The sequence below is a fragment of the Lepeophtheirus salmonis genome, chromosome 5, assembly GCF_016086655.4.
Source record: "Lepeophtheirus salmonis chromosome 5, UVic_Lsal_1.4, whole genome shotgun sequence".
Lineage (NCBI taxonomy): Eukaryota > Metazoa > Arthropoda > Copepoda > Siphonostomatoida > Caligidae > Lepeophtheirus > Lepeophtheirus salmonis.
Window position 1 is genome coordinate 24503109 of NC_052135.2, and position 72089 is coordinate 24575197.

The 72089-nt window shown below is 30.4% G+C and overlaps 2 protein-coding genes and 1 long non-coding RNA gene across 6 annotated transcripts; 2 read left to right on the forward strand and 1 right to left on the reverse strand.

Moving 5' to 3' along the window:
* Positions 1-6061: 6061 nt before the first annotated feature.
* On the reverse strand, positions 6062-20274 carry LOC121117276 (uncharacterized). 2 transcript variants are annotated; one of them, XR_011780077.1, is made up of 5 exons: positions 19057-19275; positions 18845-18995; positions 18579-18789; positions 7394-8175; positions 6062-6686 (listed from the first exon to the last, which is right to left on the reverse strand). It is a non-coding gene; the product is annotated as an uncharacterized lncRNA (long non-coding RNA). The 2 variants fall into 2 exon arrangements; XR_005864142.2 differs by having other exon boundaries at positions 18845-20274.
* LOC121117275 (E3 ubiquitin-protein ligase COP1) lies at positions 9582-18503 on the forward strand. 3 transcript variants are annotated; one of them, XM_040711652.2, is made up of 7 exons: positions 12769-13085; positions 13166-13260; positions 15433-15871; positions 15931-16320; positions 16377-16653; positions 17944-18020; positions 18075-18503. In XM_040711652.2, exons 1-7 carry the CDS (start codon positions 13002-13004, stop codon positions 18213-18215), a joined length of 1503 nt encoding a protein of 500 aa, XP_040567586.1. In that variant the 5' UTR covers positions 12769-13001; the 3' UTR covers positions 18216-18503. The 3 variants fall into 3 exon arrangements, with proteins under 3 accessions (XP_071744556.1, XP_040567586.1, XP_040567587.1); XM_040711653.2 differs by having other exon boundaries at positions 12807-13085; positions 18316-18503; XM_071888455.1 differs by lacking the exons at positions 15433-15871; positions 15931-16320; positions 16377-16653; positions 17944-18020; positions 18075-18503 and adding an exon at positions 13921-15432 and having other exon boundaries at positions 9582-13085; positions 13166-13680.
* A 10449-nt stretch (positions 20275-30723) lies between the features above and the next one.
* On the forward strand, positions 30724-36177 carry LOC121118574 (uncharacterized). The gene is made up of 5 exons (XM_040713153.2): positions 30724-31087; positions 31143-31634; positions 33400-33579; positions 33653-33878; positions 35389-36177. The coding sequence occupies exons 1-5, from the start codon at positions 30913-30915 to the stop codon at positions 35738-35740; spliced, it is 1425 nt and encodes a 474-aa protein (XP_040569087.1). The 5' UTR covers positions 30724-30912; the 3' UTR covers positions 35741-36177.
* Positions 36178-72089: the final 35912 nt, after the last annotated feature.

Below are 72089 nucleotides of genomic sequence, written 5' to 3' on the forward strand. Positions count from 1 at the left end.
GAGGAATAAAGAGACTTATCATCGTTTATCTGCATCTCTTCCATTGAAACTCCTTCCATAGTTTACTCTATTTTGTCTCCTAATATTCTTAGAAAACGCATTCATTGATTGAGTTCATAAATGTCGTTGATGTAAATAACAAAAAACAAACTCCTATCTGTGACTCTGAGTCCATTTATAAGGCTGTATTATTTCTGTAATTCTGGACACTTCATCCTCGCTTCCAATTCCATTATTACTTGTGAGTCTATTGTGTTATTGGAAAAAATAGAAGACAAGTTTAGACATTTCATAGGGATTTTAAGAACATATAACTTTGATATAATTCAAATATAACAACTTATCTTTGTCATTAAGTAGTATTTAATTAATGTTTTTATTATTATACAAGCCATTTAATGGAGTTTAATTAAGATTTATTGAAACTTTGTAGATTTTATCTAGTAAAAATATCAACTTTGAGCCCCTGCAATGGAAACTCTATACAATGTAACGACGTGAATAATCAAACAACTTATTATTGTAATTATTTATCAAAAATTGAAGTGCGTCTAGGCAGCTAGCCTGTAGAAATTCAATGCAACCGCTTTGTATTTTTATTACAAGATGTCTCTTTTGAATAAACATTCTAAAGTGACAATTCCATTTCTGTTATTAATTTTATACAAATATATTCATTTTTCTATTCTACCTACTTCATTACGAAATAGTATATTATATTCAATAAAAATTTAAAAAAATAGTTGTCTTGAAGACAGCAATTATTTCCAAATTCTCTTTTTTTTCAACTCTGATTTGCTCAATAATTTATAAGTGAAAAATTAAAAGAATCAAAGTTTTACTAGTAAATCAAACACACATTATAACAACTAATAGTTTGTAGTAAATTGGGTTATGAGTTATTAAGAGAATACTTGTCTCTTCCTTGTATAAAAATTCCAAAAAAAGAACTGAATTTTTCATTTTAAATGAAGTTTTTTGAAATGTTAAAGATTAAAATAAGAAGTAGATTCAAAACTGATAAGAAAGTTTCTTTAACAGACAAGTGGTCTATTATGACGTTAAGGGTGGGTTCATCATGGGAGAATCAACCTTTCCAAATGCAGAAGGCTTTAGTTTTTATGCCCTTGGAAGAGTCCATAGTTCGATGGAAACAAGTCTGAATAGTTGAATAATATATTAAACCCAAAAGAGAAAGGATATGCAATGCAGGATTAGTAACGTGTATGCTACGGAAAAACTGTAGTCCTTAACTATATACAAGAATTGTACATGATAGCAGTTTTTGTATGCCAAGCATTTCATACTTTAGAAAATTGTCTGGAGTTTTCAATTTAAATTCAAGGATATCCACTTCTGCAAGCACATATCTCAAGTCACGGTTAGGGTAACTTCCTTCAGAACATAAAAATTAACAATAAATTACAGTATGTCCAATAATTGAAGGTTTATTAAAAATATCAGTCTTATAGTAAAAAAATATTTTTGGCCAGAATAAAATGAACCTTGGCTGATACAATCATTAGCCAATTTTGAATTTTTCTGATGCAATAATTTTCGATGATTGCATCATACATCAGTATAAAAGGGCTCAGAAAACACCACAGGATGTTAGTTGAAATTCAATATCCGAAATGGTGAGAGAGCACTCTTTGGAGACCATGCCCAAGGCTGTTGGCATGATAGAGGGTGGATCAAGCCAGAGAGACGTTGCTCAAAGGTTACATATTCCTCTCAGGACCATTGAGAATTGGTGTAAGAAAAGGAAGGATGGAGAAACCCTTGCAAATCAGAAGGGTCGAGGAAAAAAGAAAAAAATTAGCAAAGTTCCCAAACTGGTGATTTCAAAATCTTTGACCAAAAAAGGCAATCCACTAGGAAACTTGGAGTAAGATTGACTTCAAAGGGCTATACAATATCCAAGTCATCTTTCCACAACTACCTGACGTACTCTTTGAATGCTTTGCCATACAAACCTCGTCTGCACCCCAAACTTTCAGAAAACCAAAGGAAGGCCCAGCTTCAATTCTGTCGTGAGCGGAAACACTGGACTGCAGATGACTGGAAATGTATCCTCTTCAGTGATGAAAGCCCATTTCAGCTATTTTATGCCCCAAATCCCCAAACAGATCGGGGTTCGGCAAGAGATAAGGGAGATGTGGAACCCACTCCAACTGTGAAATTTCCTCTGAAAATTTAGGTTTGGGCCGTTATCAGCCACCAGGAAGTGACAGATCTTCACCTGATTCCACGAAACCAAACTTGTGACGGACAAGTACTACGTAAAGGAGATCCTCAGCTAGTCTCTGATGTCAGCTTTGTCTCGTACTGAAGAAACTGGACCTCATTTGAATACGTAAATGATGTCTGACACATCTCAAAGCAAAAGACACATTGCCGAAAGGCACAAAAGTGGTGTTCAGACAACTTGGATTCTTTCTTGGGCAGCAACTTCAGAAGATAAATTTTTAAAAAAAACTGACAAAAGCTTGGGAAAAAATATCTCCAGATACTTTGAATATTGGGAAGTAAATAAATTTTTTTCCCCCAAAAATAACTTGTTCATGTTATTTCATGATTTTTTTTTTTAAACCACCATCAATTTTTGGACATCCTGTATATTCATAATCTTAAATTTTTCGTCGTTCCATTTGCACTAAGTATTAGTTTTAAGCTACTTCAGTTTAGTTAAAGCATTACATAATAATCATATTATGAAAGTAATGAACTACATTTAATCCTAAAAGTTGTTTGTTTCAAGCAATCCTTGTACGTATCAATGTTTTTATAACAAGATTAGGCAACAAAAAAATGGCTGGGCAAGCACAAGTATTATTGTCGTTCACGAACAATTCTTAATTATCATGAGATATGTAAGTGAGGAAAATTGTTCAGCTCAGTATATTTGGAGCAATCTAGAATTGAAATCAAGAGAGATCTGAACGATGTTCTTCGTCTCTTCGTTAATCTTGTTTCTTATTTGAAGAGTAGGAAGCATGCTGTACTAAGTAGTCACTGAAGGGACTTAATTGCACCGGAGTTATATATCTAAAACTAGAAATTCATATCTCCAATGGATCTCAAGACAAGTTATGAGACCTTAACAAGTGACTTATGCACTACTTCAACGAATGTTTGAATGCATTTTCATAATATGAAACAATGACATTTGAATATGTAACTTCATTTTTAGTAATAAACTTCAGTAATATTTATATACAAGAAAGTATTCTTGTACTAATAAAAATAGCTAGATTTGAGTTACAAGTGTAGAAAGTAGAATACATTATAATTTTTGTATCAATAAATAACTATTAACTATAGTTTAGTTATTTGAGTAATAAATTATGTGAGGTGATAAGATGAATGTATGGGAGTCTTCCGAAAAGGGTCGGCTTTGATAGCTCTGGAACTTGTCCTTCAAGGGAACAGATGACCTTTAAACCATATCATGAATAATTTTAAAGAATAACTCTGCTAGTTAATTGACCCTTACAAGTACTGTATGGCTTTGTTTCCCACTGCTGGATGATACCTACTGGAACATTAGTCTTAATCGTCTCCATGTTTTGGATTAGTTCAATTCTAAAATTCATCATAATCCTCCAAAACATGGAACAGAGAATGTTCGACTAAGTCACCGACAGTCAGGAATATAGCCTTACAATCATTGCAGTTGAAATTATTGGAAGAGATTGAGTTCGACGAAGCTTTTTTGTTCCCTTCAAAATTCGTCTTCGCATGATCAAAAATATCGTCTGCTCCCTTGACGGACAAGTTGCAGACCTTACAGATTAAAACATCCGAAGACTTGTCAATAGACATAATTTATTTATAAATTAAAAGAAATATAATTAACTAAATATACAACTTTGTTAAGACTAGAATAATAAGATATTGATAACCAGAAAACACGTATTACCGTCTTCAGTATAAATAAATGAATAAATTCTTAGGAAATGCGACATCTAGCGAAAAATATGAAAAATACTGACCATAATATTGCCCTACTTAATTAAAGCTTTAGTACAAACGAACGACTGCTAAGTCACCAACTGAACTATATTTATGTGAAAGAAATAGTCGTAATGTATTCATAGAAATAATAAAATGGCCAATATATATATATACACAAAAGAACTGAATCTTTAAAAGAACGAATCATTAACACGGCGTTACTTCGCTAAGACAAAAATACCCTAAAAAAGTACCCTGTCGATTCCCTCTACTCCCTTGATACGTCATGGCTATTTCATAATTTATTCTTTTTTATAAATACACAAAGTAATAAGTTATTATATTTGAACAGGAATACAAATTCTTGTTGATCCCTCGTCGTTTATATAATATATATATTGGCCATTTTATTATTTCTATGAATAAATTATGACTATTTCCTTCACATAAATAATCATAACTACTCTTTTAATCAAATATTACTACACAATATTATAATACAGTATCGAATAAAATACTATGTAAATTTTAATAATATATAATTTATTTTAAAAATGGTGAGGAAATAATATAACAGTGGTAGTCTATAATAGTATATAAAATATAAATAAAAAAGCTACCAGATGATTTCGGGCCCTTTTTTTTGTTTATTTTTGAAGGAAAAGTTGTGTGATACAATAAAGATAACGACGTCCTCAAAAGAACGGATCCACTAAAAGATATCTTTGTAATATCCTAAAATACAACCTGGCCCACGGGTTGTGCAAGTGAAGTGCAATCCCAAGGTAGATTAAACCCAACCACCGTCGCGTTTCTAAGCATCATGGACCTCTTCTTTTATTCTATAATACACCTCTGCCCACGGGTTGTGTAGGTGAAGTGCAGTCCCCAAAGGCAGGTTAAATTCCCCCCACCACCATTTCATTGAGCGTCAATGACCTCTTGTAATATCAAAATATATATGGGCCACGCTTGATTAGGTTTTATTAACAAAAATAAACGCTTACATCAATTGAAGGGTTAACTAGAAGTTATAAATGTTCAATTCATGTATTATTTTTCCATTGAAATTTAATCTTTAAAATTTTTGCTTTGTTGATTAAATACAGGTTGCTTTAAATATCTATTTGAATAATTGCGAAAATGGTAAAAAATTATTTTTATTGGAGGGTCTTAGAACTGATTTGGTGAATGAATCTTTTTAATGAACAGATTCAAGGGATTCAGTTCACTTAAAGGGATCCCAATTCCAAGCACTAGCAAGCACAGCAGATTTATTGAATAAATATTTCTATTTCTGGTGATGTTATTGGGACAAGTCTTGGTTATTAATACAACATAAATAGAGATTTTAATAAAATATGACATTAATGGAGTAGACATAGTTAATGTCTATTATTTTATGTCATAGCGTAGCTATACATTTGTAATCCTATAAAGTTGTTTTACTCCAAACCAGTTGGAAAGAAGGTACACAAATTAAAACACAATTATTATATACTTTAAAAAATATCCATTTGCGATACGTCGTAAACTAATACCGGCCAAATTTTTTAATATCGGCCTGTAACGAATAAAATAATATTTTATGGCCTAAACGTGAATTTTCAATTTTGAAGTTTTTGAACAGAAAATATCTCCTAAATAAAACTTATAAAAAGTTTAAACCCCAATTAATTAATGGACATTAACAAACCGATGCCCCTCTAAATCAAAACCTTAATTGTGACGTTGATTCCTCTTGAGAAAGAAGTTAAAGAAGCATTCGTCAAAACTTCCAGCGTTGGATTAAATATCTTCTCACTGATGCACAGGTTATTCTTAGTTCTTCCCACCATAACATACATATCTTTCTCGCTCTTGGAAGAAATTTGTATTTCTAGATAGAAAGCATCATCAAATTTTCCCTTGTCTACATCGAACTGAAGGTTTCTATGAAAGAGTTGGTCAAAACTTCCAGCGTGCTCAAACAATGGTCATTTTCCCTTGTCTACATTAGGTTTCTATGAAAGAGTTGGGCGTGCTCAAACACTGGTCTCACAACTCTCGTCTTTGGCAGAATTTAACGACAAAATCTCACATATTTTACACCGTTATTTGTTGAAAGTCTAAGACTGACAGACCTCCCAGAATTTAGCAACAAGATCTCAAATCTTTTCAAAAGTTATTTGTTGAAAGTCTCGGACCGACAATCATCCCCTTTGCTGTAATTTAGCAACAAGATCTCGGATCTATTGCATAGTTATTTGTTGAAAGACTCGGAGTGACAATAATTGCCTTAGGAGGAATTAAGCAACACGATCTCAGATCTTTTGCATAGTTAATTGTTGAAATTCTAGGACCGACAATCATCACCTTTGGTATAATCTAGCAACAAGATTTCGGATCTATTGCATAATTATTTGTTGAAGGTCTCGGACCGACAATAATCGCCTTAGGAGGAATTAAGTGGCAAGATCTCGGATATTTTGTGTAGTTATTTGTTGAAGGTCTCGGACCGACAATGATCGCCTTAGGAAGAATTAAGCGGCAAGATCTCGGATCTTTTGCGCTTTCTGCTCGGGAACAGTAATGATTATGGACACATAGTCTCATAACAACCCTAGATGAATAAGTTGCGTCCTTGGAATCCAATAACTGTTATTCAAATTGACCTTGAAACCAAGGATCGTGTATAACATCAATGCTAAACACGAGGATAGTGAAGCATGCACAACAACAGTGACCTGCTAAAATGGATGCTACAACTTATCTTAAGTAGTGACCAAAAAAATATATGAAACTATTTGTTTAAAAATTATCGGTGATGATGTCAGACCAAAACATAAAACTTTAAATTGGTAAATATTGTTTCTCCATCGAAACCTGAAAAAACGACGGTGGTCAGGAAAATTCTTAAAGGAATTATATGTATCAAACAGATCTAAAGAGCATAAAAAAGGCAACATGGTCTAACCCAAAATCTAAATGAATCAACTGAATATAATTTAAATTTAAAATAAACTTATTAAAGGCCTTGAGATTTATTGTTACTCTCCATCGAGAGTTATCATTCTTAGGAACAGCGAATATTCTGGAAATGAAAGAAGAAGACGAATCACTTTTTGGAACTGTCTCAATAGCTCCGGAAAACAACCTTCCCGTAACCTCTTTATATTTTGCTTGTTAAGCTTCAGAGCATAAAGGAGGATTGTCTACCAAAAAATAACAACAAGGTGCTTAAGATAAAAATTGTGGTTTATAACCATATTCTAAAATATTAAGTATAGATTTACTTTTAGTTAAAATTGCCCAATTATGTAAACATTGCCTTAGCATCTGTTGGTAAATTATCAGACGTGAAGTTAAACCCCAAATCTGAAAGTATTTGAATTGCTTTATCTAAAGTCTCAAAATCAAAAATATTCCTAAATGAAAATAAATTAAGGAGGTTTACTTATTTATCCTCTACTTGGAGCCTTCCATGAGTTCTGGGAGTCCCATAAAATTCTTAGGTGGAGTGAAGAATCAAAGGAAGGGTTTGGGTTCAAAGGTATGTTAGCCGTTGTCTACCCAAATTTCCAACAATATTCTTTTAATATAAAGCTTATAGTTTAGAATGTAATTATATATTAAATTTAATTATAATAGTTGCTAGTACACAATACCTTTATTAATTATTAGATCTTACAATCTTTCTTCCGATAAGAAGCAGAAAGAAAGTATAAATCAGTTGATAGTTCACCAATTCAGTACCAATTCTTTCAAACAGTGGAACTATTATTAAATCATCATTGTTCACAGTTTAAAAAGAGCCAAATAAAAGTTCAGAATACCAATATGACTTAAACAAACAGAAACATCGACAGCTGACAAAAAAATACATAGTAAATTTTTGTATGAGTGAAGTAATGAGATGATACTCATAGAGCCTTATCAAGAAAGCCATATGTTTTTAAAAAACAATCAAAATAGAAAATTTTACTGATCATAGTGTTATCAATTGGTGGGGTTTTTTTATGTAACTAGCCTTCCACAGATTCATTGTTTCCAACATCCATGACGGAGACCGTTAAAATTTACTGGTATTTAATATCATTGATATATTTACGATATAACTATGACTTATCATGATTGATTATGGGTAAGTGAATCTCTGTTTTCGATTCTCAATTCTGCTCTGAATTCAACAAGGACTTTCACTTATAACTCCTTAGTGGTACTTTGTCATTCATTCATCTAGAAAATAAAATATATTTTTCTTACAATAAATAAATTAATTCTATTTTTAGATAACTTAATTATTGATATACAAATTGCTTATCATTCTTCACATCATTTATCAATGGTAACATAATATTTGAGTTCAATTTATACAAGTCATTTATGTATACAGCAATACCTTGAGATACGAGTGGCCCAAACTCTGTTTGTTTTTTTAAGATACGAGCTAGATTCGTATCAAAATTTGCATTAACATGTGGTGTTTTTTTTGTTTTTTTAAATTTATATAAGACCTGTTCAAAAGTCGGTGACGGGATGCGATTTATGGTAGTTTCAGAAAAATACTTTCCCTAAAGCATAGCAAAGATAACAACTGAAGGAAATAGAACAGTCCTTCACATAACTTGTCCCTTCTATATTTTCTTCAACTAGGATTTAGTTAATTTAAAATTAAGAGTGGAACTGATTATTATTTTTGAGTTTATCTTATGGAATAAATTGCTCCGTCCGGAAACAAATAAAACTCATATGTCAAAATATTATTGTTTAACTTATGAAGTTAAACAATAACGTCTTTGCCTTCAACTATGGATCCTTATTTACCTTTAGATATTTCAATTATACATTTTAATTGTATGTAATTGGGAATTTTAAGGTAAAAAGTATCATTGTTTAACTTTATTGTATCACGTAGCCTTTCCTCTGAAAAAAACTAAAAAATCCTAAATTTTTCACAAATACGAAATTATTAGATTATTCAGTAATTGTTCACGTCGTTACCTTTATTGCCTATCACAGCCTTTCCCCAAATAGAAACAGAAAATAAATCCAAATTCCGTTGGTAGTTAGCCAATTCTGGGTCAAGTCTTACCAAGGTGACTAGTGAGTACTGACTATATATAGTGGTGAGTCAGCAAATGAAATTCTACACTTGTATTTTTTTCATTATCAAGAGAAGAAGGAAAATTTAATGACGTCACTGTTACTACACATAGCACCCTGCCCTATAAAATTATAAACTAATAAATTTGAAATCCAGCCTTAATTAATTGAAAGGCAACATAAATTAAGTAAATAAGTTAAATAAATATAACTAAAAATTCATTTATGGTACACAATAGCAAACCTAAGACCATGGCAAAAAGTATACAAAGCAAATGTATTTAACTAATATTGATATTAATATCTATAAAAGTAAATCCTTTCCAATACTTCGATTTTTTCGAATATTTCGATTGTATTTGCTTGATTTATTACTTAAAGTTTGCGATAATTGAATTTCAACTATTGTTTGTCGCTGTCTCTAATTTCGAGATAGAAAGAGAAAGTGTGACGTCTGAGAAAACTTGTAGAGGATACCCTTCGTGCACTTCACTCATATGAAATTATCTGAACTGTGACGTCACTTTGTTATTTGAGTCAGCTAACGCCAACCAAACTACCTCACAAGATCCTTCTTGCTTCAACTTTGTATATAGTCGATCACCTTGAGTCTTCCCAACTGTGAAAAAATATTATTCAATAACTATAATAGAGAATGGTTTACAGTTTGACAATAGGGATTCAACGTTCAGAATACCGATTAGGAGAATAGAAACAAAAATATTTAGAGCTGAAAACACAAAACAGTGTACATTTTTGCGATAGTGAGGTGGTGCCGTGGCATAACGCTATTATCATTATGCATAATTTATGCATCTGTGTACTACAATTTAACAGATAAATAAAATTCTTGGCAGCCTATTCATTCAACCTTCCCTAATAATAAAGCGAGTAAATAATATTAACTTATACATTTATATCATTCATGAAATATATCTAGGTTAGCTATTGTTATTTCAATTATTACCACATGAATAAAACTCATCATTACATCAATAGTCTAGCAACTTATGAACATAGCACTAAAGATAGCTAAAACTACATATTATGAAGTATCATAAACTACATATAAAAGATAAGATAACAACGTAAATGAATCACAATCACCCCTCTATTAATTTTGAAAAGTGACATTTGGATAGATAATTCGAAATTTATTGGTATTCTCAAAAGAGATATTATATTATGTTTGATAGGGTGGCCCTTATTTTGTACCTCAAAAATTAATGTTGTTAATTTTATTTTCTCACCCTCTCAATCGGTTTTAATAGTCAAAATTTATTACTGTACTAAAAAATGGAAAATTTAATAGGTGGCTGCCCTTGACTCTTAAACTTTTGACTCAAGTTGTAAATTTTTAAAGAGACAAGTGCACCAGATAATGGTTCGTTTGTAAGATAAAGTACTTAGTAATACAAAAAATATTACCAATATAGTCGTTGATGTTAAAAAAGATTGAATATTAAACTGATATCTCATTTTTTCTGACTCAAAACTAAAAATAATTTATCTATGGGCCTTTTCAAATATTTTATTTTTCCTCGACTATTTTTTAAGAAGTAATTTTTCTCTATTTGTAAAATGTCCTTTTTATAGAAAAATGTATTTTTTATCGTTCCATTAGGCCATCATTTAATTTAATCATAACGTAAATCATCCAAAAATTTCGGCTGACATCCTATTTTTAAACTCTAATGCTCCATGGGGTGGGTTGTGTCTCCCTAGTACCAGATCGTGAGGGGGCTACCATTAAATATTCATTAAAGACAAAAATATTTTGCAAAACGAAGCTTAATTATGAAGGGCGAGACAAGTGAATATAAATCTTTGATTTATAAGAGCCATCCTAATGTACGCCTATCAAAATATAAACATATACTGAACTTTATATATGTAGATACTTGCTTGAAAATATTTCTTCTTATGACCTATTTTTTAAAATTACATATGCATTCAAATAAACATACATGTAGGTCGAATTATATTAATACTATTAGTAGGACCCGAGTAGTAGAAAATTCATTTTTCTATTAACGAATACATAATATTATACTATGTAGATGACATTTTATGCGTATACAATTTTCGTTATATATATTGGTGTCAATGTGTCTATTGAGCCTTCACATTAACAACATTACTTTTTATTATACATACGATATACATGAACCGATTCTATTGATTAATTATATTATTACTAATGAAACAAAATAATGGCCTCATTATATACAACAGTAAAATAAAATAATTTAATTACCATCAAATCCGGATAAGAGCAACAACTTGGTTGCTATTACAAAAATGTAGCTCATATCAATGTGGCACGTCATCATAAAAACAATTCTATGAACAAAAATCAAGAAAAGGACAAAATCCCAATTTATTTTTTTACTTCATATAAATGGATATAAAGGCCAATAATTTATAGCCATGTTTGAGTCAATTGAAGGCTTTGTTTTAAAATTTGTAGTAGAAGTTTATGATACCCAAGAATTTCAACAATCTTTTAGACCGTTTTATTTGATTTAAGACACTTCATTTGGCTCTTTCAACCATAATGAATCAATTTCGTATTCTTTTATTGTGACAATTAATTTTGCCTTATTTAAGTAAAATTTGTGGCCCTCCAACTAACTTAACTAAGTAACTTATATAAATTAATTGTTACATTGTTCTTAACTATATGTATAGTCCGTAAATCATTATTATTATTTTGGGTGGGGGTGGTGGAACGGGAACTAGATCAAAGATTTCATAACCAATTATAATTAACAACACATGGTCTCCCCTAAAAAATGTAGGGGAGACTTTTGCAATAGGCCCTTTTTAACATAAAAAAACTATAGCCACAAAATTTACTTATAATTATAATAAAAATTTTTAGATTATTCAGATTTGTATACTAATTTTTGTAAACTTTTCTTCAAAATATTTCGTTAAAGTTCAAATTTGTACGTCTGGATAAAGTTATATCCAATTGCAAGATCAGTTGTTTTAATTATAAACTATTAATTGATGTTATTATTTCCTTTTGAAAGATTAAAATTATTTTAAATATGTATTTACAAGTAATATAACAGTGTGCATTTAAACTTTATAATGTACTTTATATATAATAACTTTATAACTCTGTGACGAGTGGTACCTTATTACTAATTATTTTTATTAAAAAGTAAGTAAATGATGTCATAAACATATCAACTATCCAAAGAATATTTAATTTTTGAATTATCATAATCACAAGTACCCTGAATGATTCATTTAAAATTATTATTCCTTATATCTTATTATCATCTTGACGTATATCGCAACCTGAATGCGACTTATATATGTCATAAGTCAACATACAAAACAATATTGTACATGAATAACGAAAAGGATGAAATCCCAATTTATTTTTTTACTTCATATAAATGTATAAATGCCAATAACAGTCATATTTGAGTCAATTAGGCTTTGTATAAAAATTTGTTAAGATACCCAAGAACTTTGGCTATAGTTTAGATCCTTTTATTTGATTTAAGAGACTTTGCCCCGATATGGCCTTTCAAAGAATCTTATCAATTTACCCTTCTTTTATTGTGACGATCAATTTTGATTACTTAATTTCAAAGGTTTAATAAGAGTAACTTTTTCATAGAAATTGACGATAATTAGTTCCCGAATACAAACATAATTTACACACAATTTTAAGAAAATTATTCTAGCTTGCTTTTGTGCTGAATGTTCATCATTCTAAGGTAGGCGAGAGAAAAGTATATTGTACCCCTGAGTCTGTAAATATTCATTCCTGCACATTGTAAACAAAGAAGTCTTTCATCCATTATTAATTATTATTTATTTCATCTCTACATACGGGCTCATTTGATATTTTTACTTATAATTCATTAGATTAGTAACCATTCCTGCATTGAGACTTCTCAGTTCTTATATATATATATTGATACATAAAAATACCCATGGCCTTATTAGCTCAAGGACTTCTTCGGGGATTCAAAACTCGATTTGGATTGCGTGGAATTCATACAGTAAGGGAAATCAAGGTGGGTTATTATTTTTTAATATGATTATTATTTATTTCAAGTAATTGCTTAATAATAACATTGATATATTTTGTTCCCAGAAAGGCGTCGTACTAGGAGTATATCGCTCCAGTTCTACAGAATTTTCCCTAACCTCTGAGGGAGAAACACACATTCCAGCTGATGTAGCCTCGAGGCAAGTATAATTCCTTCATAGACTCACCTTTTAATACGTACAAATATGAAGCGAAGACATTCCGAGGATGACTTTTCATGTCCTGTTTGCTTTGATATTCTCAAAGAGCCTCATATGACACGATGTGGACATAGTTTTTGCTACTCTTGTTTGAATAAAAGTCTTAAAATCAAGCCTCGATGTCCTAAATGTTCATTTGACTTGCATCCCGACAAAGACATTTATCCTAATTTTACTCTTAATCAAATCATATCCAAATTACAAAAAGATAACGATACCCCTCAAATACCTACATCGAATCTCTCCATGTCAGATATTAATCGTCTCCTTGGGACTCTGCATCGTCGTAAAAAGGAACTAGAAAAAGAATCATTCTTGACTCAAAATGAATTATTGGCGGAGTTTTTATCTCATTTAAAGGTTACTGTCCAAAGATTTTTCTTACTTCCAATTACTAATTTTATTTAATAATAATTAAATTGCTCTTAATTTTACTAGTTATTTTTTGGATTACTCAACTAAACAGATTTATGAATATAGTTTAATTACATCCTTTAGTTTTTTTCGATTATTTTTCTTATTAAATTTTAAAAAAAATCTATATTTTCATTAGTTACCAAATATCATTTGTAAAAAAATCTTTGGACCCAATTGATATAGGTTGAAAAAGATGCAGAATTACTTAGAATTCGTAGAGAATCAGAGGTAATTCAAGCAGACTTGGATCATGTTAATCAAGTTCTACAAGATTACCGGACTAACTCGAGTAATTTTGCAAGTGGAGATGAAAATAATGTTGTGCCTTCATTGGAATTGTCAAATCCTACAATAAATATCAAAGAACCTCCGACGGAATCTTCATTTCCAATGCGTAGGCGAAGAATGCATAAACATGTGTTAGATCTCAGCTCTGCTTATTATTCTTCGCGTGCTAAGGAAATGTCATTTACTCCAGAGGAATGCTCTTCTTCATTAGATTATTCCGGATTAAAAGACTTCTCTTTGTGCCTTAATAAGTTCACAAAATATAACACGGTTAAACCCTTGGCAACATTGAGCTATATGACTGATATGTTTAACAACACTTCTATTGTTAGCTCCATTGATTTTGATAAGGACAATGAATTTTTTGCTATTGGAGGTGTTACTAAACGAATTAAAATTTATGATTATTCAGTTGTACTAAATGATCTCGTGGATATTCACTATCCTTCAATGGAAATGGTCTCCAGTTCTAAAATATCATGTATTAGCTGGAGCTCCTTTCATAAAGGTACCCTTGTATCTTCTGACTACGAAGGAAGTGTTGTTGTGTGGGATGCCAATTCAAATTCTAAAATTCGTACTTTTCAAGAGCATGAAAAAAGATGCTGGAGTGTGGATTTCAATCGTATTGATACAAAATTAGTTGCTTCTGGTTCAGATGATGCAAGAGTTAAACTATGGTCTACCAACATACACCACTCAGTTGCTAGTCTTGAAGCCAAGGCAAATGTCTGCTGTGTCAAATTTAATCCTGAAAGCTGTTATCATCTTGCATTTGGGTCTGCAGATCACTGTGTGCATTATTATGATCTACGTAACACAAAGAATCATCTTAACCTATTCAAAGGCCATAAAAAAGCTGTTTCATATGTTAAATTTCTAAATTCGGAAAGCATAGTTTCTGCATCAACAGATTCTCAATTAAAATTATGGAATGTAAATCGATCCGATTGTATGAGATCTTTTACAGGTCATACAAATGAGAAAAACTTTGTGGGCTTAGCTACAGACGGAGAGTACATCACATGTGGATCTGAAAATAATGACCTCCATGTATATTATAAAGGTCTACCTAAGAGTTTATTTAGCTTTAAGTTTGATTCAGTTAAAACTTTTCTAGATAGAAATAATCGGGAGGATAACGCGAATGAATTTGTTTCAGCTGTTTGCTGGAGACAAGGAACTAATGTAGTTCTCTGTGCTAATTCACAAGGAGTTATTAAAGTGCTAGAACTTACGTAAATTCAATTAATATATTTTTTAATAAAGTACTATAATAAAGCTTATGAAATTATATAGTTGTACATTTATTTTATTCTAAATATTATTAAATAATTATGTTTTAGTGTTGTTACTAATTGCCATATTGAGTCTTGAGGATCCTAATTCCTATACATTCTTTTATAGCTCTGGACCGGTTTTAAAGGCAGGATCTTGTCGTGTAGTTCTGCATGGTGATACCAGGGTTGCCTTAGTTGGTTTGGGCGAAGTAGATCCTACAGCGAAGAATGGAGCTGAGAATAGAGATCTCCAAAAAGAAGCTATACGAACAGCAGTTGCATCTGGAGTACAAACTTTAAAATCTTCCTATACAGATCTACAAGAAATACTTGTGGATCCATGCGGAGACCCTGAAGCTTCTGCTGAAGGATCTTTTCTTTGTCAATGGAAGTATGATGAGCTGAAACAGAAGAAACATCAAGAGGAGTGTCAGGCTCATGTTTCATGTATAAGTGGTAATTGTGACGAATGGTATTCAGGGTTTCACAAAGCTGAAGGTCAAAACTTTGCAAGAACGCTTATGGAGACTCCAGCTAATCATTTAACTCCTACTCTTTATGCTGAGGTATTTCATGTCTCATTCATGGATACTAGATCTTCAATTAATATTAAATATTATTTCAGAAAGTAGTCAAAGCTTTCTCTGCGTTCAAAAATGTTAATATACAAGTCCATGATCAAAGTTGGGCTGCAAAAATGGGAATGGGTTCATTTTTAAGTGTATCAGCTGGATCTGCTGAACCTCCTAAGTTCCTTGAGATGACTTATCAACAGAATGATACTCCTCCAGTAATTCTTGTGGGAAAGGGCGTAACATTTGATACAGGAGGTATATCCATCAAACCTTCCAAGGGGATGGATTTGATGAGGGCAGACATGGGAGGCGCCGCCGTCGTAACTGGAGCTTTACTCTCAGCAGTATCTCTGAATCTACCTCTTCATCTGAAAGTATTAATACCCCTATGTGAAAACATGCCAGGTAGCAAGGCCACCAAACCTGGTGATGTTGTCAAGGTATAAATATTTACTATGATTAATATCTAGTTAATCAAAATACACTAAATTGAAAGGCTATGAATGGAAAAACAATTCAAGTTGACAACACCGATGCTGAGGGAAGATTAATTCTTGCTGATGCTCTTTGTTATGCAGATACATTTAAACCATCTATGGTTATAGATGCAGCTACTTTAACTGGTGCGATGGCCATTGCTCTAGGTGGAGGAGCTGCTGGAACTTTCACAAATTCAGATGCACTTTGGCATCAATTACAAAAAGCGGGTGAATATACGGGAGACCGATTATGGCGTCTGCCGTTATGGGATATTTACTCTAGCCAAGTTAAAAGTATAATACTATGTTTAACACTTAGTACAGTATGTCCAAAAGTTGATGGTGTTTTAAAAAAAAAACATTATGTAATAACCTTAACCAGTGATTTTTCTTGCCGAAAAACTTTATTTACTTCCCAATATGAGGACCTTTAAGCTTAATACATATTTTTATGCGTTTTGGCATACCTTCATACAGATTATTCAAAGTATCTGGTGAAATTTTTTCACAAGCTTTTCTCAGTTTTTTTTAATTCATCCTCTGAAGTTGCTGGCGCATTTTCATTGAGTTCCCACTGGACAAAGGCTCACAAATTTTCAATGGGAGACAAATCAGGATGTGTCACACAACATTTTCCTCTTCAAAGGAGGTCCAGTTTCTTCAGTACGAGACAAAGCTGACATCAGAGACTTGCTGAGGATCTCCTTTACGTAGTACTCGTCCGTCACAGTATGGTTTCGTGGAATCAGGTGAAGATCTGACACTTCCTGGTGGCTGATAACGGCCCAAACCTGAAAATATTTCACAGTTGGAGTGGCTCCACATCTCCCTTATGTCTTGCCCAAACCCGATCTTTTTGGGGATTTGGGGCATGAAATAGCTGAAATGGGCTTTCATCACTGAAGAGGATACATTTCTAGTCATCAGCAGTCCAGTGTTTCCGCTCACGACAGAATTGAAGCTGCGCCTTCCTTTGGTTTTTGGCAGTTTTCAGAAGTTTTGTATGGCAAAGTATTCAAAGAGTACCTCATGTAGTTGTGGACAGATGACATGGAAATTGGATAGCCATTTGAAGTCAATCTTGCTCCAAGTTTCCTTGTGGATTGCCTCTTTTTGGTCAAAGATTTTGAAATCACCAGTTTGGGAACTTTGCTAATTTTTTTCTTTCTTCCTCGACCCTTCTGATTTGCAAGGTTTTGTCCGTCCTTCCTTTTCTTACACCAATTCTCAATTGTCCTAAGAGGAATCTGTACCTTTGAGCAACGTGTCTCTGGCTTGATCCACCGTCTATCATGCCAACAGCCTTGGCCCTGGTCTCCAAAGAGTGCTCTCTCACCATTTCGCATATTGAATTTCAATTAACATACTGTGGTGTTTTCTGAGTGTTTTTATACTGATATATGATTCAATCATCGAAAATTATTGCATCAGAAAAATTCAATATTGCCTAATGATTGTATCAGCCAAGCTTCATTTTATTCTGGTCAAAAATATTTTTTTACTTTAAGACGGATATTTTTAATACACCTTCAATTTTTGGAAATATTGTATATCTGAACAAGTCTTAATTCTTAATTTTTATAGAGTCCGTTTTAGCAGATCTGAATAATATAGGATCTGTTGTGTATGGTGGTTCGTGTACTGCTGCGGCATTCCTACAGGTAAAAATCTTCTTATTTAATTATTCTGTCTATAAAGGATGAATGGCTCCCTAGGAATTTACTGAGTGTCCGCATTGGATTCATTTAGATATAGCAGGAACCAAAGGCAACGAAGGTACTCCATATATAAGTAAAGGAATGTCTGGAAGACCAACGCGAACACTCGTGGAATTTCTGAGAAACTTAAAACTTTAATAACGCCACATTGAATTTATAATTTTATTTCCTATTTTAGAAGTAGAAGACATTACATAGGGATTCATCTTACATTTTGTCTTTTTATATACATATATAGGCCTTTACTGAATGCAAAAATTGGGCACATTTGGATATAGCTGGTGTCATGGACAGTAGTGATCAAATGGCATATTTAGGGAAAGGAATGACTGGAAGACCCACTCGAACGTTAGTAGAGTTCCTTAGGAATCTTTAAACTTCTATTTCAAAGTACATGTTTATACGAATAAAATTATACTGTGATAATTGTAATCGAACAAATTATTTTACTAATAACTTTGCATGATATTTGTGATGATACTATAAACTTCGAATACTTACACTACATCCGTTGAGTTAGTTTCATATCGGTGCAACGCACCAACACATCGCGTTCTTTTTTTAATTTAATCAAAGACTCTTTTGCTTTGTCCAAAGTCAGAGTACGAGATTTATGTGTAATGTCTAGTAACTCAAGCTCAGCCATCTTGGGATCCATTTTAAAGAACAACTCTTTTAGGTCTTCTGTGGCCTGCTTCTTACTTTCAATAATCTAAACTAATGCATTATTAAAAAGACTTATAAATGCATATAACCTAACTACTTACATGGGTTGTTCGGTCTTTTAGCTCTTCTAAACGAATCAATTCTTCACTTAGTTGGAGTTTTTTTGGCTTCCACATCATCTTGGCACTTTTTATACTGTTCCATTAAATTTAACCATGCACTATCATCATACACCTTCTCCATATTTGATGTCTAATTTTAAATAAGTTTAAAAGCGGGAAAATTCAAAATTTATTATATATCTATGACATACATTTTATGTACATGAAAAGTTCTATCAGAGTTTCATGTGACGTCATCATTGTTGACTTCGCCCATCTTCGTAGCCCAAACCTGGGACATATAAATTTTTAAATTAAATAAAGATAAATAATAAATTATTGTTGTTACGATAAACATTTAAAAGAATAAAGATATTTGAAGTCCCCTCTATGTTTTAAACATGACTAACTCTTACATTTCGAATGTTTTATTTTTCGAAACTATTTTTTTTTTTTTTTGACGGCGTCAACTACTTCTTCACATAATCAATATGTATTTTATCTCCATAATAAAAAACCCTTTTTTCATCAATATGAACTTTTGCCGTGTATTTGTATGCCCATATATGCAGGCTTGGAGATTGAACGGAAAAATGAGCGGCATTCACAATTTCCGTTCATTTTTGAACGAATAAAAGGTGGGAAAAATTAATGGCGTTCATTTTTATTGTTTCTAATTACTATTTTTTTCAAATATTACTACAATTTTGTTTTCTTGATTATAGGTATGGTTATTATCTTTGAGGGTGCCTAAAATAAAATAAATATATATCGAAAAATTATGGAGCTAATTTTTTGTGTACATTTAGTATTTAAATTGATTAATTTATATGAAATGTCTCACAACACACCATTTGAAAATCACTAAACTATGGAATTGTCGTGTATAAAATAGGTATTCTAGGTTAGATTAGTGTTCAATTTTCTACATACCCATTTTTATTTCTAAATATTTTAGTAAAATTTGGAATTTATTTAAGACACGACGATGAATGTAGTGTAATATCAAACGCATTCATGGGAAATGTTTGTAAATATACAAGATAGCATTTTTTTTGGTGTCCCGAAATGTTTGGCTTCAGTGCAGTGATGTTAAGACCAAGTAGGGCGTAATAAATAAAGCTTCTAAATTTTTGAATAATGTCATAGATTATTTTTGGTTCCTTTACTTCCGATATTATTTAACTGGCTGATTTTTTTAAACAAGAGAGAGATCTCTTAAAAAGTAGAAATTACAGCAAAGTTTCCTTTTTTTAGTAATTTTATAATCATTGGTATTTACAAAAGAATAGTATTAAATATTAATTGTCATAATATAAAACTTTGTTATGTAAGTATAGAGAAGCACACTAAAGATTATTTGATGATGCAAATAAAATATGTGAAGTATATATTAATGGAGAATAGTAGAAACGGCGAAGAATAATAAAAATAGTATTGATGATATTCATCATACTAAAGACTCTCTCAGCATCACAATGGACAATATTTTTGGATACAAGGTTGTCACTTGTTGAGAGTTCCCTTAGTTTTGTGTAGACAAGATTCTTTTGAAGCACTTCTTTTAAGTTGGTCTTGAATGGGTTTTCCTCAAAATCTTGAATCAGATTTTCTACTATGGTTAGGCTGGTAAGAAGAGGCAATTTTTCCTCAATCGCAGTTTTTGCCAAAGGTATTTGACGAAAATTTTCCTGTATAAATACGACATCTTCTCTTAAGGAATAATTATTAATTACTTCTTGTGCTCTTCTGGTTACTGTTAAATCTTCATCAAGGCTGTTTTAAATATTCTCTGAAGACGTAGAAGTGATGGTATTAGTACTCCACTACTTTTAACCAAGTTCTCTGTCTCGTTATATGTAATTGGTGATGGAAGGAGGATAATTTCGTACGAAAGACTAAATATTCTCTTTGGGATGATTCAGAACATTTACAGGGATGTTACACGACACAAATAACTTTGCTACGTCCAAATTGAACTATGAACCGTTTAATTATCCTTCATCTCCTTGAATCTTGTGTTTCTTGAAGACTTTTAAGTTGTTGATGTGATGGGAGGTTTTGGAGTGACGGATTACTTGCCATAACTAACGAGATGGGCACGAGAAACTGGCAAAAACGGTAAGATATACTTTAATTTTCCAAATCATAATTCCACACATCAGTACCTCCGTTCTTAGAAACCCATGAAAAAGGCACCCTTTCTTCGAGATGAAGATGATGCAGGTAAGGGGAAGTTGCTTTGCTGATGATTAGTATGATTTTGAGGAAAATTTGTTTAGAAGATCCAAGGGTACCAACGTGTTTTATTCCTTATTTTATACTATCTCTTTCAACCAATTAAATTCATTCTTTTTCTACGATTCCAACAACCTTACTCATGAGTCATGAGTGATTAATCATTGTTTTCAGTAGTGAGAGATACTATACTTGATATTTATAGCTTTAGGATTCTGATTGTCACTGTTAAGTTTAAGGGGATGGGATGGAAGTGTTGTACCCCCGAATGCCGTCAACTTTATGACGGCACCCCTAAGACTCCTAAGACCCTATACCATAGTTTTCCTGGTTTTAATGTGTCTCCTAATCTGGAACTTGAATCCCAATAGGAGAGGACTGTTCCAAGACAGAAAGTGCATCTCAAAGTGAATTCAAAATATAGACAATTACTAAGAATTCAAGAGTGTGCAACCTCCATTTCATGAAATCGGATTATATTACCCATTCCGTAGATCAAAGATCGGGCAGCGGGCGTCAACTTAAACGACAACTGGAACTAAGGTAGAGCTCTCATGAGCACAAGCACAAACACAGGTTCTAGCTTTAAGTAAAAGACTAAGTTACTTTAAAATGAAAATATAGAACTAATTGAAGGATTGACATATGTACTTAATTGAATTACTTAACTTTTCAGGAAACTGAAAAAAGATGATGTGCCTTGAGTGTGACCAAACCTTCTGATCTACCTCTCTTCTCCTACGCCTCTTTCTAGACCCACCCGAGCATGCGCTAGTGGCCTACGACTCGAGCTCGAAAACGAGTGTCGGGAAGATTTGGAGACAATTCATTTTTCAAAATGGTATTTCATCAAAGAATAGATGACATAACTTGTCAAGAAAACCAACAGAAGGAGATTTTTACCTTGTCTTCTTTCTATTTGTATTCTGTCCCCTAATGTTAGTACGTCCCTCTATAATCAAATCTTCAAGTCGAATTGTCTCACAGTTCCATGTACCAAGTATCTTTGAACTCTGTCTACTGTAGTTACCGTAGAGACTAGTAGTTGATAGCCACCCAGTCAACAGGACATTTTTCTCTAATTTTCTTTGTGGTAGTGAGCTTCAGACTTCAATTACTCGCCCACACAACATCAATAGAAAAGTTCATCTCATCTTCGACTCTGTACACAATTATAAAAATATTTACTACTGCTTCCAAAAGGAAGAATACTTCAGCATTCCCCTTAACCGACTATGAGTTAAATCATCATTACACCCTAACTTTGCTCAAATCAAAGAAGTACACCATAAAGAGTCAAAAAAGAGCTCGTAAACTACAATCGAAGTTGATACTGTGTGTGATCAGGGTCACAAATAGTCAAGGATTTTTTGTAAGATATCACAAATCCTTTTCAACGTGATGGGCAAAAATTTGGTTTCTCAACTCAATGACAACATCCGACAGAAAGAGAGAAAAAGATCATCTGAACACAAGCTCAAATCTAGAAAGGTTGCTGAACTTCAATCTGATAATTTTTAAGTAATGAATATTAATTTATCTGTTTTTGAAATAATTAATGTAAATTATATTGGTGATATATTGAAGTTTATTTTGTCTTGAATTCCTATTAATTGTCCTATTATGAATAAATATTTATAGATTTTAACTCATGAAACTCTTTCAATCTGTATTGAAAAACTGTATTAATATATTTTTATTAAGAAAATAAAATATTCTTGAACTTGAAGCCAGCCCTTGGAGCGCGTGTTGCCCAGGTGTTCGAGACGTCCATGGTCATACCTACATTTTTAAACAAAGTTGATTGACGCTTAATAACTTCGAGCAATACAGATAGTCTCTTTAGCACACTTATATTGACAAACTCGGACTTAACTGAATTTGTTGCCATGCCATGGGAACATTAGTTTTTATCGTTCCCACTAAAGTTTATTATTTAATGTTGGTTTTTTTTTACGTTTCAAATAAAGACGAAGGTACGGAAGTGAACGAATGAACGATGTACATAAACTTTTCAGAAAATTAATAAATGTACGGAAAAAAGGTGAGCGGGACCATGCCTAATTATAATATGTTGTTAGCTGATTTTACGTAGTTTATACATTTGATGATACATATGCCAGGATCAAATATTTTTCTCATATTATCCTACTTTCTTGTATCTAATCGATCATATATTTAAAAGTAACGTGGCATAATGTGTATATCCATCAAGTCATCTAAATTTCAACAACAAAAATAGTTGGATATAATTAATTAACTTGTTTAAGTATAGCATTTTTATATTTATGTACCGAGGATAAAATATATGAAATCTTTTTGTAATTGCTACCTGAAAATAATTTTGTATATAATAAAGCTGTCACCATTACTCTTTTATTATTTAGGAGAGGACACATAAGCATAAAACTTAACCACAAGTCCGTGAAAGACAAAGAGTACATATTTATTGTTAGTAATTACCTTTATTAAACCTACTCAATTTATCATCAATAAGCCCGATAACTTTGGATAAAATTCTGGTCTTTCTAGACCTTATCTCAGGGCTCCTACTAAAATTCCCTGCGCTCATATTCAGCACAAAATACGTCATTAATATATTTGCTCATCAATGACTTACATAAAAAAAATGCTGAAATATTTATAAAACGCCTAGCTGCACCTATAATTTCAGTTTTTATTGATGAGATCGAGTGAGGAGATTGAGAGTTTTGGTATTTTTTTCTCCACTAGGATGTTGGTCAATTTAGTTTCTCATGATGCCAACAAATGTTTTCTTCCTAATTTTTCTTCTGTTTATGAAACTGAAACAACGAATGTTTCTATCATCTCATTCTTTCTCTGAAGACGTATTCTCCATGTTCCTGGCTATGAGTTATTCTTAGACAAAACATCTTCTGAGTATTCAAAAGTTTGTTCACTCCACTTTCAGTGCACTGACTTCGTCTGTTTATTATTAACAAACGAAGGGAATTCCGAAAATACTAGATATATATATATAGGAGAAAAAACTTTAAAAAAGTTATTTACCGCCTTTTGCTATTCACAGATTTCTAAACTTCGAAATGTCTCTCCATTCAGAAACGGAAATGTCAAAGAACCACTTCCAAAGCAAGTACGTATGATAATTGATAGGATATCAAGTTAAAAGGAAACCCATTGAAGCTTAGCATGTTTTCATTTATAAGGACTGTGTCATTGATTTCAATGTCTTATGCACAAATTGTCAAAAATTCTTCAAAGTAACGTTCATTCAAAAATATAAATGAAGACTTTCTTACATTTTGGTACCACTTATAATATTCTCTAGTACTAATTGAGATCAAAATCACTGTTAATCTTAAGGAAGATATGTTTTTCGTTTTGTATGATAAGAATTTCAAAGTATGCGCCAAGCTTATTCGAGACATTACATCCTAGTAACAACCAGAAGAACTTTTTACTGCTAATACATTTATATCCATCATAAAAGATAAAAAGACTGAAATGCAACTTCTGATATAACCAGCTCTTGGTTTCAAAAGGGTTTCCCTCCACTAATCACTAGCAAATCATTCCAATAATACTTGACCAAATTAATACACTTCAATTTACGTTACTTTTTCTATGTTTCTGTAAATATAACATGTTTATAACCTCATAATGAATATGAGAGTAAATGCATTATGGAAGAAGAATTACCTCACATTCATTGGTTATTATTTACATCTATTAATAATAATCATTGCAAAATATTATTAATATAACTTGATTTTTTCTATTAAAGTTAACTTAAAAGCTCTCCAATACAAAAATACTCTTTTTAAGTACATTTCTATTCTATATATAAATTTTATATTGTATAAGCTTTAGCCTCCTAAAATCAAACATGAAATCAACAAATTTTAAAAGACAAATGAGTAAATTTATTGTAGTTATAGTCTTATAAGCGTATAAGTACAATTAAATTACTTATTTATTTCAACACTGATAAAAATATGTATAACTCTTTGCATTATTTTTACCATTATATAAAAATTAGTATTGTCATCTTCAATCTCAGTGATAAAAGTCGTAAACTTGGTAATTTTGAGACTATATATATATATATGATTGGGATAATTCATAGCCTTATTGCTCGTTGCAGTTTCTTTACAATAAAAATAAATCCAATTTGACAATAATAATGTTCTCAATTTATCTTAAGATTACGTCAAAAAGTTGGAATAATCATGAAAATGCAATGATCACTTTCTTGAATACGAAAAAAAGTTCTACTTTCTATCAATTTTTTAAGGGTTGATTTTGAAAGTCTAATATCATCTTTCACTTTTTTCAATGACAAATGAGACTCACAAATCGAAGTAATAACTATTAGGGAATTGGAAGTGATAATTGAACTATAAATGATGTATAATTGTTCGTAAGGACTGAATAGCACAAATTCAGCCTTATAAATGGAATTGATACAAGTTATTTATGTGCTCAAGATGAGTAATTTGTTTTTTTCTGTATATCAAGGGCACTCGAGGATTCAAATTGAACAAAAAGTTTTTATGGTAGAATACTGTGAGGATTTAGGCTTCTCTCAATAACCAAGGATAATGAAATTAATGGAAAATATTACTTACTCTATAATAAAACACTGGACAATAATAACACACGTGTATTGGTATAAAGTTCTAAATTTCGATATAAATAATAATAAAAAAGAACAGAAAAAATCCTCCTTCCTTTTTGGAGTGAAACAACTGTGAAAATAATCAAGGTTGTCCAATGGCGATTATACGACAAATATACAAAAAACTCAAATTCCAACAAATACTAAGTATAGTTGACTCTAGGAGGAATAGATTCAGGAGTTTCAGAACTCCCTCTATTTCTCACTGGATTTTTATTTGATTATTCTTGTGGTATATCGAATTAATTAGTTCTCAAATGAGTATACAACGATTCCAAATAAGATATTGAGCGGCTGAGCTATGATTATCCATCTTAATTGCCCCATGTTTATAGATTTCAAATGTGTCAGTTTCTCTACGATGAGATCTTTACAATTTAAAGTAGCATAATCTATTGTTTTGGTCTTTTCTGGAGCATAAACTTTTCTACTCGATCATCCAAAGAGTAGAATTAGAGAAACCGAACTTTCTGTAATTCGCTTCAAATTGAGTCAAACAAACTTTCTCAGTATCCGCAGAGCCTGAAAATTACTAAAAGCATGAACCACAGAGTTAAATACACAGTCTTTATAGGTAGAATTGAAATAAATTAATCCAGAGGATATTTGAAGTTGTGCCGTGAACTACACCTGTAAGAAATTTCAAAATTCCACTTCGCCAAGACTCCAATTCCCTCTGGGAATTCCTCTTGATACAAGTAGAAATAATATTAGTAGAAAAAAATAGAACCTGAAGGACACCTTATATCTTCAAAAATCCCATCCCTAGGGATGACGCGTTACAAAATATGAATGTAGCGTATTTTAAATATTTTAAACTTATCCGAAATAAAATTGATATTTTTTAAAAAGACTAATAGCATAACTTTAATATAATATGTCTCTGTCATCTCATGGAAATATCCCAAATTAATAAATATAAATAACATACGATAAAAAAGTGAACGAGCGTGAACAAATTCGACGTAGTAGAAAACAAAACAAAAAATCTTCAAATTAAAACCTTCTGTCACAGTCTGGGACCATACAAAGCCCCGCATGAAATATATGGCAAAAATAAAAAGGGTTTTTCGAAATCTACTTAGCTTTTTTTTCATTTAAAAAATGGATGACTTCTTCAAAAAAATATATTTTTATTTATCTAACACCCTCTATTAAATTGTTATTTTTTGAGATATTTGAATTTTTTTAAACTTAAAATGAACTATAGGACATGGTCAACTTTTATATAAATGCTGAATTTACCAATTATTCTTCATTTTTCCGAGAATTTTTTTTCTTTTTTTTTTTAGTGATTTGAACTTCAAATAACATACTAACATATTTGAATCAAAAAAATTGTCTAGAAGATAAGTACATTTTTTATTTTATGCAAAAAATTGCAAAAAATCATAAATTTGCAAAGTTTGCAAAAATAGGAGTACAAATCATTTGAGTTTTAAAGAGAAACCCTTTCATACCACTATTTTTTTCGATTCAGTTTTGCATATTTTGCAATACCAAAAATTGACGTTTGAAGTAAGAAAAAAAAAGAGGAAATATTCGACAATAGGAAAAAAAAAAGTTAGCCAACACATACAGGAAACTTTTTTTATACTTACGAATTTTTCCAATGATCACTGTGAAGATAGTTTTCATTTTTGCCGTCTCTGTTTTTTAGAACATGTTTCTCCAGACCTTGGCAAAATATTTTCGGAAAAAATCGATCTAGAATGTACTCCTTTTTATGGTCTACACCTTTTTTTTATGTACTATATGCTTATACCTGCTAGTTTTTGCGTCTATCGACGCACAACTTTGGAAAAAAGTACATATATTGGTAGGTTAATTTAAATTTTGCCGTATCGAGTCATAGCAGCTTCAATTTATGGAGCCAAAAATATGACATCATTGACACCTAATAACTCCGGTACTACTACTTGTAAGCAATAATACAATTCCCATTTGATACATCAATATTCTTAACCAGCTTGGGTTAAGCAAACTTCCTTCTCGTGTGAACACGAAACTTTTTGAATCCGAATAAAAGAAATGCAGCATCATTTTGAAAACGTTACTTTACTATTAATAAATAGTATTTCTAGACATCTATATAATGATTATAAAATATTTTTTATGTTCTTTGAAATTTTCTGTGTACAATCATGGCTTTAAAAAAAATTATTTCATGTACATTGAGAAAATACTCTAACCTCCTTTTTTTAGTATTACTTCACACCACTTTTTGTTTGAAAACCTCGAGTCAACACATTTTTGAGAAATATTATATAAATCCATTGATTTTCTTCTACTTAATATAATCGGATTAGTAATGTGATTAAAAATTGTTGTAACACAATGTTCAACTTTCGTCCTTCTATATGAGAGATGAGACTACAAACTTTTGGAATATCTGTGTCTATTAGTTTATTATTGGATTTTAATGTCAATATCTTAATGATATTGACATAAAGATATATTCAAGTAATATATTTTTATCATATAACTACTAATAGGTAAAATATATTTATTTAAGTTTTTCTCAATAAAGTAAAATTTTGAAACTATTACTTTTTTGAATTTTTATTCTCTGAATATATATTTCTGTCTTCTTAACCCTAGTAATGGATTTGCAGAAAATCTTGAAATACCAGTCTTTTTTTTCGAAATTTCGGGACACATCATTGGTGGCATCATAAAAGCAACATCTTGCATGGGGAAAAAATATACATCTACGACCATCTGTCTCTACAAACTAAGAGACTTACTATATTTTAAAGTTTTAGCTCCCTCAAGCACATTATATAAAAAATATAATGTAGAATATTTTATCGAGATAAGGGAAACCGGGTATAAAATATGAGGTGATCCACACGGCGCCGGAAGCTTTGGAAGGCCCGGGCAACTTCGTGCAGATCCAGCATTGCCATTGCAATAGTTTCGATTTAGTACATTTAATTTACAATAACTGGATAGATGGAATGGCCTAAAGAAGAAATACCACCTTCCAAAAAGAGACTGCGCCAGCCCAAATGCTAATATAGTACAGTATATCATGGCCACAAAATGTCCTCACTTTTGGAGCACATTTTTTTGGTCACCTTATCCAGTGCGATTTGCATCTTTGGGGGAGGGTCGAGCATGAGGACTGTGCCAAGTATCATTCGTCTGTGGAGACCCTGAATAAGTTCATTACCCCTGCAATGACAATGCTGGATCTGCATGAGATTGTCAGGGCCTGCTCAAGGTTCAGGCGCCGTTTGACCGAGATTATCAAGAGAGGCGGATTCAGTGATAGCATAAGTATTTCTTCTCTTCTCCTCGGACGCTTTTGTATCCTTACCAAAATTATCAACCTTAGGCCTATAACTTATGTATTAGTTTAGTGTCTACGCACTCAACCCGCTTGACCCCTTAATATAAATATACATTTTTTATTTACTTGATTATGTCTACCTTATCTTACTTTTATCTTATTTTACATATGCACTTTCAGTGTTTGAATCTCCACAAGGATGTTGCCTTTATATATAATATACACCTCTTTTGTTAAATCTCAATCTAGCCCCATTCTTTTTTCCCAACGTTCTTATCTTCCTGGTCCCTGGCCTGGCTACGAGTTTAGTAACGAACACCACAATTAGAATTAAACAATGAATTGTCAATGTTTTCTTCATCAGCACTGCCTGCTTCGTCTAAAATGGTATAAATTTGGTTACTAATAGTGCTGCTAAAAAGGTTAAAATATCTTATTTTTTTATTTTTTTTTCATTTATGAACAACTCTATATTCAATAATAAAGTATTTATAAAAAAACATTTGTATGTATATATATTATTTGCTAATTTGCCTACTAATAAAGAGTACTTTAATATGATACATGTCTCATCCTGAACAAATCTTAAAATATAATAAAAAAAATGAAAAAAATACCTTTCAAACCCAGAGGGACAGCAGTGTTCCGTTGATGCAAAAGGGCTAACAGCCTTGTTTATCTATTCGAATCTCTAGTTCAACTGCAAAATTGGAAAATTGTCAACCTTGCATATCTTATAGCAGTTATACTAGGTTTTTAATTCAAATTGTGAAAATAATTCCTCTCCATCTACCCATACTCTATCCAGTTAGAAACAGGAAAAGGGTAAAAATAACATTGTTTAGAATTTTTTTAAACCTATATGAAGTATGAACTGATTATAGTGCTCCATAATGTATATCGTAAATATATTTAGATCTAAAAAATAAGATTGTACTCATTTAAAGGAATTATTGCCACCGTGTGCATATAACATCAAAGTTGTATACAGGTAGCACTTTACAAAGTGTTCCCTGTAGTAAATCATATCAATATTTTTTTGTAATAAATCCATCTATCTATCATTCTTCTATTGTGACAATCAATTTTAATTATTTCAAGTGCAATTTGCTATGCCTCCAAAGAATAATTTGTTCGTATAAATTGACGATAATTTGTGGAAGAATACAATTGTAATGTTCACTCAATGTTGAAACAAATAATAATTGCTTGTTTTTGTGTTGAAGAACCAAAATTTCGGATTATAAATGTATTTTTTTATGTTTTTGGAAGTAAAACCAATCTGGTGCATATAGTCTCAATGCAAGGGTAATGCAGTCTTGAAATTTTGAATGGTAATGTATGATCTATTAAAGGGAATGGAACACAGTAATTTTATTATTGGTATAGGGATGGAGGAGGTGTCCGAATTGACTAAGGAGAACTCACCATTAATATACCGAAAAATATATATACATACATATTATATAATCTTATGCCCCTCCCCCGGTGACAATGTAATTCTCACAGTTATTTATGTAAGTATTTGAAAGTAATTTTAATAAAGGATTTATTTGTAAAGTTGTAGTTTCCAAATAACCTGATTTCCCTAAACTCAAAGTCAAGGTTACTTTTTACTGAAATGATACTATAATTATATCCCCTAACTTTATCATATTTTTCATGGAAACGTGAGAGAGCGTTTTCATTATCTATGAGTTGAAGTGTTCGTACATGCATACACACATTTATGAGCTTATTATTCAACTCCTACCCAAAATCATATATTTACGTAAATGTATTCATAGTTATACAGAAATACATATATACAAATATTATATATTTTACTTTTATCAAATTAATAAAAAAAATCGATAATCTCAGACACAAGGACCAATGCAATACTCTTATTTTGTGATAGTATATTTATTTGCTCATCGCATCCCAGGAAGTGATTCTATAAGAAGAAAGTCACGCTGTACTGTCCCAACATTTTCCAATGGTAAAGTATCCGTTAGCACCAAAACTGGGATTATTTCATTCAAATGTCGAAAGAAATATAGACTCCTTGGTAAGGTATTTAAAGAATTTTACATATAATTTCCTAATATTTTTATGTAATAAAGGAAACAAGGAATCTCTTTGTGAGAATGGTAAAATATGGAATGAAGTTCCCTTCTGTGCTAGAGCTGGTTGCTCAACACAAATAAGTTCTCATTATGGTCTCTTAGTGAATAATGAGCAAGGCTTACGAATGAGTTTTACTTGCGCAAAAACAAGTCATGAACTCGTTGGACATCGTATTTTAGCATGTAATGGAGAACATTGGAATGGTACAATTCCATTTTGTCGAAGACAATCCTTTAATCTCTCTCCTGAATGTACTCCCAACTCATGTCTAGATTGGGTAGTATCTGGATTTGAAATTGGAAATGATACGCCAACATCAGGAACAGGGCCTCTAATTAGAGAGTCGAATCCATTTTATTATCTAGAGTCTTCAAGTAGGAAAATTGCTTTTATGGAATCAGAAGAGATGGAAACAGATAAGGTGGCATGTGTGAAATTGGAATATTTGATGAGAGGAGCTACTATTGGTTTTATAAAAATAACTCAAGGTTAAATCATAATAATAATCATATTAGGACATAATATTAAATATGTATTCATTACTGTTGAAATGTGTCCAGTCGCCATGGTTAGATAAAAGCGCCTTATAGGTGATTATAAAAATTGTAAGGGCCATGGCGCCTGTGATATTTTACAGATGTCTATGGGTTATGACTAAGGACGTAAAAATTATACAAATCCTCGTTAGTATACATTTAAAAAAAGTATATGTTGGTAGCTTGCAAGTTATTTGAAAAAAACAACAACAACAAAAAAACATATTAGCGATCAAGGAGAACTATATTTTTGTATAGTGATCACTGTAAGCAAATATATCGTCTATCAAAGTTGCCAAAATATATTATTCTCTCTGATTTAAACTTCCGAGGATTTACACTATTTTCACATTTCTAGTTATGACGGACCTATAACTATAGGAGGTATCTGATGATTCTACAATCAAATTTAAAAAAAAGATAGCTTGTGTTAACAAAGGTATTATTTTGAAGATACAAATATGTAATGTATTTCGAAAATTACTGTTCTAAATTAATACTAGAGAAGGGAAAATGAGCGCATTCGGCGTGTAAAAATTAACTACACCTTTTAACTTTTACAATCTACTAGCAGGATTGACAAGCACATAATTTTTTTTATCAAAGTGACATTTTATTTATTTTGTTTGATTTTTTTTTATTTCAATACAAAATTTGGAAACTTTTTAGCAAAAATTTGTCATTTTTTATATGTGCCACATTTTTTTGTTCAAAATAAAAAACAACAATAGTTTTACCTTTCTTTCACATTCATTCTGCAAATGTATTTTGAACTGTAACATGTTTTTTGAAGGGGGGGGGGGGATCTTATGTTCAACATTTTTATAAAAAGTTTAACTACAACAACTGTCTTTTTCGTAAAATACTAGAAGTCTGTCGAAAAAATGTGCCAGGGAGAGTACATACTCATGTATAATGTGTGGAGCCTCCACTTTTTACGTTAAAATCCAGGGTCTTGGACAAATGGCTCAAAGCTCCGCTTAAAACTGGCACTGGCTCCAAGTTTTTTGCGTAAAATTACGTATATATATTTATTCGTCTCTTTTTATTTTTCTACAGAGTGTACCAATGTAATGCACAGTTGTTTACGGGAAATACCCATAAATAAATAACACTGTTATCATTTACACTCTATTTATGTATATAATAAGTTCTAATGTAACTCATTATAAGATAAGAGAGAATTTTTTGTGTTTTTTAAATAAAAAAGTTGAATGACATCATGTTATCAATTGATTCAGAAATTTAAATTTTGAGGAAGAGGGATTTTCCTGAAAATAATATGTACATATATTTGTGAGGAGTTAACATTAAAACAATTTTCAACAAAAACCAAAGAAAGGAGAAAATCCCAATTTATTTTTTACTAGATACAAATATAAAGACCAATAATTCATTGCCATATATGTGAAAAATTATAGGATTTGTATTACAATATTAAGTGACTTTTATTGGACCTAATATGGCTTTTCAAATAAAATATATTGACTATTTATTCTTTTATTGTAACATTCAATTTTGGCAACAATACGTCAACAATAGTTTACGTCACACCCAAAGGGTAATAGGAATAATTTGTTGATAGAAATTGACGATAATTCGTGGAATAAAATAAATGTAATCCAGACTTAATTTTGAGAAAACTCATTGTACCTTGCTTTTGTATTGACAGACCATATTCGCTCAAAATTTTAATTTATTAACTTTTTTTTTGTAGTTTATGAAGATTTGAAGCCTGATATGCTTATAAAAATAAATGATGAACAAGGGAATAGTTGGAAAAAAATCACAGTTCTGACAAAGAATCCCGTACGAGAAGGCGTTCCATTTTATTTCAGAATATCAGCTGTACGAGGAGAGGGTTATTTGAGTGACATTGCCATTCGAAAGATAATAAGTATAGACATTCATATTTCTCAAAATTATAATAACCAAAATACTATTTATTTTACAATTATATATAATATTAGTATTGAGAAGTAATGAGGACTGCTCAAAGGATGAAGACGATCCTATACGTGACCCAATACGCCAGATATCTCCTACATCTTGCTTTGATAGATGTCATTCAAACATTTCGACTTTTGAAACTATGTGGACAGAGGGTATATGCTCCTGTAATTTTCCAAACTGTGAGAAATTTTCCAGTTGCTGTTTGGATATATATGAAGAATGTCACGTCAAGGCTCATTCAAGGTAAGGTTATTACCTTTTCTTTTTCGTTTATATTTGTCACAAATATCTAGACTTTGTATTTTGCTCATTATTTTAATATATATAGCCTAAAGGCTCCAAAATTATTCGCTGGAAATTAATTCAGAGTAGGTTCCATGACCGGCGAATCATAGAGAAGGAGATATACCTAGAGTTGTTTAAAATATGACATGCCAGTAGGCTAAAAAAAGAAACCATAACAATTTGATGAATACTTTGGAGAAAAAAAGCTTAGAGTCATCATATTTTAATAAATCAGTTGCAAGTAGCTGTGAGAGGAAGGAAATAAACACAAATTTCACTCCGTATAAGATAACATAGGAAGGAATTACTTCAATTATATTTTGAGTCCAACAAGGACTTACACTTATAATTTACACTTTTATAATTAAAGCAACGATATCTCGCAATAAAAAAAATATAGGCTGTATTTCGTCGTCTGCTGTTGATGTTTCTACTTCTTTTTTCCTAATTAGTGTTCTGAATGTTGATTGGTTGAATTAAGCTTCCTTTTTCCTTTTAAGCTTTGAAATTTTCCTAACAGTTATAATGATTCTATAGTTGGGAAGAATCGGCTATCTGACAACTGATTTTGCCCTTTTTATGTTTCTTTTTGGATGAAAGGGAGTTCAATACAATAAAAATAACGATGCATTAGATGTTCTCTCTTCAAGAATAAATAAATTATGATATTATCACTTGAAAATAAAAAAATCTTCCAAGTGTTCTAATTCATATTTTAAAATACTCTAAATATAATTATAATATGTATATTGACTTCAATTACCTGGGTCAGATATATTAATTGTAGTAATACAGTGTTTATTTATGTCTAATCTTTGCAACCTAGTTGTATTATGTATTACTCTAATAAAAAAGAAGCTGCTATTATATAATTCCCAATTCAATTCTCCTTTGATGCTAAAATTAATTTTTGTATGATGTTGGTACATATGAAAATAAAGTATGTTGATATTATCAACCATTTGCAGTGTTATTTTGTTTTACTATTGAAAAAAATGTGGGTAAAAAATCAAATTAAGGAAAATAGTCAAGAACACATCTTTTGAAATATTGTTTATTCGCCCAAAGGATATATTTTTAGGATATGCCTAAATTTTGAAGAATAATTAATCTTCCAACAGTTTTTATTTTTCTTAAATGGATTTTGTCTTTTCATTTTTTTCAATATTAAATAATGACATATCCTTGAAAACGTTGTAGAAATTTGTACAAATATATTACAAATAGATATATTTTTAATTGAATTTAGAATGAGAGAAAAATCTCGTATATGAAGTTGTGTAATGATTGTTGAATTCACAATCTATAGACACGCTAGCAAATGGGTTTAGCAAGTAATTAATAATTAACTTATCCATCAGTTTTCTCATTATTCGATATCTTTAATTACGAAAATGAATTATTTGTTTATTTGGAATTTCTTCAATATTTTTAACGTATATAATGTCTTATTTTATTTAATTTCTAGCTCATCTTCATCCAATTCTCAAAAAGCATCTCATGACCATGATTTTTACACTTCATTGGGTATTACCCTTAGTCTTTTGGTCCTTGCTATAGTAATAGTCAGTTTTTTTGTTTATAAAATAAAATCAAGTTCAGACTATGTTAGCAATCTGTTCTCATCCCCTCATCTATCAGAAAACGCAGATCTACAATCGATAGTAAATAATCGGTTAGAACAATATGACGAAGAAATTATTGAATATAACCTAGTATCTTCTGCTACAGTCTTGGATGAAACTGATCCTCCATCAAGCCTTGAAAATCCTTTTGGGCCCATTTCTTCGTCAAAGAACTCCAATTTATCTTTAATTTAGATGTTATTTAAATTTATAAAAAGTCCATATATTATTCAATAAAATTGACGGTTTTTTTTTTTTTTGTAAAATCTTAGTATTTAATTTAACCCTCTGTTACTTCTTCGGGATCTTTATCACCCCCAGATGCTGAAATACCTTTGTCATATCTTGTGTATATCAAATTTTTGCTCTAACTTCTATTTAAATTTTGTAATTTGTATTTATCATATCCTTCCTGTATCAAATTTTTTAAGGATGATTCTTCATGAGTTATTTACAAATTTTTGAGGTTTCAAATAATATTTTTTATACCCTCTAATTATATATCTACTCCAACAATTAATATGAACAAGGAAGATGGAAGTTTCTATCCTATTCTGTATAAAGAATGTTTTGTTTGATAGTACTATCTGAATTCTGAATTAATATATTCTTTAATTACTTACAAAATTAAATATACTTTTGTGCAACTACTATTTACAGGTGTAAAATGAAATGATAAAAATGTTTTCAATTTGGTCTCTGATGTTTATATAGTAGTTTGTGTGTAAGTATTACAACTGCAAAGAGCAAAAAAAGTTATTATAACATTAAAATATCCATATTAATGTTTGATTAATTTATGCATTCCAAAAAAGTATTCAAGATAAGATTAAATAATCTAGTATTAATTGGTAATAAATTGATTTTTTGTACAATATTTCGGTGCAAACCACCATTTCAGACTAAAGACTGAAATTTTATAGTCTTCTAATCGTAGATCAATTTTTTCGGCAACAATCTATAGACCGAGTTCCTCTTCATATCTTGATTTATGAGTTATACAAATATAATTTATGCATCACATTTAACTTTTTTTTTCACAATTTTAAAACTCAGCTGACGTCATCCAAAATTCATCTATAGAATTGGTTTGGATCGAATTTTTAAGTTAAACAGATCTTCAACGATTTTTTCTCTGAGACCGGGCCTGACTGAACTTCTTTAATCCATTGCTGCCCGATGTACTTTGATGAACGTAAAAAAATACGTTGTTTAGTGTTTGTCAAATATGCAAAGTAACCGACCCGGTTCAAAAGAGAACTTATTATATATGTATGACATGTTAAATAGTTGTTCATACCCCGTGCTTTGAAGACTACCCAACAAAATCCACGTATATTTTGTAACATTAATAAAATTAAACATTAAAAAAATTATTTATGAAGATGAGTATTACTTATTTAACGATAAATATTAGAAAGTCACAGTATAAAAATATCCTTGATATGACCATGCGTTCCCCAAAGTACATGCTCATATGTGGGGGTTGAAATCAATTAAAAATCTTGAATAATCTTATTCGAGTTCAAAAGAATGTCATTAAAATAATATTTATAATCTCAAATAATTTTTAAGTGTGTTGGGAAGTAATGGTTTAAAGGACAGAATTAGTTCGGTTCACTAAAATTCATAACAGTATCTTAATTACGTATTAGGATTTTTATACCGAACCCCAACCCTAATGTATCCTTATACAGTAAGGATGACTTTTGAATTTTTCTAATTAAATAAGTAGATACTAGTAATTGGACTTTGGAATTGATAAAAACTGATTAATTTAATATTCGTGATATCAAATAAAAATCTATCTTGAATTAAGTAATGCATCTAAGTTAGAGTTGAGTAAAGGAGGAAGATGTGTAAAAAACAACTAAGTATAGTGATTAGAAAAGAAAGAAAAGGTTGACGGATGTGCTCCTTAATACGGAGGTGAGGGGGGGGGAGAAAAAAAAGATTGAAGCACTCCTTCTTTTGTAACATACCTACAACACTAATAATATTAAATCCTCTTTAAAGCAGTTATTTATTTTCTTCTTCAAAATTCATTAACAAGGTGCTGATATTAACAAATGTTCTCATTTCAGTAATACTATAAGTCTTGCTCGATTAATTTATATCTATTAAATATGATTTAATATTTTCACTAATGCTATTTTAAATGAAGACGGTTCTACGCTTTGTAACGTAAAATCATTTGCTCCCCCCCAATCATATAAAGGGCAGCCAATGTATACAAGGGTCTAACAGAATTAATACCATAATTCCTCGCCTCCTCTTCGCACTCTCCAAAAATAAAAATAAACTAGGTATGGGTGTGTACGCAATAAACAAAAAATTTATAATTTTATGTGACATAATTATAAACTTTTTTGGTAATTTTCCAAAACGTCGTGAGCATCGGTTCCATAGTGATAAAATACTAACACAAGTTGGAATGGATTAACAAGTGACTACATAAAAAGTAATCGCATTTGGATAGATAATAATCAGATTAAGAATCCCGACACGATCATTTATATTGACGTCTCTAAAGACGAAAACGGAAACACTAGGGCTGGATGGGCCATCACCAAATGTAATATATCAATTTGTCATTCAATGGCTTCATTGAATAAAGAGGTTTGCGTTTCGAGCAAAGATTTTTGCCATAACACAAGGTGTAGAAGCTCTTTTCAAGTACGAAAAAACACTGAACAATGTAATAATAAGATCGGACTCCCAATCTACAATTGCTGCAATCTTTAATATACTATCTACTAGTAAAGAAGTTTTAAAACGTAAAGAAACCATCATTAAAGGAATGAGAGAGAAAAATATACATCTAGAATGGTGCAAATGACATTCTGACATTACAGGAAATGAATTTGCAGGTCATCTTGCAAAGGGGAGTACCGAGAACCAAAACCAATTCACTATTGGGACGCCTACAAGCTACATAAAGAAGGTGACTTCTTCTATCAATATTAGTGTGAACGATACAAAAAATATCAAAGTATGAAACATACGCATACTATGCTTAATAAACTTAAGTCGAAGTATATCAAGCTCGGAAGCGAAAAATTGTGACTCATTGTACAACTATACACTGGGCATGGCCCCTTTCTAGCCAACCTAAGTAAGTGGAAAGACATAAACTCAACTTGCAATGTCTGCATGGAAGAACAGGAAAGTGCACACCCTCTGATAAATAGATGCCCCACCCTATCTTACGAGAAACATAATGGAATGATTGAGGAAAATGAAGACTTTCGTATTTTAAAATTTATGAAAAAAAAGTATTATTTAAGAAAATTTCAATGTAAGCTAGGTTTTAGAATCTGCTCTAGTAGCACAAAAACCCCGTCGTGTGGTCGTATTCAATGCCTTGTATTTGTAAAATTTTATTTTATGTATGTATTAGAAGCAGTAATAAATATTTAACTAACTAATTATAAATTTTTCTTCCTACGTTTTTAAGGTCTTCTTGTTATCATAAAGTGAAAAAACTATAAACTACTTTCTTTACTAAGTCTTGAATTGTAAGTTGCACATAAGTACTCACATAACAATGGAAAGCCACAAAATTACCCGTCAATTATGATAGATATATGACAAATATCTGGTTAAAAACGGATAGGTCAACTAATAAATAAAGAATCGAACATTCTTTTAAAATTTACACACTTTGGTAAGTAATTTATCGCAGGTTACTCGTAAAAAGACGGATACTCTTTGGGTATTTTTAATTTATGTCCCATGTAAAAGTCAACAAATACAAGTACTACACATTTATTAACCTATTTATTATTTCCTTTATCTAATGTCTTTACAAAGTGATATAAGCTTAAGGTGGGGAATATATGATGTAAAACTTATTAAACACGTCTTTGAGTTATCTTTTTGACTGTGTAGTTTCTTTAATAGTGAACAAAAAATCTCCAAATTATAGAAAGTAGAATAAACTATCTTCGTTGTAGAGTAGCATTTAAAATTTACAATTTTTTTACCGATAAACATCAAAATTCTTTGATTTCTTTATGATCTGGTAAAACACCTACCAACTTGAAGGAAGTATAAAATGGGAAATAAACAACTATAATATATTTGACCCACAGCTTTATAATTGGGATGGTGTAAGAGGTCATAGAATTCCGTTTTTATCCATAAAGGTCTATTAACTACCAATTCAAAAGTTGCCTGAGGAATAATAAATTTTGCAAATACTTTATTTGAATTTTTTTGGTATCCTCCAAAAAGTTTACCCCTAATTCGGGACTAATTAAATATTTTACTGACCTTACAGATTGAAATTTAACTGAACAGGACGTTAATACAGTTGTAAATCTACTTTTTTTCTAACGCTGCTATTGTTGCTCTTTCATTCTTTATCAGAAAACTTATATTTATAAAGTGTAACCACGAGTTATTGTGTGTTCATCGATGACGAAGAATAACGCTGAGGATTTGTTATGGAGTTATAGGTGTAACTCCGTTCTGGGCTCAGCGTATAAATGTCTTTGCATGATACGGAGCTGTTCTGAGAAAATTTAGTGAAAGGATTGCAATAGCTAAGCTACTCTCAAACATTCTTCAAAATGTCAGGCTTACCATATTAATTTGTGGTTTCTTACGATTTACAACTCCAATTGTTAATATAGATATTATCCAAACTTACAAAAATTCCCATGGAAACAAGATTTAATGACTGGAAAATAGAAAAAAAAAAAAGTATTTATAGGAGCAAGGTTTTTTTTTAGATAAAATTCGATTTTATGTCTACAAGATGACAAACTTCCATACTAATGACATTAAGTTAGATATATAGTTATTTCTCTATCAAGCCTTTTATAACCATACAATTTACCATGATTCAAATGGAATAATCCGCTTCATATAAACTATTTATAATATATGTACATATGTATATTCTATATAATTTTTGTTATTTAGACTAAGATAATTTCCAAAACATATTTTTTTTAACTGTGCCTTTATCGTTTTCTCTCCTCATTTCCGATTTTTATGTTGATTTACTTGCAAATATTATAATTGCATAACATTAAATAATATAATTTTAACTAAATGCGAATTGCAATGAGATATGCATAAATAAACGTATGATTATGACAACTTATTATTTTGTTTTGGTTAAGCATACCTATTTGAATTGAATGAAAAAGGAAATTATTATTTTTATAGGCTAATAAAGAATCAAAATAATTTGTGTATTTTATTAATTTATATTAAAAACCATTTATTAGTAAAAACCTTACCTAAATGACATATATATATTTTTTTTTGTGTACCGACGACTCTGTAATTGCAAATATATTCAAAATTCTGTAAAGTCAGATCCGCTCTTATGAAATGAAATCCATCTATTTTATGTCGGCAATACCTTAAGAGCCTAGTTTCCTTTTCATGTGGAAAAACGTGTACTTCTTGCTTCCCTCTTTGTTTTAGCTATTTCTACACTGACTTTGGTGTAAAATGAAGCACATGCAAGTTGTTCACATCTATATGCTAATGGAAACCCTGATTACTTTTTTTCAGATACCTACTTGATCAACACTAAATTAAAAAATTCAACAATCTATGGAGCATAAATCGATTTTATAAAAAGTAAAACAAAAAAAAAAAAAAGATTTAGTTTTTAAGGATAAATTATTTTCCCCTAATCATTTGTTGAACCTAGCTAGAAGTACACGCAGCCACAAACCTTCTCGCTTTTCTAAACAAAGTAAGTAGATGCCCTTAAATCTTGTTATTAGAAGCCTCAAAAACTTTTGTCAGGGCATATTGGGCAGATACAATAAATACTTTTAGAATTCATGATATAGTTGATGAAGAGAAAAAAAGGAAAATTGAACAGGAATGTAACTTCAGTCTTCGGCTTCAAAAGAACTGAAGAAAATTTGGTCCTCCAACAACAGAGCTGAAGTTAATAATGGTGGATGGACAAAGACTGGCGAAAAGAGAGGATATCTTGAACTATTTTCATTAGTACTTTCAAAATATTGCAGGAGGGGATAGAAAAAATTTCCCCAGTGAAAGGAGACACATGGGAACAATATTCTCAGAAGACAAGTGTTGACTAAGGGAAGAATTGCTTTTATTCCAAAAAAAGGTAACGGAACATAATTCAGTCATTGAGGGCCCATAACCGTGCTTAATGAAGCATGTTTAATTATTGTTGGAGTTGTAGGCAAGCAAATTGAGCCAATTTTAAAAATGAAGTGCAGTCGAGATCAAAAAGGTTTTCATCGTGGGAGAAGAATCACTGATGTTTCTTGGAAAATTCAGTCTAATATCTAGTGAATCAATTGAATTGAAGAGAAGTTGCTCCAAGGATGCCCGGTTTCTCCTTTTACTTTTTGTTGCGGCGATTGAAGAACTCAATAATATTAACAAAAGGAAATATGACGGATTTGGTATTCACCTAGGATCCAGTAGAAAAATAATTCAGGTGTATGCAGATGACGTGACTTTTTTGGTAGAGGCTAAATCGGCAAAGTAACTTATTAGAAGGTTCTAAATTCTCTTGGGTTGCTTAGATAAGTTTGAGATAAAGTCTGACCTTGCAGTGAATAATTATAAAACAATAGGATAACGGACTCCCATATCTTACACCAAAATTCTTCAAGAATGAAAAAGCTATGACAACAGCTTCAGAAAATAAAAAAATCATTTCCAGGTTGCAACTAAAAAAAATATTTTTTGTTTTCTAGCTTTATTTTTTGCAACACTTTAAATGTTAATGTAAAGTACTTTCGAAAAAGAATAAATAATTTTCTTATTTGTATAAAGCATAGTCATTTTTGTATTTTTGATTGCACATAAAGTATCGTATGTAGATACCGGGTGGTCCATTGAAATCTGAAGACTTACTATTGAAATAATTAGTTAAGGTTGAGTGAATGAAATTAACTAATATTTCGATATATTTAAGCCCAAACCATTAGTTACAAACAAAACAAACTTGATTTCTCTAGCTTACGTATAAGTCGAGAAAATAATACTTGAACGGGATCGACGAATTTCCATTCGCGCACATTCGTCTCCAGGACCCCCTTCTACACCGTCAGTAATTCCGGAACTTTGGAGTATAAGAAGATATCTGTAGAAAAGCCCAAACTGGACCCAAAAGAGTTAAAGCGAACATCCCAGGCCAAGATATCTCGAGGTTTTACACCAGACTGTCCAGAGAGCTATCAAAAAAGTGGGTGGGAAGAGCCTTGTGAGGTTGTAGAGGCAACTTTTGACACTAGCATTGAAATGAGCCCATCTACTCCGTTGCAATACTATATTGAACAAGTTTTGAATGAGTCTTTAAGTTCTTGGGAACTCTTTTTAGACACTTTTGGCTCCCTACTGCCATGATGCCAACCACCTCAACTACACCTTTTGGGTGCATGTCGAGATTAAGGACTGCATTATCAGCCATCCAAAAACCGAGGCCCTCGAAGTCATTGTCCCCCAGCACTGGGACTCCATGATAGAGAACCACATCTGCAGTAGGTGCCAGTCCTTCCTCCCTCGCTTGGAAGCCATCATTACTACTAAGCTCAGACACACATCTATTTATAGTATTCATTTTGTTGAAATTCTATTGTTTAAAATGTACATGATATATGTTGAAGTTTAAAATTCAAAATTTTCAGATTTTAATAGACTACTCGGTAAATCTTAACTGGATTTCAAAAATGATAGTTTTAACCTTAATGAATAATATGAGATGAAACTTTGTGGGATTCCCAGGTTTTATCGGTACCGTTTGACAAATTATTTTAATGAAAAGTGTATTAGAAGATATCTGATTTTTGAGAATGATAGATCAATATACATCTAAAACAACAGTTCTCACAGTTATACATTTAGACATGAAGCAAGTTTACCTATGAATGCCCAACATACATACACACACACCCATGCTCATCATCTTTATGTATGCAATTTAACGAATGAAATTGCAAATATTTTATTGCATACACTATAAACTTAGATCTCTATGCATTTTCCCTTTAATTAACGTTCTGCTTTTTATCTTCTATGTTCATATAATATGAATAATTTTCGAAGAAATTTTCATTTTTGTATTTGATTAGGTTCATCTAAAGAAGAATTTAGCTAATTCTCTTGTATTCAAATAACTCTAGCTTCATTTGCATTTTACTATTCATGTTTTTGTGTGTAACTTATGTATATAGATTGTAGGCACATAAATATGTATGAATGTACTAGTGGTGAGACTCGGTTCGAGGCCCATTTTTCTTGTTCAATTCGGTCTGAAGTTATTTTTTCTAGATCGATATTTTGATCAAGACTGCGGTCTTATACCATGGACCAAAATATAATTGTTTTAAAATCGTAAAAACAATTTTAGGCCTCAGACAATTGATCAATTTTTCTCCCATCCCAGTTAACGAGCTGTCCACATATGAAACACTCGTTCAAACTTAATATGCATACGTATGTTAAAAGTTTGGAAACACATATAACGTCATCAATAATTCGTCGATAACGGAATTTAAAAAGTGATCAATCAACACCTATTTTTTTATTTGTGAGAACAAACATTTTCTTGTATCGAGTCCATACAAAACTTGCCTATAAGACTGGTCCAGACAAAAACTTATAAGAACTGAATGAATTCAATTCGAAACAAGTTATTAGGATCTCGTCGTACCGGTCTAAGATTTTAAAACAGAGATGCAACATTAGTTGGATTTCGTAATTTTTCACTGCACAGTTTTGTTCAAAAGAAAATTTAATTGGACATGCATTTTCACACCAAAAATACCCATGCATATTACCAGTCAAAATATATTCAGAGTGATTACAAATAAATAACTATTTTTACACACCCATATCATGGAATTTATAAAACCAACATCAATGGAATTTATATACTTAAACCAGAGTTGATAACTTGTATTTGAATCTTACTGAATTTTAATTGAACTAAAACTAGTTTTGGGCTTGGGTCAGTAAACCCTAGACCTGTCTAAGACTTTTATAGTTTTAAGTTAACCGAACTAATCGGTCCTTTAAAGAAGTACAGATTGAACCCGTCTCAAAGAAAAATTAAGTCTGAATCGGTATTTAAAAAAATGTTCTGGATCAGTTTTATTGAAAATTTGGAACATTATTTCGCACTTCAAACCAGAAACGACGAGGAATTGCCGCCAATGGAGCAGAAAAAACGAGATGTTAATAATACTTTGATACACCCCACTACTGTAGATATATCAAAGGATGACCAAATCGAGATATCCTCTGCCATCCCTTCTGAAAAATATTTTTCGAAGGATCTGAGCGTCTCAGACACAAAAAGGGAAAATAACGATTTTGACGTTCCTACTGTTGAAAAAATAATGATTCTTCTGAAGAAGTCTCTTCAAATATTTCTCCTATTTCTGAAATATTTGATAAGTTTATTTTAGACTCACAAGACAAACGTAAAAATGAAAAACACCAATGACACCATTGTTTTTTTTTAAAGCTCCATGGAAATTAATAACAACCCTAATAGTAATAGCCTTTTAAAAATTAGAAAATCTAGAAAATATCCTTTCTATATCTCAATGGAAAATGTTTTATCAACATGATCAAGGTCTGGATCTAATCCGAGAATAAATTTGTCAGAAACTCAGTCAAAATAATGGACATTGTGGTTTTTACCAAACAAACTCTATTGGGATCTGATAATAATGCATTGCAAATTGCAATTGACTTTGCTAAAGCTTTTGATACCCTATCTCACAAATATATAATCAAAAGCCTCTTCAGAAAGTGTTTTGGAGACTATATTACTCGCATAGTTGGGGTTAGCCTATGCAGAACTCGAACATGGTTCGAATATGAAACTCAAAAATGCTTCTTTTATAACAAAAGAGCCAAGGAGACTCTTTTCTACAATACTTTTTATTTTATGTATCGACCTTTTAATACAAGGTATCCATCAAAATGACAAAATCATTGATTTGAAATCTTCAGCTTCTCCTTTAAAATGCTTATGTTCTGTAAATCACTTTACTTTAACTTTCACGGGTACTCCACTTCACACTTTAAAATCTATTAAAAATGTGACACAATTCATGACAACATACTCTTTAAAGTCTAACCTTGGAACTAATGCAGAAAATAAAGAAGTTTAAGTCCATAGAAATAACATTTTCGAAAAGAATGACCCCTTTCCAAGATCACAGGAAAAATAAAACTGCTTGGGTCATGAATGGTAAAAAAATGTTGAAATGAATCAAAAGGACATCTTATCTAATTGAATAATGCTGCAATTTTTCTTAATTTGCTACCCTTAAATATGTGGAGACAGCATGGAATACCTATATTGTCCAAATGTTATGTATATATTACGTGTTTTACAATTATCGTTAAAGTATCAGCCGGAAAAGGAGTACCACGTAAAAGATTTGATTTTTTGAAGATTTGCTATGATGACTCCCTTGAATATTTGTCTTTTGTAAGGGATTCCAAAAGACGGGCATTCAAGGGAGTCATCATAGCAAATCTTCCCAAAATCAAATCCTATTGGGGAAATCGTTGCCAGGGATTACTTCCTACAAATGCACTCTTCTCCATTGATATATACCAATCGGAGGATCCTAAGCTCAAGAGGGATTTCATTTTACACTTTTTAGGTTCCACTGCTTCCTTTTTTGTCACTCTCTTTCTTTCTCTCTCTTTCTTAATATACAAATAGAAACTAAAAATAGAAAAATTAAAATAGAACTAAATCGTGAACATTTTCGTGCCATAATTTTTCACAACTTTCCACGTGGATTATCACGACAAGAGTGCATTGATAAACTTAAATCTTTGTATGGCGATAAAGCACCATCCTATAGCACTGATAAAAACTGGTTTAATAAATTCCGTCGTGGCCGATGCTCGTTCAAAGACGAATGCCGTGAAGGTCGTCCAAAAACGGTTGTTGTGCCAGAAAAAATTGACCCCGTGCATGAAGAGATTATGCAAGATTGTCATGTGACATACCACGGGATAGAAGCATCCTTGGACATTTGTTCCACCAGCATACATTCGATGTTGCATGTACATCTGGCCGTGAAAAAGGTTTGTTATTGTTGGATCCTGCACAATTCGACAATAGCTCAAAAGAAGGCTCGTGTCGATTGGTGCAAAGAAATGTTAAAAAATACGGTCGCAGTGCTTCAAAAGACGTTTATAAAATCGTCACATGTAACGACTCATGGCTCTATGCGTATGAGCCCGAAACAAAACAATAATGTTAGAAGAAATGACACATTTGTCCCATTATAAATGAGAAATTGAAAGATTGAATCTAGTACATAATGCTGAGTTGAAGAAATTAAGAAGTTGTTCACAAATGTCAAATGTTTTTTCTCTGTCTGTGGAGCCCAGAAAAGCTTCAATGTTGATATCTTCAGTATAGGAGTTAATTTCAGAGTCTGAATTTATGCAGTGGGATACTCAGCTCTTATTTAGTTCGATATTGTTACAGAATATCCTGAAGGATACGTCTTCTACCACCTCCTGGAAGCTTTCATATCTGAATTTATAATTTTGACAAGTGCAACTTTTGAAGTTTTAAGCAACAAGAACCCTGAGGGCAATGATTCCGAAGAGAGTTTGTCATAAAGACAGAACCGTCTCTTCCATAAACATTCCATACGACGGATCTTCTTGTCTTCCATTCTCCAAATGCACTCTTTTGGTGCTTGTTGATGCATGTGTTGGTCTTGGACGGGGTGATGATAATGAGAGATAGCTTGGTAGATTCCGCCACTTTGATAAGATGACATCATCTTTCAACCGCCTGTGAATATATATCATTTATAAGGATTATTGATTACTAAAATTACAAGGGAAGAAATTGCAATATTCAAGTGCATAAATTAGAATTTGAAAGGAATGCTTTTTATATGCTATAATTTCTTGTCCATACACTTGACAAACATTGAACAGTGCTTCGAAAAATATTTTAAAGGAAATTAAGCAAGAAACGAGCCGTCTCAGAGATTTGCAAACATGAAGGAATTTCATAGTATTGGGGAGAATTGCTTACCTATGTTGGAGTGATTTTCCTTTATTACAGGATTGATCTATAGATTCAGTGACAAATCGGTCACTTTAAAATGCAAACTTGGTCTTGAATTCGCTGTTGGGGTCTAGTTAATCGTATCTCTTGGCATGACCCTAAGCCATTTGGTCACGTTTTTGGAGAATTTGTGAAAGCTCACATCCTTAGTAATGCCGTCATAGCTATGTACTTGTACACAATATTAAGTAAGTAGTAAAAAACAAATTAATTACCTTTTGTGAACCACCTTTTCCCTTATTAAAATAAAGGGAAAATGTGTCATCCTTATCGTGTGGATAAAAGTGAGTGCGATTTTAAGACGCACTTTGAGTTGTTTTTAGTATTCCTTGGGTTAAGGAAGGAGAAAAACACCAATTGAGTTTTAATCATTATCAAGCTGTACGTGAATGATTTAAAATAATTATAATACCTAGTACTTCTTCATAAGATTTTCATTATGAAATAAGGGATATTGCATTTGTGTTTTTGGTTTTGTTTCTGTCTTTTTCTTTTTTTTGTTAAAATTGGAAAATAAAGGAATGTCAAAAAAGGGCCAAGAAAAAACGAACAATTAAAATTACAGCAATACAATTAAATTAACAAACAGAAAAGCATAAAACATACTTTAATAAATAATATGAATCCTTTATTTGTTTTTATATTGACGAATTATAAACTGTAGATTATTTTCATGTTGCACCGACATTTGGGAGAAGTTTTTATCAAATCCGATGGATAATTCAACGATATCATATCGGAGGTATGATCTCCGATGAAAGTGTAGTTTAGCTTGAAGTAGCAAGAATTTGTATAGGTCATAAGCATCCTTTAAAGTTTAAGGACTAATTATAATTTTTTCAAAAGAAGTTGACGATAATTTGAAGAAGAATACAAATGTAATCTAAACTTTATTTTGATAAAAACCTTTTAATTAGCTTTTGTGTTGACGTTTAACATGAAAGGTTCTATTACCTCGCACACTTTTCATACATGTTTCTACGATTACGTTTTTATTATTTAAACGATTTTTAAATATTTTTCGTAATCAGAGAAAGTGCCTTACATGTACAGCAAAATAACGAAAAATGAACATTTTGTTTTTAAAAAAATCTTAATTTGTCGTAAACTGAAGATTTTATAAAAAGAAGAAAGCAACTTTAGTAAATTATTGAGTTACTCTCCCATAAATTAATATTTTAAAATTTAAATAAGACTTGTATCTTGAAAAAATATTTTCAATTAATATATTTAGCTATAAAGGTTTTTTAGTATATGGAATTTTGCTCTATTTAGGCCACAAAAACAGAAAATTAGGAAAATAATGGTTATTTTCATGTTTTGAGATAAACACAATCCAGAACAAACTATCTCAATACAAGGACAAAAATTTTAAAGTAGTGATTATATTACCCGTGCATATTATCATTTATCCATTTAAACATTTTATAACTTTTTTAAATGGAAAAGTATTAACCGCATAATATTCACAACTTCATTCAATTAACAAAATATTGCTGGGATTTAGTAAGAACAGGAATAGTCAATATTAATTAATATGTGTAGATGTTGATTTATTAAAAATTAAACCAATTAAAAAATACATGTGGTTAATAAGATGTTTTTTTTTTAATTTGAACATTTACTCACAATTTGAATCGAGTCGACAGAGCACAGTTGTAATTACTGGTTATATACATTTACCTGCGACTCTAACTTGAGGTAAATATATTAGAGACTATAGTTAGATTAGATTAGATTTAAACTCAAAGACTCTAGAATTGGATTGCTACGTAAACAGCTCTAAATTGACAACCTACAATACTATTACCACGTTCTTATTGAAGAATTTGAATTTTGTTACTTTTCATATTCATTATTTACAAACACGTAAGGTTATATTTATGGAGAAAGTGTAATAATTTGGTCAAAATAACTTTCAATTAATGTATTGTTTACAGACGTATCAAAACTTCAATGAATTTATATAGCTACGTCCAAAACTTAGAGATTTTTATGTATTACCCAAAAATCTAAATTATGCTAATTTTAGAACTTAATTAAATAAGTATTTAGGGACATATTCAATACCATTCATGCTATTTATTTAATATATAAATTTTAATCATTAATAACCGATCATTATCATTAACTGCATTAATGAGCTCCATTTGATATCTGGCTAATATTTGGGGAATATGAAAAATATAACGATAATTTGATCATGTCTGCATCACGATCCAATACTTGGAGGGAAAAAAGTATTAAGAATAATAAAAATAATCTTATTGTCTTATTCTTAAGGACACTACACCGAATGTAGTCTCACAGATTCGAATTTTTTCGGTGGATACAGGACTATTTTAAAACTAAGACCTCAAGTTATTTGCTCTTTCCATTCCTTTAAGCCTCAGGACTGAAATAATAAGTTGGTGATTTTTTCTTATGTAAAACTTATAGCCTATGTCCTTTAAAGATCTTCGAATTGTATCTTGAGACACGTTTTTCTCAGGATAGTGCATTCTGAATGAAATTATGGGGCTGGTGTTGATCCTGGCCAATAAATTTTCATGAAAAGACTATGCTGCTACAAACTAGTGATGGGTGTCGGGCATTTTTTGGTGAACGAGTAATTGCGGGTAATGAATCTTTGCATCCGAGTAAACACGGGTAATAATTTGAGTACTTAAAAGAGTTTCGTTGATACTCGAGTATTTTTTATTACCCGCGGGTAATCAATGAGAAATTATTATATAATTTATCTTGTTATATATTTTATAGCCATTTAATCATAAAATAAACAATAATACTAAAGAATTATACATTAGGCTTAATGAAGTAATCATTTCGCATTCGTACTTCGTATTGTCAATGTTAAAAATTGACTTAACTTTATTGCTATGGTCATCCAATGCAGTATTATTCTTCATTCCCTCTTGAGCTACCAAATCAAGAGAGTGGTAAAGTAGCTGATATGCTTGATGTTGGCATTTTTAACAGCCTGAATCATAACATGTGCATTGTCAGTTCTAATGCCAACAACTTTTTCCTTGATGGAAAGCTCGTGGATAGTATTTTCAATGAAGGATTTAATATTATGTGCATTATTTGCGTTCATAAATGAAGGGCAAGTAAGGCATCTCTGCTCATGACAAGAACGACTTTGATCTGGGCATTGCCTACGATTGATGAAATGTGCAGTCAAAATAATATAGGCGGTATTGTTACACAAAGTCCGAATATCTGTAGTGAGGGAAATCTGTTCTGCTGTTGCTAATTCACCCATGAGAGGAGTATTCATTCTGTCGAACTTAAGAAGGAGCAATTTATTACTAAGTGTCTTTCTATTAGGCAAAATGTATCCTGGATCAAGATTGGTGACCAAATTTTAGAATCCAGAATCTTCACCAAAAAAAGATATAATTATTTCCGAAACAATATTGCCTAATTTCTTTTTTTCGAGGATTGATGACTTTGTGCCACGACACATGTATTCGGATATATTAGGATGCTTGTTAGACTCTATACTAAACTACGAATGATGATGAGACTTTAGATGTTCCACCATATTATACCATAAACTGAATAAAATATGCGAGTCTGTGTGATTTGAAACACAAAGCTCATCTTTTATTGTCTACAGCAGGATATGCTATAGTTTTCAAACATAAATGGAGTTAAACAAGTACCTGCCTCATAAACGAATTACCCAGATTATTTTGATTAAATATTACCCGTGTAGTGCTTTTACCAGCCGAGTACCTCTTTCTACGGGTAAAATGCGGGTATATTTTTCATTGATGTTCCGGATACGAGTCCACGGGTAAGGGTATTACCCATTCCCATCCCTACTACAAACTTGTTCTGCCACTTCCACGTTTGTCCTTAGTATCTTTGTTAGCTCTTTCTTTGTCTAGAATATACCCCTTGGTTCAAATTCTAACTACGACGAGCTCTACAATTTTATTTTGAGAAATTTGACCCTCAAGAAGACTATTAAATTTGTTTTCTAGCGGCACCATTTTTGAATAAATTTTCTTCAAACAAAAAAAAAAACTGATAAACAAGATTTTACTTTATTTTTCTAACTCAACCCCGTTTTGCTTAAAAGAAGAGCCTGAACACACTTACGCAACTCGCCATTTTCATCGTGTACCCTACCCTGTATATTGGGATAAACTGTTGAATTTGTTTCTACGTTTCCAGTTTTCTTTTCTTTGATTTCCAAGTACTGAAAAACTTCTCAAAGGTCTATCATAAAAACTATTAAATACGAGATTGCATTATTTTGAAATATTTATTGAGAGACGGCTGATAAGTTCAATTAAGGGTCAAAACACATATTCTACTTTCGCATATTTTTAATGTTAACTTTTTACACAAATTGCCACAACAATTGAGTCAACTCCCCCACCCCTTCATTGTTATTATCATCAGTCCAATGCATTTGACAGAGAACCCTTTTGAATATTTGACACTTGGACTCAAATGCATTTATTTTGTATCTTAAAAATCTTCATTTTTTATGCAAAGTGATGGTTACCAATTAAAACAATATTAACAAGACAATTTAGCCTAACATAAACACTAGATACAGCAAATAATACAAACATAAATCATCATAGGGAAACTTGTAACAGCTGCTACATACCTATTTCCCCTGATGAAAAAATAAACATTACAGACCTTCAACAAGTATATTTGGGATCCAATCCTCACACCAAAGAAGATGTAGGTACTTAAAATATTGCATTTCCTCTGGATTTTTTTTTACAGAGGAGCTTTTTAAGAACAAACGGGATATCTGCAAAAAATGGAATGCAAATAAATCCAATATTAAATCATTTCAGGAACTGCAGCTTCTTCAAGTATATACTGCAATAAGTTAGTCAAAGTGTAAAATACAAATAGTATAGGAAACCATCAGACCACGAACTCCTATAGGGGTTTGATTGATCTAGCAATCTCGAGCGAATTGCCTTAAAGGCCACAATATTTAATATGTGATAAAGGATACAAAAATGTTAATTCCATGAGAAGTCGTGCTTGTGCTCCTTTACACGAGTTTATATGCAGTTATGGATGAAGGAAAGCTCAGGGGAGCAAGACAAGGTCATTTGTTATCATTTTTTTCTGCAACAAAGGTTACTTACAGTTGGAATTTAAAACAATATTTTTTATTGAAGAGTTTTTAAGTGATCAAACATCATTTTTTTTTAATCGGTTGAATATGCCCATATTGCTTTCCGATAAATAGAAGTTCATTAATGCCTAGATTATAGTGTATCCTTGTTGTTATAAACTCTGAATATTTTTCCACGCGTTCAAAATCTTCAATTTCTGTAAAACAAAATATTTTTTTTTAAAGAAATTCTTTTTGGAGCAGTTCTAAATGTAAGTTTTTTCCCCCATATTAAACGCTATTTCTCAAAGTATCATAATCAAAGATGCTCTTTTTATTGTAACTCCCCCACCATTTTCTAAAATTCAGTAAAAAAAAAAATGTATAACTTTTTGAAAAATGTACAAGATTTTACTAGTCATTATCATTTTGATGTTTGTAGTGTATTTGCTTTCTTTATGAGGTACAAAACAACTAATAATAAATATATAAAATTGCATTTAAAAAACATAACTTTTGACTTCTAATCCAAATTCTAAAAGATATTTTGATAATTTTTGTGTTATTGAGTAAAATTACAAATAGAAAACAACATTTTCAACCCTTGGAGGCATTTGCTGTTGTAAAGGTATATTACTTACAAGGAAGTAACAGGACTTGAGCAATAACAATATGCAGAAGTTCTAAAATTGGTATAAAATGCTCAAAAAAAAAAAAAAATTAGATTACATGATTCAGTTTATTAGCAGTATCGATTTAATTTTGATTTTTTTTGAGAAAGAAATTTTTGAGGCTATTTACTGGAGTTGTTCATCTTCTTCAATAATGTTATGTACAAAATAAATTCCTCATATAAATAGTTAAACAATGGACTTTTTCATATTTTAAGTTATTAAAATTAATTTATAAAAATTGACCTTTTCTTTGATAAAAATTTTAAAAAATCAATATTTTAAGCAAACTAGATTATTTAGGAACAAATGCCTTTTTTATATAAAATATTAGTTATTTAAGCTTCAAATGGACACCTTTGGAGTACAAAACCAATGTATATTCTTTTTAATCAAAAATCTTAAATGACAATGTTTTTTTTACCCTTAAATTGAATATTCTCAGGATTAGATGATCCCTTATAACATTTAAGCACACATTTTAAATTAAAAACAAATTTTTGAAGAATAGACTTATTTTAATGCAGATTACTGATTTTTTTGTCTTTCAAAAGTTGGTTCAAACTTTTAAAAAAGATAAATATTCTAAAATTAAAATATAAAATTCTCTACAATCAGATTTGATTAAAAAAAACTAGCTATATACTTGTAATTATGTGCCAAGTACGACTAGATTTAAATATTTTAATTTTAACAAATTTATGAAAAAGTAGATATTTTGTTCACTTGTGTAAACCGGTAAGAAGGTAAGTGCACTTTTAAGCAAAAGAGCAAATACATCATCTAAATAATTTAGAAATTTTAATGATTCTTTCCTCAAGTAATAAACTTTAAATGAAAGCTTTGATTTCTCTAGGGCAATCACTAATAAGTTATAAATACAGGTATGAATCTGATGGATGTGTCATACTAATTAGACTGTACTGAAATGACAAAAGTTGGGAATTTGATATCGCCTGATATTTTGTATTTTGCATTTTATTCGTCTTAGGAAGAAAATAATCATCAAAAGTCAAAAAAAAAAAAAAATTGTCGTTCATGGACGCGTTTTGATTTGAAAATTTGTAAAATGTCGAAAAAAAGAATATTTTGATGTTGTTTCTTTAAAATTATCGATATGAATCAAGTTAAAGGATTTTTATTTTATTAAGTATTTTAGAATAAACATACTTTTTGAAACAATATTTCTCTAACTTACCTAAAAGGATGAGTATTTTGGCTCCGAATATGCTGCCAATAAATTAATAGGGTACCGCGTATTACGCTCATGTATTTCGATGTTTATCTTCATTTTTAATGCTCAAATATCATTTTATGATACGAATAGCCAATATACTATTACTAAATATACTTTCAGTGTTCATTTATGGCAAATAAGGCCCCCTATTTTACCAATCTATAATTTTGGACTACCAAAACTATCAATTTTAACTCTTAAAAATACGACCGTTTATGTATTATTCATTAATTTATAATGTTGATTTATTTTTGTATAAGCATATTTTATACTCTATAACTTTGATATTTTTCATTTATTATGAATATGTAATTATTTTTTTCTGACAACTTTTCAAAAAAGAAACTATGAATCAATAATTGATTCTATTAATTTTTTTGTTTAATTAATATGGAAAATTAAACGCAATTTTAATTTTGCTCTAATATAGCTCCTTTGTCCACATATTTGAGCCCAAGCCTTAATTGCTTCTTTTAATGTACGTTCACAATTTTGTGTGTGGCATGGTATTTTGAGAAGTAAAAGCGGTGAACAGACAAAACTAATCAGTTTTTGAGAATTACTACTCGTCAAGTGGCGTTGTTCCAATTCTGGAAAATAATAACTGAAGTGTAGCATCACCATCGAGCTTAGGTGAACAAAATAGTCGTACACTGATATATCAGTGTCCTAAATTGTTTATCTTCTTGCCTAGAGATTGATAGTAAAGATAGTAGAACATGCTAAAGTGAGCATGCCAAAATATGGGTTAGTTGGAGATAAAACAAAAAAGTTGTGCATTATAGTCGAGTTCGTTGTGAATTTTTACTTCCATATGTGGGTCAAAATTAAAGAAGATTTATATATTTTAACCTGTCCATTACATACAATTACAATCAATTACACATAAAATACTTATAATACAGAACGTGAAAAAAAAAAAAAAAAGATGTACTTTCAAAAAAGTAAAAAGTATTGCCACATTCTTTGTGAAGAAAGGGGGGTGGCATTCTCACTCTAAGCATGTTCTTCCATCTTTACTATAAAGCTCTAAAATAGGCTATTCAGGATATCAAAATTAAGTGACGTAAGAGATGGAAGTGACTTGGGGGATATCGATGTACTGATAAAAAGTTCACCTAACATCAACCAGGATGATAATTAAAGTATTAATATTAAGGATTTGAACAACGCCACTAAGCCTTCTATCACGAGAGTCATTCCTCAAAGTCAATTTATTAATTGCATCGAAAAAAATGAAATTAGATATTTCTTGTTAATGAATGAAAAATATAAAAGTAACAGAATATAAAAATAAAATATCCTGAAATGAAAATATATCAACCTTAGAAATTTAGGCAAAATAAATAATATCTCGTATTTTTAAAAGTTTAATTGACAGTTTTTGAAGTCCAAAATTATAAATTGGTAAAATAGGGTCCCTTATTTGGCATTAATGAACAACAAAAGTAGATTTAATAATAATATATTTACATTTGTTATTAAAAAACAAGATTTCAGTAGAAAAAATAAAGAGAAACGTCCAAATAAATGCGCGTTATACGCAGTGCCAAAAGAGAATATTTATTTATTGGTAACAGGCTTGGAACTGAAATACTCATCCTTTGAGGGAAGCTAGATAAATATTGTTGCAACGTTTATGTTTAATCTATAATACTTAATAAAATAAAAACCCTGTAACTGGATTCAAATTGATAATTTTAAAGAAACAACATTAAAATCTCTTTTTTTCCGACATTTTACAAATTTTCAAATCAAAACACGTCCATGAAGGACATTTTCTTGGACGTTTGATGATTATTTTCTTGTTTAAAGAAATAAAATGCACAATAAAAAATACCAAATTCCAAGCTTTTGGTACTTCAGTTACTTATATTTTTGTCAGTGTTACATTCATTGTAATACATTTGATTTACATTCGCTTTAGTTTTACAAAGAGTAATTTAAAAAAAGATAAACATGTGGGAGTGTTACAAGGAACCACTATGTTAAAAGTTTCTTAATAAAATTGACAAAGAAAAATCTACATAATTTTTATTAATTTATTAATGATCAGTACTTCTAAATTAGGGAGCCATTTAAATAAAATTCCCTTATTCCATACTCGAAGGATCAAGTTATTCATTATATTTTCTAACTTAATTTTACAATAAACAAAAGAAAGGCGTTCATACGTCATAGATAGTCACATGAAAATGTCATAGATTCTTTTAACTATCTATAAACTGTCATGAATAAAATATGATCTGAAATGAATTCTTTTTTTTTTACAGCCAATTTAAAACTGAATTTTAATTTAGTTTTAGTTAATTATCTATTCAAAAGATTAATTAAAGAACAAATATTATTTCTATATTACATTATTTAGTCGTTGGGGGATCCTATATTGGGGATTACTTGATTGATTTTTTGGTTTACTTCAGCTCTCACTATACATTTATGATTTACAAATAAATTTCCTTCTTATTTAGATTCATATTCCACAATCAATATCAAATATTAATAAATTGGTAGGTCTATATATTACTATACAATATAATTAATGTCAAGGGAAATGAGTTTAAAAAGATTGACAACTTCAAATTTTTCATTCGAAGTTATTAACTATTGTAATAAATTTAAAGACATATAATTATATTTTTGAAAAAGTTGAATAAGATTATATTTCAATATATTATTCTATTAATAAGAAATTGGGAAAATTCATCGTTCAATTGTTTAAAAGTTTTAATTTAGTATTTAATATGTATGTAAAAGTTATTTAAAAAATTGGATCTTATATCATAATAACCAATCCCTATAAATAAAATTATTACAAAATATCTGTTTAAATATAAAAATGACTTAAGAAATGAATCAAGACTCAAACCTATTTATAAATGTACTATGTATGTTTATTCGTTTTAAGACAGTAAATCATATTTTTGGATATGTGTTATGAAATTTTAAATTGATTTATTTTTTTAATTTCCTATTATAATTATAAAATTTTCCTTCAACCTTTAAAAATGTACTCTTTTCTTATTTGATTGAAACCAAAATACTTAATTCTTTAAAGAAAATAGGAAAATTATCTCCAGTTAGTCGATTTTTCCAATTATGGCATTTTGAATAAAAGCATACATTTGTATATTATAATGAACTTTAAAGAACAACAGTGTAATCATGATCACAACTTTTTCAATTAAGGCGATTTGACATTTGATAATGGAATTAAAATAGATTGATGGAATTATAAGATTAATATTTTATTTTTTACATATTTATTATTATCTAGAAAAGAACATGAAGCAGAATATTTTATTGTAGAATATTTAACTGTAAATAACATTTGTTACCTGAGCTGAATGACAAGGAAACATTTTCAAGTGAATAGAACAACATTTGTTGGATAACAAACTATAAAAATATGTTAATTAATTTAAAAAATCTTGTGAAGGAATTCATTGATCAAATATTTGTTGTACAATCGATTGAATGTGAATATTTAGTTTTTCCTGGCGGAATTGATCCGTTAATGAATATAATCGATTTCAAATTTTCTTTTGTAGATTTGACAACTATGCTGACGGAATTGAATTTTCAATTTCAATTGACCAATTAATTTAAAGCACCGACTCTTAACCTTTTTATCTCAATTGCCCCATTTCATAAACTCAATACAGTCATTAAGCTCCTTTTTTAAGAAGGAGAAGTGAGTTAGTTCAAAAATATAACTAACTTTTTTATAAAATACAACTTTACATTTTTTGTTATTATAAAGTAATTTCTAATTGATCTTTTTGAACAAAATCTAAATCCTCCCCAGTCCCAATGGAGAACAACTTATAGCTAGCATTACTTTATACTTCATAGAAAATAAATTACAACTAGTCTAACTTTTTATAACTTCATCTATCTTAAAATAAAATTCCCGAATTGGGGTCTATAATAAACTAATTGTAATTATATTTCTAATAGTCCTTATTAACAAAGAAGTAAGTAATTTTATTATATGTGAGAAAATTGGCCTTCTGCCTCATCTTTGTTACTGAGCCCATATCTTTTTTTTAAATGGCTTATTCATATGATCTAGAAGACTTATATGTACATAAATTGTGAATTGCTGTAAAGTATTTATTGTTGAATGGGAATTGCTCTATTAGAAAAGGAAGATTATTATTGTTCTTTGAATTTGTTGTCAGTAGAGAACAGTATTTGAAGTTTAGAAGTTCAAATGGTTAGAAATCATATGAGGATCCAGAATCAAATAATAAATACATTTGATTATATTAACATTTGGTCCAATTATATAGATAAACACTATTTCTTTTTGCTATTACTTATTGATAATCGCTTCTGTCTCAACGCGTCACAGATATGTCTTACCTTGCTCTAACGATTGAGGAAGTTGATTAAAAATTGCCAACATTAAAATTGATATTATAGCTAAATTACTGCTAAGTATGCTATGAAATTATACCAATAGTTGCGTATTGTTTTCTACTTTGCAAAAATTAGAATCAAATCTCAATACAAGGGAGTAAATAAGCTTACATTTCTACTTCAACTGTATTTATGAGAGATGCAGAGAATTTCAATCATAAATTTGGGTACAATAATGAAAAGCCATTGCTATTATCATTCTAACGAGATATTGTAAACAAATATATCTCACTTCTAGACAAAGAAGGAAACAAAAAGGTTGGGGATTGCTACTTTGATCCTCGCCTGCCACGAGTATCGTCAAGCAGTCAGTCAAGCTAACCCCCAAAGGTGTCCAACACTGTTTTGAGAGCAACTCGGCAATTTCTATGGCCGCATTCGGAAAAAAGAAGACTTTAGACTGGTCCCCTATGTAAAAGGTGGTCAATACTCTTAAGGGGAAGTCAAAGAGGTTTGAGAAGATACCTATTTTGAATCAAAACCAAAAACTATTCAGATCTCAATTTTTATTAGCTTCTAGCCTGCCAGAGCCCAGACTTTAACCCGCCGGACATCTGTTGGCAAATGGAGTCCAAAGCCAGTCAAGTCTGCCACAGCAACATTTCTGAAATTATGTCTTCCGTAAATAAGGAATGGAAGAAAATGATCCGCAGCTATATCTCACAAGTGTGTGCAGGAGGCTGTTATTGCCCACCAATGGAGCCAAGTTCACAAATTATGTCCCTCTATATATATTGAATAAATCTACCTTTGATGTTAACTATTTCCGATTTTAAGATTAAACTTATCCCATTTTCTTCCCATCTACATATTCTTCATATTTAATTGACAAGATTGTATTACAATTCCTCAGGGCAAATTATTTAACATAATTTTGGCTTAAAGCTAAACTATAAGGATAATAAACTTTCTTATATCTGTTACTTGATTTGAATATCTAGCAAATATTGTTTGATGTAATACAGTTTTATTTAGTGCTGACTTGATACTATCAAGTATGAAATACGCAATTCTTGCATAGATTTTACAAATGTAGCTAAGGTGTACTTTTTCTTATGCCAGTTTCGTATTATTTCGCAAACATGAGTAAACAATGTGGATTAACCTCTGTTACTTTCAATTTATTCCAAACACGTTTACTTTTAAAAGGTTTTTAGCTGCCCAGCATTAAAATAAAGATTTCTAGCAATATATAAATATATATTCGAGTAGTTTGTTTATTTAGTTCTAAAAGGAATATTTTAACTGCAATATCAATTCTAATTTTATTTTTCCAACAGAAATTTATTGAGTTAAGTGTTGAAACTTTTAAAGTTCTGTTAAAGTGAATTATTTTCTATAAAAATACTAGCAATGGGTTACCTGACGTTACCTGGGCAAGTATATCGTTTTGTGCCATTTCTTAATGAAAATTAAAAATTGACGTTTGATGAAAAAAAGAAAAAAAATGAAAAAAATTGATAAGTTATTCAGAAAATGAAAGATATTTTAGTTCAACATAAATTTACATGAGGAAAAACGAATTTCCAGACAAATTTCTAGAAACTTTATTTTATCTGCGAGTCCAATAATTAATTGAAAATCCGTTTTTTTGTACCTGTTAAAAATGAAACTGCAATTTTCACCAATTTATTTTTTGCCAATAACTTTTTGACTTTAAATAAATTTAGAAAACGTATTTTTTGAATAGTTGCTTTTATAAGACATCAGTCGCTTCTTGAATTCAAACTCAACACCCTACTAGCCTTATTGAGCTCCAAAAAGCAGTGTTTGTGTTTTAATTATAGAGTAAGGCCACTTGTATGACCCCCCGAAAAAAAAAAAAAAAAATCGGAACCCCCATCTTAGAATGATTAGGTTTAAAAGAGGCAACCATACAAAGTTTCAGTCTTGTAATTCCAACAGTATGAACACCCACAAAGGACACTCACTCACACAGATAAACTCTATAATATTTTATATATTTATATATAGATAAAAAGGTAAAAAAAAATTTTTTTATATTATTTTATCAACCTCTTAGTTATTTTTTTCTCAATAAAATAGAAAAAAAATCAATATTTCAATTAAACTAAATAATTTTGAGGCAGGTACCCTTATTAACCTGAAACAATAATGATTTAAACTCCATATGAACATCATTTGAGTAAGAACAATGAAAACCCCAAGTGTTAAGTCTTTTTCAAACAAAAATCTTAAATTCCTGTTGTTTTTAATCCTTAAATTCCATTTTCTGAGGATTTCGTATCTATTTTTATTATTTCGTATTTTATTTTCGTTTTTCTGTGTTACGGAAATTTTACTTATGGAAGGAAAATAAAATGCTTCTGCAGCTATTGTCAGACATAAGTTTCTCTTCATTGTACATATAATCGTAGTGAATGTATGTACTGGAATATAAAATGATATTAATTGTCATCCAACAAAAACTTCATTTTGTGAATAGATCTTCTTTTAGTACTCATAAGCTATAAGTATATATACGTAAAAAATGTGTACATTCTTATGGTAATCAAGGCTTTGTTTCTGTTGATGTCCTTTCTTGCTTATTGTTATGAATGAATGTATTTAATTTCGGCTTTGATATAAATATGTATGTCTTTTGTAGAATATATTATATTTTTCTTTCTAGCATTTACATATATTTTGCGTCATTCATTTAGGTAGTATTTGGTTTTACATTTCATAGCCTTGCTATATGTACCTAAATATTATGTTTAAATTATCAGAATTCTTCCATACCTTTTTTGTGTATGCTAACTACTTATTTACACATTTATAGCCGCTCCACTCATGACAATGAGAGCCTGAGAGAATGTAATTTTAGGGGTTAGTTATGATGATGACTATTTGGGCTGCTTCTCTCGAAATGGGCACTCAGGTCCGGAAGTTAAGGAAGCTCCTTCCTTAATCAAACGTGTAGACACACACCAGTAGAGTTTTTCTTTTGGGTACAATAGTAGCTGATTGCAATGCCAATATGTAAAAAAAACAAAAAAAACTCAATTATGGTTCCCTGGATAAGAAACTAAACTTGTAGTGCTTCTTAGGGTAAATAACTAGTAGTGGCGGTGTCTCAACCGTCGACTTCCACTATTTGAGAAATATCCATGGATATATATGCATCTCTAGTTTATAGAGAAAAAACAATAATTTATGAAGTTTGTTGATTGTTATAACAGAAAACTTGTTCAATTTAATTAGTGAACAAGTAAAAATTGCAACTGCATCAGTTGCTGGTTATTGCCAAGAGAAGACCTGACTATAAGTCCTCTATATAATACTTATATGTTAGAAGTACGCATGAATAGACATCAGATTTATTTAGAGAATGACTTAATTTTTTTGTTTCCTATCAATAATATGTCACTGCATTGATATATCTAAAGAAAATTAGAGGAACGAATAAAAAACACCCTTCAAATGATGTAACATACATTTGAAAATTGTTTTTGAGACAAAAATGTATGCACTGTTCAACTGGATAGTGTGGAAAGATAATGTAGCTGTAGATTTTTTCTTTCAAGAGTGTTTAAAGACTTGGAATTTCGTTAAATAACTTAAGATTTTACGGCAAATAACAAGAACGTTTTTCATGCCAATCATCCATTATTTTGCTTCTAATGAATGCTATCAAGTTTCTCTTTGGTATTCTTGAATTTTAGGTAGCCAAACTTAAGGTCTAGAAATCAAATGGAAATCACCAAATTTAGAAGTTTATAATGAAAGTGTGTGGTGAAAAAAGCATATCCAATTATAATTATTACTTGGAAGTGGAGGAGATTAAGATCGTATCCGAAACTGAGAGTTCTTGTAAAACAAGCATTATGGTTAAACAGGTTTGGAGAGATGTTGTGGAATACTCATCCGATGAAGCCATAGGAAGTAAATCTTGGGGAATTGATAGTATGGGGGATTTAGTCAAGTCATGGAAAGAAGAAAGAGTAAGAAAACAATCAATTAATATTAAGCCTAGCGATATGCTATCCTTGCCCCAGAAACAGTCTTGTTTGAGTAATTTTAGATCTTTTTGGTTCGCAAAAATTAATCTACCTCGGAATCCATTTTTGAAAGATATGGCTGAGTTACAAATATATCATGATGAACTCAAAAAATTTCCAGATTAAAAATATTTGTAATTTTCAAAATAGCACCAGCATTACAAATTCGTGCTAATACAATAAATTATATTATTCAATAATTTATACAATAAATAAATAACGCTTAATTTGGTGCGTTAGCCAATTGAAATACGAAAATTAAATTAAATTTTGTTAAATATAATACTATGATTAAAAAACCCGTTATTTTACAATTCCAAACACAATTCTCAAATTCACTTTTGCCTTATATTGATGTAAATGTCTCCAATGTATGCTGACATCTTTTGCCTTGTTAGTTTATCTTCAACTGATAAAACTATTATACAATTTTTGGTCTGTTCTGTGAATTTCTACTTTTGAAAAATGGAAAGCAAATCAATTTAGGGAAAATTCTTTAAAAAATGCTAAATTTTGAAGAATAAACGATATTTCAAAAGTTTTAAATAATTTTCCTAACGAATTGGTTTTCAATTTACTGAACGGATGTGTATGGGTCCATCTCAAATGTTTGGAGTGGTGAAAAGATATGGTCATCGTTGGAGGAAAATGTGCCCAGTATGGAGCTTTATCATTGAGAATTCCTCCCTTTATTAGGTTCAAAAGAACCACTTAATTATAATCCTCGACTGAACAGGAGGAGGGTGTTCCTTAGTAATGTAGGTATTACTTCTGCAGGCCAATATATATCAGACAGGAGCGTCGTATTGAATAACTTCTTTCTATCCCATAGATCACGGCTGATGTTCTCTCGACAAGATTTCAAAATTTTGTATCTTGGTCCTCCAATCCCTACATTCTTTGCCATAGAAGTCATTCTTAACAATATGATAAAGCAAGTTTCGACTGTAAATATTGGTCTTGAAGAGAAAGACCCTTCATCAATTACAAGGAGAAGAATTGAATGGCTTGGTATTAACAAGGGTATAGAACATGTGAATCCAAATGTAATTTTGAAGAATCTAGTAACTGACACACGTCAAAAATGGCTTAGGTACAGATTGGGGACGTCCAGTATTTTTACAAACAAGTCCCGGGAGAATTTGTTATTTTTGCCAAAAAGAATTGGAGACCTCTTTTCATTTATTCTACCGATGTATAAAAATGACCCCGATCCTTAGAATGGTGAAGGAAGAAGTATAAAGAAACTTTCATTTAAGATTGAGTCTCTGGCATTGGCTCATTGTAACGTCCTCACTGAATAAAGATAGGTGGAAAATTGGGATGCTAATCTCCAAAGTGCAAGGTATAATATACGCTTTGAAGCAACAGAACTAGGAACTCTCTCCCTTCTTGGGTTTGTGATTACGTCTCTGAAGGGATATTAATTCTCTGCTCCCTCTCCATCAAAGAAAAATACTCAGAACTAGTAAGTAATTCTAATACTATACATAATATGAATATACTAATATAGTGTTTACTAAAGTTTACTGTCAGAACTTGCTCGAACTTCTTGATCTGATATCTACTGGGTTTTCTTTCTTTTCCTCCTTCATTATTGTAATTAAACTTACAATATTACAAAATTTTAAATTGACTTATTTGTATTTTTATATTCATTAATTGGTTTATATGTTTTCTGTTTTGAATTACAAGGTTTTATGATTTTTGACTGATGTAAGATGTGTGAAAAAAAATCATGTTCCCGTAATTTGATTTTTTGATTTTTTCAAATATAGATAAACACGGAGTTCACCAAAAGACGTCCAACATTTTTTTAGAACAATCTAATAATGAAAACATTCTGAAGATGTATTCAGAATTTAAAAATAACGACTTTTATTCTACCTCGTATATACATATATATATCCTAAGGCTAAGAAATAATTAGGAAATATAGATTTCTTAGTAAGTGGTCAGGGATTTTAGATTTTAAATAAAAAATTCACATATATTCAATGAATAATGAAAGTGGTTATAAAACATATCAATTTAATTTCCAAAGTATTCGCCATTGCTAGCCACACATTTTCTCCATCTTTCAGGCAATTTATTGGAACGCCTTTCCAATAAAATTGTTCGTCTTTGCCTGCAAACCAGCCATCGAACCATTTTTTGGCTTCAGCGTGAGAATCAAAGCGTAAATCATTAAGTGCTTTGCCCATCGGTGCAAATGAGTGATAATCAGAAGGCACCAGGTCTGTTGAGTATGCTGCATGAGCAGGAGGTTCCCAGTTGTACAATTCAACTAACTGGCGGGTGTCTATAGAGCTATGTGTTGTTGCGTTGTCACCAAGGAAAATTCCCTTGGGTTGCCTGGCTTCATATTTTGGGCGGCGTTTTTGGCGTATATCATGGTTCAAATCGGCCAATTATTGTTGGTAGCAATCACCATTAACGGTTTGACCAGATTGTAGCAGGTCATAACATATGACACCAAACTAGTACCAGAACATACACAGCATTGCCTTCTCACGTCAAAATCACCACTTTGGAATTTTTCAAACCACCTGAAGCACTGTGTCTGCTTAGAACATGTCCATCGTAAGCTTCCACAAGCATTTGATGGGCTTGAGAAGTGTTTTTCTTCAATTAGTAACAGAAAATCAATGATGTTCGTACAACGTAGTTTATAGGCACAAAATTATACATTTTTAAGAGCGAAGAAAGTGCGTTGTGGAATAAAAATGAATCTTTAAATAATCACACACTATGAGTAAGAGAAGAAAATAAATAAGTAATTTTATGTTTTAAAGGCAAAAATGGGAATTGCCAATTGTCTATTTTTAAATTTTGGACAATTTTATTTTAATCAAAAAATTGATTATAGATTTTCTTAATGAGTTATGAGGTTTTTAAACCATTTTAAGCACCTAGGGACGTCAAAGTCGTGGAAAAAAGTACATTAGAACCTTTCCTAGATAAATATCTTCATCATTCATTTTTGGTTATTTTAGGTTTATGATGATACATTTCATTAGATACAAAATTATTTTTTAACTTTTATTCTATGTATAAAGAAGTGTGACGACTTCTTTAAGTACTTGGTGGCCCTCTCTTTACAAAGGAAGAATAATCAATCATATGTATTTATAATAATATAAGAAAAACAGCTTAATCATAAGGATTATTAGAATATACTTTTCTATGTATTAGAAAAAGATATCCATAACGTAATAAAGTTATGGAGTTAGGAGTAAATCATAATTTATTTAGGTATATAGTATTTATTTCTTACATTTATTCTTTTTTACTATAAAACGGAGTATTCGATGAAACCTTATTTTCTTTTATCATATATAAATGAAGTTATGATTTTTATAAATTATACCATTACTCCTAATTCAATTACTTTACTACCCTACACTTTAAAAAAAATAATATCTTTAAGTGCTTTGTCGTTAGATAGTAAAAAAAAAAAAATAAAAAATAAGAAAGTACCAACATTGAAAAATTTAATATCAAAAACTAAAGTCATGGTTATCTCTTTATTTACCTAACAAAAATTTAAAAAAATATATAAATTTTTTTGAATAGCTAACTGATAGATTTTCAATTATGTACATACCTGCCTATTTATTGCTTTGCTTTACGATATTTACCAATCAAAAATTTATCAAAATGCAAATTTACTGTAAAACTCTGAGTTGGATTGAGTTACCTATACTTCAATTCGGAGAAAAACTATTATTAATTATACCACATACTAAATTTGAGTCAAATCTATTTCCTTGAGAAAAAATAACCAATATATAAATAGATAAAACTTGAACATATATATTTAGAGTAAAATGTTATTGCATTTATAAAAATTATATATGAGTTATTTCATCATATATGTAATTAAGATATTGCGTTGAATGCTTTTTAACTGAGCTAATGTCCAATCCACAATATTATTCATATAATACTACCCCTTTTTGTTGAAACATGAAACTAATCGTTACGTGATTCACCGAAAGGGACAAAATAAATGTATACTGTACCCAAATGACAAAAGCTCAGAGTATTGTATTTTTGAATTCTATTCATTTAAGCAAGAAAATAGTCTTCCACTGTCAGAAATAAAGAGCCTTCATCAATGCTTTTGATTTGAAGATTTGTAAAATATCGAAAAATATGATTTTTTCAAATTGTTCCTTTAAAATCATCCTGATGAATTGAGATTCAAGATTTTTATTGACTACAGTATTGGAAAATAGAAGAATGTCTTTCAACTTTATTTATATAATATTACTGTAATTTATCTCAAATTATAAGTATTTTAGTCCTAAAAATGTCGCAAGTATATACACCGTTGGTACAGTGTATTACACGCATATATTTTGATTTGTTTCTTCATTTTTAGAACTGAAATCTCCTCTTTGATACCAATTGTCTAATTTATTATTATCAAACATACTTCCCAAGTTCATTTACGGCAAACAAAAAACACTATTATAGGTATTTCTAATTTTTAACTACAAATACTATCTTTTAAATTTAAAAAAATCGACATTTCATTTATCCTCCCTTCATTTGTTAGGTTGATTTGTTGACTATGATATATTTGAATATGATATATGTTGTATTTTCAAATTGTTTCTTCTTACTTCTTTGTTTCATTAATAGGGATTTCAATTTTTGTTCAATAAAAACCCTCTTGTCTTTTTTTACCCTTAAACTTAAAATGAGGCTTTCATAACTTATTTTACCACTCACAACATTGTGTATGACATGCTATTTTGAGAAGTTGTAGCCGTGAAGAGAAAATACAAAAACGATTGCCGTCATAAACAGCTCTGTAGCATTGTTCCTATCCTGGATAATAGAAGTAGCATTCATGTTGAATTTGGGCGAAGAGTATTTACCTAAAATAATATTCTTATTTATATTTTAAAATTTTGTATACTCCAAATTTTCTATTTTCTTGCTCAGAGTCTGAAAGTAAAGTACGTAGGTTTTTTTGACAGTGTATTTCCCTTTTCATGCTCTGGGTTAAGTGTATTTGATGTAACGGCATGCCGTTACAGTCACCTTGAATGCAATAAAATGCTTATTTTAATCTTATAAAGATATTAGCTACAATAACTAAAGTTACCATTTTTGAAATACAACAAACATAAAATTGGTTATTAGACAAATCATTAACGACACTTTCAGACTTTTCACTCACGGGGAAAAATGGGATCTATTTTTATAAATTTACCATCAAATTTTATGTCATGAACAGCAACCGATTTTCATCCAATATGCAATGTTTCATCCATTTACTTTTTAGCAAAATTCCATATTTTAAGAGGGGGGGGGGGCAGCTGTCAAAATCAAACTTTGTAAAATAATATCACCCTATTAAAGGGAAGAAGGAATGATTTACTTCAAAGATATTCCATGCCCTCTATTATTTCACTACAACTCATGGGTTTACTACCCATTGATCCCTAACTCTATACTAACGAATAGTTGAATCAAACAAAATAGAGTAGATCACTCCAAACTGTGTAAGAGGAGAGAAAACATGTTATTCATCTTTTTCATAAGTGTTTGTACCCGTGGAAAAATATGCCAACAAAGATTATAGGACGCCCCGTCATGACTGGATTCAAGAGTAAAAAATTATTTGATCCTTAAATACTAACAGTATATATAGTTGTATTTTCGGATAAGAAGCCAAGTGTCTTTAAATAAAATTTGATAGAACTTGAGTACACCGTTTTAACTAACGATTTTTTTTTACAATTATATCAATTCCATATTTTAATTATAGACTTAATTTTGCAGGAAATAAATCAGTTGTTATTTTATTTCTTACTTTTTGTCACAAACTTATAAAAATTATGTAAAAAAAAAAATCAACAAAACCTAACTTGATACGGAAATAAATAAAAGGCTGCTCATTATTAACGCATACATATATTAATGTATGGATATTACTACAACAATCCATTGTATCTTTTCATTAATAATTATCATATCAACAAATAACTCTATAATTATGCAAACTAAGTTATAGTCTTGCAAATAATCTAACAATATTTTACGCATATTTAGTGTTTTTGCATACATAGTCAATAATCAAACTAATTTAGTAAATGTTATTCATTTTATTCTATGTGAATATATTTGGCATTTATAAAGGCAATAAACATTACTTGAAATTGTTGATATAATAATACATTTCCTTAGAGATGAATTACCTTGTACTAATTAAGAAAGAAGTTAAAACTTATGTTTATACAGTACATACTACAGAGCATAATATGTTGTTAGAACAACTTTGAGTGATTTTTGAAAAACAAACAAAAAAAATCATGAGGGGGAACATTTCTTCAAACAGAAATCTCATTTATTCTGGCCTACTAATCTTTTTTGTGTATCATCTTTTTGGTGCACCTTCTATATAAAATCTTAATTTTTGATTTATTTGAGATTTTTTGTGTCAGTAAATGCTTCTCTTAGTTTTTGAGTTATTAAACAAATTTTGGCATTAATTAATCATCAAAGTTTCAAATAATCTTTTTATTCGTTCATATTCTTCATTTACCTTACGATAAATAACAAAAATGGAGATGGAAGGTGAGTTGAAGATTAAATCATGAAAACAAAGTAGTGAAATGCGTCTATTAACTTGTCTATTAAATTTTGGTTTTTATATATACCAGATTTGAACATTTCTTGCCATGTTTCCTTTGCCCTATGTAACCTATTTTCCCATTGCAAAATTTACTTTGTTGATTCAGTTCAAAGGGAGAATTCATGCAGACTACGTAGTTGGTTATGGAGTAATATTCAATTTACATTTATTTATACTATTGAAGAAATTACCATATGTTTCGTCTTTGAAGCTTTTTTTTTTAAATCACGTTTTAGAGTATAATTTCTATTCTGAACCATATTTTGAAATGAAATAACTAAATAAATGAAAATTAAAGGTATAAATATTGATTTAAAAAATACCAGCATTCGAAAGATAAGACGTATGTACATACGTTATAAAGATATTCTGTGTACAGTTAGAAATTATGTGTCAAATTATGCAAATATATATAAATGATCATTATAAAAAGCTCATACTTTTTTCGATTGCTATATATTATAGCTAAAACTAACAAAAAACTACAACCTCAAAGATTTGCTATCAAAAAAGTTAACTTCCTTATGGAATATTTAATAAATAAGCAATTAATTATTATGCTTCGTAATTAAACAATATACATCGATTATTTGACTAATTGTACTAAGTAATTAATATTTTAGAGGCAGGATGATTTAAAATTTAAATATTTTTAGTATCCAATTTATTTAATAAGTATTTATTGATTAGATGTGAGTATTCTAATTGAACCCTCTTGTAGATTTCAATACTGAAATAGAGGTTGTTAGAGTCGAAAGTATATTATATTAAAAAAGTCATTATTTTTTCTGAAAAAATAGCTGGAAATATTTTATGTAACTTATATTTCTGCAAATATTTAATTGTGAAATGACCCCAAAAGTTTTAATTTCAACAGTTTATTTTCTGGTATTCTTCAATTGATCTTTTAAAAAGACTAATCACTTCGGGTGCCTCTGATAGTGTCCAATATAAACAATTGTTTTTTAGATGTTAATTTAACTTCTAGAAAGGATATATCAATCTAGTTTCTATGTTATATATAATCTTCATCATGAATGCATAGAAAAAAAAGTAGCAGTAATAGATAGGGTGCATCAAGTGCCTAAAGGTTCATATATTTTTCACCTATTTTCTCAAATGTGAGACATGATCCCTCAAGTGTTTGTGCAAAAAATGAGACAAATCAGAGGGGCTCTAAAAGGGCGACTAAGAACTTATATTCTTTAATTAGACATTTAATGGATAGACAATCTCAACTTTCTTGTTTTTAACTGAAACTAGTCATGTTTTTTAACCTGTTATTTTTATCTTGAACAAACTAATCAAACAAACTTTAAAAAAATGTAAAAATTAAAATAATTAAATACTATTTCCGCTCAAAAATTAGGAATTGCAAACAAGATTAATCTTTTGTTATATAATTTTGTACATTTTGAGTTCTTTTCGAGCCTTTTTTTACAACTTGCAATACGTTTTGATATCCAGTACGAGCTACACTGCACACCCAGAAGGATCACAAACTATTTTGACATTGTCAGTGATTAACGTTGTTTCCTAAAATTATTTTTTTTGCCTTGTGTTGGTATCTCATTTAAAAACTTCATATTTATATTTATATGATTTATTGAAAACCAAGTATCTTCATTCACGAGATCTGCTAGAGTTCTCCTGTCTGTTATGTTTTAAAATGATGGCTTCGCAAATGTGAACCTGTAGCAGTGTCTTGGAATACACTGAAATTTGTCTGGCTTTATGGGTAGTAAGGACTCTTAAGTTTTTGGCGTTCTTCTTTATGAACTATGTCGCTGAACGAAGCCATTACTACCATTTCTGACTTTAAATACCACAGGTGTTTATCATAAGATTTAAAAAAAAATTTTTTTATTAAGTTAATTGACATGATTATAATTTATGGGAGTTTGTAAATACACAAATCAGACCAAGGAGCAGTTGACGCAGACTGTGAAATAAGCAGCCAATTACCGTATGTATAAACAACAAAGCAATAAATTTCTTCAGTTTTTCTTGTTGATGCTGTGTTGTAATTGTTACTTTGAGGTAGTAACAAAATTTGATGATCAAAAAGGCAAATTTAAATCCAGTAAAGAGTCTTAGACATCCACCTAGTATTATACATTGATCCAGGTGTTGATATAGCTAGTCCTGTTTTCCAGCATCTTCGCACAGTTGAGCTATTTCCTTTTAGTAATTCCTACAGTACAATGTATTTGATATGATTATGTCTAAGGTAAGGACGACATAAAATTTTTTGCATCTTCATTATACACAGAAATATCGGTTGTGGAGATATTATTTTTTGTTACATTATATATACGATTCAAAATTCTTTTGAGTATTTCCATTTATTTAAAAATTCGGGAGTGCGTTCAGCAATGATT

What these genes read in the sequence shown, in the direction of transcription:
- LOC121117275 (XM_071888455.1), top strand. Translation starts at nt 13,306, where the DNA reads ATGAAGCGAAGACATTCCGAGGATGACTTTTCATGTCCTGTTTGCTTT. An exon ending in AGTTTTTATCTCATTTAAAG is followed by an intron (nt 13,681 to 13,920) that starts GTTACTGTCCAA and finishes CAATTGATATAG; the next exon opens with GTTGAAAAAGATGCAGAATT.
- LOC121118574 (XM_040713153.2), top strand. Translation starts at nt 30,913, where the DNA reads ATGCAATACTCTTATTTTGTGATAGTATATTTATTTGCTCATCGCATC. An exon ending in AAAGAAATATAGACTCCTTG is followed by an intron (nt 31,088 to 31,142) that starts GTAAGGTATTTA and finishes TATGTAATAAAG; the next exon opens with GAAACAAGGAATCTCTTTGT. An exon ending in TGCCATTCGAAAGATAATAA is followed by an intron (nt 33,580 to 33,652) that starts GTATAGACATTC and finishes ATATAATATTAG; the next exon opens with TATTGAGAAGTAATGAGGAC.